Source organism: Hordeum vulgare, chromosome 2H (genome assembly GCF_904849725.1).
Source record: "Hordeum vulgare subsp. vulgare chromosome 2H, MorexV3_pseudomolecules_assembly, whole genome shotgun sequence".
NCBI lineage: Eukaryota > Viridiplantae > Streptophyta > Magnoliopsida > Poales > Poaceae > Hordeum > Hordeum vulgare.
The window spans coordinates 583314367-583385101 of record NC_058519.1 but is presented as its reverse complement, the minus strand read 5'-3'; the positions used below and the strand labels follow the sequence as shown (position 1 = coordinate 583385101).

The 70735-nt window shown below is 44.6% G+C and overlaps 4 protein-coding genes across 9 annotated transcripts; 2 read left to right on the top strand and 2 right to left on the bottom strand.

Annotated features, from left to right (window-relative positions):
• The first annotated feature begins 13889 nt into the window (after positions 1-13889).
• LOC123430629 (growth-regulating factor 10-like) lies at positions 13890-15001 on the top strand. Its single transcript, XM_045114484.1, has 3 exons — positions 13890-14072; positions 14164-14430; positions 14547-15001. Exons 1-3 carry the CDS (start codon positions 13979-13981, stop codon positions 14876-14878), a joined length of 693 nt encoding a protein of 230 aa, XP_044970419.1. The 5' UTR covers positions 13890-13978; the 3' UTR covers positions 14879-15001.
• Positions 15002-43109: 28108 nt separating this feature from the next.
• LOC123427447 (ankyrin repeat and zinc finger domain-containing protein 1-like) lies at positions 43110-50210 on the top strand. Of its 2 annotated transcripts, XM_045111498.1 has the most exons (10): positions 43110-43465; positions 44313-44776; positions 45290-45404; positions 45555-46190; positions 46282-46374; positions 46976-47086; positions 47373-47496; positions 48496-48644; positions 48752-49557; positions 49627-50210. In XM_045111498.1, the coding sequence occupies exons 1-10, from the start codon at positions 43169-43171 to the stop codon at positions 50009-50011; spliced, it is 3180 nt and encodes a 1059-aa protein (XP_044967433.1). In that variant the 5' UTR covers positions 43110-43168; the 3' UTR covers positions 50012-50210. The 2 variants fall into 2 exon arrangements, with proteins under 2 accessions (XP_044967433.1, XP_044967432.1); XM_045111497.1 differs by lacking the exons at positions 48496-48644; positions 48752-49557; positions 49627-50210 and having other exon boundaries at positions 43120-43465; positions 47183-47554.
• On the bottom strand, positions 50134-56522 carry LOC123427448 (4-hydroxy-tetrahydrodipicolinate synthase 2, chloroplastic). Of its 2 annotated transcripts, XM_045111500.1 has the most exons (3): positions 56329-56522; positions 55377-55457; positions 50134-51298 (listed from the first exon to the last, which is right to left on the bottom strand). In XM_045111500.1, exons 1-3 carry the CDS (start codon positions 56451-56453, stop codon positions 50371-50373), a joined length of 1134 nt encoding a protein of 377 aa, XP_044967435.1. In that variant the 5' UTR covers positions 56454-56522; the 3' UTR covers positions 50134-50370. The 2 variants fall into 2 exon arrangements, with proteins under 2 accessions (XP_044967435.1, XP_044967436.1); XM_045111501.1 differs by lacking the exons at positions 55377-55457; positions 56329-56522 and adding an exon at positions 52390-52455.
• A 1151-nt stretch (positions 56523-57673) lies between these two features.
• Positions 57674-67432, bottom strand: LOC123427446 (ankyrin repeat and SOCS box protein 3-like). Of its 4 annotated transcripts, none has more exons than XM_045111493.1 (12): positions 67229-67432; positions 67089-67154; positions 66812-66988; positions 65582-65713; positions 63959-64098; positions 62450-62536; positions 62247-62369; positions 60862-61005; positions 59684-59785; positions 58635-58805; positions 58472-58551; positions 57674-58100 (listed from the first exon to the last, which is right to left on the bottom strand). In XM_045111493.1, the coding sequence occupies exons 1-12, from the start codon at positions 67248-67250 to the stop codon at positions 58025-58027; spliced, it is 1320 nt and encodes a 439-aa protein (XP_044967428.1). In that variant the 5' UTR covers positions 67251-67432; the 3' UTR covers positions 57674-58024. The 4 variants fall into 4 exon arrangements, with proteins under 4 accessions (XP_044967428.1, XP_044967429.1, XP_044967430.1 ...); XM_045111494.1 differs by having other exon boundaries at positions 57674-58104; positions 67229-67431; XM_045111496.1 differs by lacking the exons at positions 57674-58100; positions 58472-58551 and adding an exon at positions 59453-59511 and having other exon boundaries at positions 58682-58805.
• Between the last annotated feature and the right edge of the window lie 3303 nt (positions 67433-70735).

The window sequence follows — 70735 nt, the reverse complement described above, 5'->3', positions numbered from 1 at the left end:
CTGGTCCACCCACATATCAAATTATCAAAGTAGCGAACGTGAATCATATGAACATGATGAAAACTAGCTTCACAGAAATTCCCATGTGTCCTCGGGAGCGCTTTACCTCCTATAAGAGTTTGTCCAGGCTTGTCCCTTGCTACAAAAGGGATTGGGCCATCTTCTGCACCTTTGTTACTATTGTTACTTGCTACTTGCTACAAATCATCTTATCACACAACTATCTGTTACCGATAATTTCAGTGCTTGCAGAGAATACCTTGCTGAAAACCACTTGTCAGATCCTTCTGCTCCTCGTTGGGTTCGACACTCTTACTTAGCGAAAGGACTATGATAGATCCCCTACACTTGTGGGTCATCAAGACTCTTTTCTGGCGCCATTCCCGGGGAGTTAAGCGCCTTTGGTAAGTGGAATTTGGTAAGGAAACATTTATATAGTGTAGTGAAATTTATTGTCACTTTTTACTATGGAAACTAATCCTTTGAGGAGCTTGTTCAGGGTATCTTCACCTCGAACGGAAGCACAAGGAATTGCTCCTCAACCTGTTGCACCTACTAAAAATATTTTCTATGAATTTCCTTCGCGTATGCTTGAGAAACTGCACGCTAATCCTTTTAGAGGAGATGGAACATCACATCCCGACTTGCATCTAATCCATGTAGATGAAGTTTGTGGTTTATTTAAGCTTGCAGGTTTGCCCGAGGATGAGGTCAAGAAGAAGGTATTTCCCTTATCTTTGAGGTATAAAGCATTGACATGCTATAGGCTATGTGATGATACTAGATCATGGAACTACAACCGATTGAAATTGGAATTCCATCAAAGGTTCTATCCTATGCATTTGGTACATCGTGATTGGAATTATATTTATAATTTTTGGCCTCGTGACAGAGAAAGTATAGCTCAAGCTTGGGGGAGGCTTAAATCAATGTTATATTCATGCCCCAACCATGAGCTCTCGAGAGAAATTATCATTCAGAACTTCTATGCTCGGCTTTCTGATGATAATCGCACCATGCTTGACACTTCTTGTACCGGTTCTTTTATGAAGAGAGATATTGACTTCAAATGGAATTTATTAGAAATAATTAAACGCAACTTTGAAGATTGGGAGTTTTATGAAAGTAAGGAGGTATGAATTTCAAGTTTGGTTGTGTTAAATCCTTTGTCGGAACAAATACTTTTTGTGATTTTAGCGCTAAATATGGACTTGACCCTGAGATAGTAGCTTCATTGTGTGAATCATTTGCTGCTCATATTGACCTCCCTAAAGATAAGTGGTTTAAATATCATCCTCCCTTAGAAGTCAATGTAGTTAAACCCAATCCAGTTGAAGAGAAAGTCATCGCTTATAATGATCCTGTTGTTCCCAGTGCTTACATTGAGAAACCACCTTTTAGTGTTAGGATAAAGGATCATTCTAAAGTTTCAACTGTGATACGTAGGGGATACATTAGAACACCTACACCCCCTGAGCAAATTAGAGTTGAATCTAGCATTGCTATTATCAAAGATCTCCTGTCCGACAATGTTGATGGCCATGATATTCACTTCTGTGAAAATGCTGCTAGAATTGCTAAACCACAAGCTAGAGACAAACATAGGCCTATTGTTGGCACGCCTGTTGTTTCTGTTAAGATAGGAGATCATTGTTATCATGGTTTATGTGACGTGGGTGCTAGTGTTAGTGCAATACCTCAATCCTTATATGATGAAATTAAAGACGAGATTGCACCTGTTGAGATGGAACCTATTGATGTCACTATTCAGCTTGCCAATAGAGAAACTATCTGCCCTTTGGGAATTGTTAGAGATGTTGAAGTCTTGTGTGGTAAAACGAAGTATCCTGCTGATTTTCTCGTTCTTGCTACCACACAAGATAGCTTTTGTCCCATCATATTTGGCAGACCTTTCCTCAATACTGTCAATGCTCATATTGACTGTGAGAAGCAAACTATCACTGTTGGCTTTGAATGTGTGTCACATGAGTTCAATTTCTCCAAGTTTGGTAGACAACCTCATGAAAAATAGTTGCCTAGTAAGGATGAAATTATTGCCCTAGCTTCTATTGTTGTGCCTCCTACTGATCCTTTAGAGCAATACTTGCTTGAGCATGAAAATGATATGCATATGGATGAAAGGAATGAGATAGATAGAGTTATCTTTGAACAACATCATATCCTTAAGAATAATTTGCCTGTTGAACTGCTTGGAGATCCACCCCCACCAAAGGGTGATCCCGTGTTCGAGATTAAACAGTTGCCTGATACTCTTAAGTATGCTTATCTTGATGAAAAAGAGATATACCATGTTATTATTAGTGCTAGCCTCTCAGAGCATGAAGGAAAGAAGTTACTAAAAACCCTGAAGAAGCACCGTGCTGCTATTGGATATACTCTTGATGATCTTAAGGGCAGTAGTCCCACTCTATGCCAGCACAAGATTAAAACCGATCCTGATTCAAAACCAGTTGCCGATCATCAACAGAGATTAAATACTAAGATGAAAGAGGTAGTAAGAAAATAAATACTAAAGCTCCTGGAAGCAGGTATTATCTATCCTGTTGCTCATAGTGATTGGGTAAGTCCGGTGCATTGCGTCCCTAAGAAGGGAGGTATTACCGTTGTCCCTAATGATAAGGACGAATTGATTCCTCAGAGGATTATTACTGGCTATAGGATGGTGATTGATTTTAGGAAATTGAATAAGGCCACTAGGAAGGATCATTACCCTTTGCCTTTTATAGAGCAAATGCTAGAAAGACTGTCTAAACACACACACTTTTGCTTTCTAAATGGTTATTCTAGTTTCTCCCAAATACCTGTTGCACAATCTGATCAGGAGAAAACCACTTTCACCTGCCCTTTCGGTACCTTTTCTTACAGACATATGCCTTTTGGCTTATGTAATGCACCTGCTACCTTTCAAAGATGTATGATGGCTATATTCTCTGACTTTTGTGAAAAGATTGTTGAGGTTTTCATGGATGACTTCTCCGTTTACGGGTCTTCTTTTAATGATTGCCTCAGCAACCTTGATCGAGTCTTGCAGAGATGTAAAGATACCAATCTTGTCTTGAATTGGGAGAAGTGCCACTTTATGGTTAATGAAGGCATCGTCTTAGGACATAAAATTTCTGAAAGAGGTATTGAAGTCGATAAGGCTAAGGTTGATGCGATAAAAAAATGCCATGCCCCACAGATATCAAAGGTATAAGAAGTTTCCTTGGTCATGCTGGTTTCTATAGAAGGTTCATTAAGGACTTTTTTAAGATTTCTAGGCCTCTTACCAATCTCTTGCAAAAGGATATTCCTTTTGTGTTTGACGATGATTTTGAGGAAGCCTTCAAAATACTTAAAAATGCCTTGATAACTGCGCCTATTGTTCAACCACCTGATTGGAACTTACCTTTTGAAATCATGTGTGATGCTAGTGATTATGCTGTTGGCGCTGTTCTAGGACAGCGAGTTGATAAGAAGTTGAATGTTATTCACTATGCTAGTAAAACTCTAGACAATGCCCAAAGAAACTATGCTACTACTGAAAAGGAATTTTTAGCTGTTGTGTTTGCATGTGAAAAGTTCAGATCTTACATAGTTGATTCCAAAGTCACTATTCACACTGATCACGCTGCTATTAAGTACCTCATGGAAAAGAAAGACGCAAAACCTAGACTTATCAGATGGGTTCTCTTGCTACAAGAATTTGATTTGCATGTTGTCGATAGGAAGGATGCTGAGAACCCCGTAGCAGATAACTTGTCTAGGTTGGAGAATGTTCTTGATGACCCACAACCTATTGATGATAGCTTTCTTGATGAGCAATTGAATGTGATCAATACTTCACGTAGTACACCGTGGTATGCTTATTATGCAAATTATATCATTGCCAAATATATACCACCTAGTTTCACATACCAGCAAAAGAAGAAATTCTTCTTTGATTTGAGACATTACTTTTGGGATGATCCTCGCCTTTATAAGGAAGGAGTAGATGGTGTTATTACACGTTGTGTACTTGAACATGAACAGGGACATATCCTACAGAAGTGTCACTCTGAGGCTTATGGAGGACACCATGCGGGAGATAGAACTGCACACAAAGTATTGCAATCAGGTTTCTATTGGCCCACACTCTTCAAGGATGCGCGTAAGTTTGTCCTATCTTGTGACAAATGTCAAAGAATAGGTAATATCAGTAAACGTCAGGAAATGCCTATAAATTATTCACTTGTCATTGAACCATTTGATGTTTGGGGTTTTGATTATATGGGACCTTTTCCAAAATCCAACGGGTATACTCATATCCTAGTTGTTGTTGATTACGTTACTAAGTGGGTAGAATCTATCCCAACTAGTAGTGCTGATCACAACACCTCTATCAGGATGCTTAAAGAAGTTATTTTCCCTAGATTTGGAGTCCCTAGATATCTAATGATTGATGGTGGTTCACATTTCATTCATGGTGCTTTCCGTAAAACGCCTGCTAAGTATGATGTCAACCATAGAGTTGCATCTCCCTATCATCCTCAGTCCAGTGGTCAAGTAGAGCTAAGTAATAGAGAGATTAAACTAATTCTGCAAAAGACTATCAATAGGTCTAGAAAGAATTGGTCTAAGAAGCTCGATGATGCACTGTGGGCTTATAGAACTGCTTATAAGAATCCCATGGGCATGTCTCCGTACAAAATGGTTTATGGTAAAGCATGTCATTTACCTCTTGAGCTAGAGCATAAGGCTTATTGGGAAATCAAAGAGCTCAACTTTGATTTCAAACTTGCTGGTGAGAAGAGGTTATTTGATATTAGCTCACTTGATGAATGGAGAGCTCAGGCATATGAAAATGCCAAGTTGTTTAAAAAAAGGTTAAGAGGTGGCATGATAAAAGGATACAAAAATGTGAGTTCAATGTAGGTGATTATGTCTTGCTATATAATTCTCGTTTAAGATTTTTTGCAGGCAAGCTTCTATCTAAATGGAAAGGTCCTTACATTGTTGAGGAAGTATATCATTCCGGTGCCATCAAGATCAACAACACGGAAGGTAATTTTCCGAGAGTGGTAAATGGGCAAAGAATCAAGCATTATATCTCAGGTACTCCCATAAATGTTGAAAGCAATATTATCAATACCATAACTCCGGAGGAGTACATAAGGGATATTTATCAGCCTGTTTCAGACTCCGAAAATGAAGAGGTATGTGATTCGGTAAGTAAACCGACTCCAAAACTTTTCCAATAGGAATTTTTCTCCATTTTGTTTCTTTAGAAAATTAGAAAAATTTGAAGCAGTCCGAAAAGCGCACGAGGAGGCGACAAGCCTGCCAGGCGCGGGCCACCCCCTGGTCGCGCCTCGGGGGCTTGTGACCACCTCGTGTGCCTCCCGGACTCTGTTTTCTTGCGGAGTACTCCTTTTGGTCGGAAAAAATCATTATATATTCTCCCAAAAGGTCTGACCCTCGTATCACGCAAATTTTCTATATTTTCGTTTCAAGCTGTTGTGCAGACAAATCTAGACCGCTATGGCGTCCCCAAAAGCTCTAAAGGACAAGTTCTTCGAGAAGGTCATCAATTCCTACCTCGCGGGAGTGCTACAACACCCTCAATCTATCGAGATGCGTGAGGGGGTGCTGCACATCCATGATGTTGAGGGGCCTAAGAAGACTGGAAGCATGGAGGCGAGGCTCGAAGCAATGGAGCAACAAGTCTTCAAGTGCCAAGGGATGGTGGAACGCAGACTCAACGCCAACCACATGATGATCACGGAGTTCACCAACAAGCACAAGATCGATGCCAATGACATGGGGAAACACCTCTCCAGGCTCTATGACAGAATTGATCACCTCCAAGCCCACATCTATGACCTGCAGAACCAAAACTGTGAGTATGAGTATAGATTTAAATCAATACGGTTGGCTGCAGATTTGAGGATTCCGGAGACTCGATCATCTTTCCATGATGGAGCACCTAGCCTTGGAAGACGGAGGATCAAACCCAGGTTGCAACAACTCCACCACCATCACCTTCAAAGGAAGACAACTAAGCACGGATATGGGCAATCCCCTTGGCTTGTGCCAAGCTTGGGGGAGTTGCCCCGGTATCGTATCACCATCACATCTTTTGCCTTTACCTTTTCTTAGTTCGATCCTTTTTGGTTTTATCTTTCTCTAGTAGAATAAAGTTCTTAGTGTTTTAGGCTTGAGTTTTGCTTTGTGTCACCCCCGATGTATTCGAGTTCATGAGTCATATAATAAAGAGTGTTTTAGTTAACGTCCTTGCTTCATGCCGTGATCTAAAGAAAAGAATGATAAAAGAACAAAAGCATGAAAGATCATGTAATGATCTTATGGGAAGTGACGACTTCACATATAAAAAGAATGATGATTGAAACTTGTTGTGGGTGAACAAACATAGACCTTGGTCATTGCTGCAATTAATAGGAAGTAATAAAGAAAGAGAGGTGACGTCAGCTGTGCTTCCCTGGCAATGACTCCAGAAAAGGGTTGATCCTGCAATCTCTAGTGTTAGCTAGACGAATGATTATAAACAACTAACCTTCTCCTACAACGGCACCAAAAGAATGCTGATAGCACTCCCCGGCAATGAAACTGGAAGAATGTTGTTGATGGCCCACCAGCGCGTGGGTTCGCAGCATTTTTCGAGGGTAGAGTATTCGACCCAATTTGTAGGTACGTCAGACAGGAGGTGAGAGTATACTCTCAAGTATTAGCAGCTGAATTTGTCAGATTCAACCACACCTGAAAGATTAGTATCTGCAAGCACAATAGTAACAGCGAAGTAGCGGGTATCGGTAGTGTAACGAGCAATAACAGTGGCAAAGAACAGCAGTAGTGACAGCAGTAGCAAGTAGCAACCATAGCAAGCGACAGTAGTAGCAACAGTAGCAGCAGCAGTAGAGCAAGACAAGTAACAGCAGTAGCAACAGTAGTAGCAGCAGAGCAAGACAAGTAACGGCAGTAGCAACAGTAGTACCAGCAGAGCCAGACAAGTAACGGCAGTGGCAACAGTAGGACAAACTCGTAGGCATTGGATCGGTGATTTGTTTGGATGATATTCATCATGCAACAGCTATAACACGGAGAGATATGTGGCTAGCTCTCGTTCGTCAATGTGATGTCGGCATGCATTCCGTGTGTCGTCATACGTGCTTAGGGAAAAGAACTTGCATGACATCTATTGTCCATCCCTCCCGTGGCAGCGGGGTCCAAAAGGAAACTACGGGATATTAAGGTTCTCCTTTTAATAAAGAACCGAACCAACGCATTAGCACTTGGTGAACACATGAACTCCTCAAACTATGGTCATCACCGGGAGTGGTTCCGGTTATTGTCACTCCGGGGTTGCCGGATCATAATACATAGTAGATAACTACAACTTGCAAGATCGGATCTAAAACACACATATATTGGTGACAACATAATAATTTCATATCTGAAATCATGGCACTCGGGCCCTAGTGACAAGCATTAAGCATGGCAAAGTAGTAGCAACATCAAATCTCAGAACATAGTGGATACTAGGGATCAATCCCCGTCAAAACTAACTCGATTACATGATAGATCTCATCCTACTCATCATCGTACATCGAGCTACGAATAGATTACTCACGAACGACGAAGAGCTTCATGGAATTGGAGAGGGAAGAAGGTTGATGATGACGATGGCGACGATTTCCCCTCTTCGGAGCCCAAGACGGACTCCGAATCTGCCCTCCAGATGAAGAACAGGTGGTGGCGGCGCCTCCGTATCGAAAACGCGACGAAAACTTCTCTTTTTATTTTTTCTGGGACGAATGACAACTTATAGAGCTGGAGTTGGGGCGGCAGAGGCCTGTGGGCCCCACAAGCCTGCCCACCGCCACCAGGGGGGTGGTGGCGGAGCAGGGGCTTGTGGCCCACTCGCCCACCCCCTCAGGTGGATTCTGGCGCAGGTATTTTTGATATTTTCCAATACTGCTCCCCGTAAATTTTCAGGACGTTTGGAGAACTTTGATTTCTGCACAAAAATAACACCAAGGCAATTCTAGTGAAAACAGCGTCAGTCCAGGTTAGTTCCATTCAAATCATGCAAATTATAGTCCAAAACAAGGGCAAAAGAGTTTGGAAAAGTAGATACGTTGGAGACGTATCAAGAGGTTCACATGTAAATATATCATCTTGGGCACCATCTATGACTGTGAACACTCACTAAACTATTGCATGCTTAGAAGTATATGTTGGACAAGGAAGATAACATAATGAATTATGTTTGCTTGGTCCCGAACAATGTTATATGACTAGAGATCCCTTAGCATGTGACTATTGCTTCCAACCCATATCAGCCAAAACTCCCGCACCAAGTAGAGATACTACTTGTGCATCCATAAACCTTTAACCCAGTTTTGCCATGAGAGTCCACCATACCTACCTATGGATTGAATAAGACCCCTCAAGTAAGTTTTCATCGGTGAAAGCAATAAAAATTGCTCCCTAAATATGTATGATTTATTAGTGTGTGGAAAATAAGCTTTGTACGAACCTGTGATGAGGAAGACATAAAAGCGACAGACTGCATAATAAAGTTCTTTATCATAGGAGGCAATATAAAGTGACGTTCCTTCACACTAAGAGGAAACACATCCAAACCTCAAAAGCGCATGACAACCTCTGCTTCCCTCTGCGAAGGGCCTATCTTGTACCTTTACTTTTTGCCCTTGAAAGAGTCATGGTGATCTACACCAATTCCTTATTTCGCCTTTATCTTGGCTAACGCCATATGCTAGGGAAAGATCTATATTCATATGTCAACTTGGAAGTAAGTATTCATGAATTATTATTGTTGACATTACCCTTGAGGTAAATAGTTGGGAGGAGAAACTATAAGCCCCTATCTTACTCTGTGTCCGACTGAAACTTTGATCTCATGAGTACCACATGAGTTGTAGCAATTGTAGATGACGAAACGATGATTGAGTATGTGGATTTGCTTTACAAGCTCTTATTTTACTCTTTCCGATGTTATGATAAATTGCAATTGCTTCAATGACTAAAGGCTATTGGTTGTTAATTCTCAATAAGGTTCTTGATCCATACTTTACTTTGTGAAGGAATTATCACTTTAGCATAAGAGGTTATATGATGATATTGTTGTTCTACTTATGATCATGATGCATGCATGCCCATATCTTGTTTTGTCCACACCTCTATCTATAAACATGTGAGCATATTTATTGATCTCGGTTTCCGCTTGAGGACAAGCGAAGTCTAAGCTTGGGGGAGTTGATACGTCCATTTTGCATCAAGCTTTTATGTTGATATTTATCGCTTTATGGGCTGTTATTACACTTCACGGTACAATACTTATGCATTTTCTCTCTTATTTTACAAGGTTTACATTAAGGGGGAGAATGCCGACAGCTGGAATTCTGGCCTGAAAAAGGAGCAAGTTTGAGATACCTATTCTGCGCAACTCCAAAAGCCGTGAGAATCAACGAGGAATTATTTTGGAATTGATAAAAAATACTGGGCGGAAGAAGTACCACAGGGGAGCCACCATGAGGCCACAAGCCTGCTAGGCGCGGCCTACCCCCCTGGCCACGCCCAGGGGGCTTGTGGCCTCCCTGTTGGCCCTCTGGCTCCCCTCTTTTGCTATAAGGAGGGTTTCTTTCCAGAAAAAATCAAGAGGAGGCTTTCGGGAGGAATCGTCGCCGCCACGAGGCGGAACTTGAGCAGAACCAATCTAGAGCTCCGGCAGGGCCGTCGTGCCGGAGACACTTCCCTCCCGGAGGGGGAAATTGTCGCCATCGTCATCATCAACACTCCTATCATCGCAGGGGACTCATCACCATCAACATCTTCATTAGCACCATCTCATCTCCAAACCCTAGTTCATCTCTTGTAACCAATCTCCGTCTCGCGACTACGATTGGTACTTGTAAGGTTGCTAGTAGTGTTAATTACTCTTTGTAGTTGATGCTAGTTGGATTACTCGGTGGAAGATTATATGTTCAGATCCTTGATGCTATTCAATACCTCTCTGCTCATGAACATAATTATGCTTTGTGAGTAGTCAGTTTTGTTCCTGAGGACATGGGATATGTCTTGCTATAAGTAGTCATGTGAATTTGGCATTCGTTCGATATTTTGATGCGTTGTATGTTGTTTTTCCTCTAGTGGTGTTATCTGAACGTCGACTACATAACACTTCACCATTATTTGGTCCTAGAGGAAGGCATTGGGAAGTAGTAAGTAGATGATGGGTTGCTAGAGTGACACAAGCGTAAACCCTAGTTTATGCGTTGCTTCGTAAGGGGCTGATTTGGATCCACTAGTTTAATGCTATGGTTAGACTTTGTCTTAATTCTTCTTTCGTAGTTGTGGATGCTTGCAAGAGGGGTTAATCATAAGTGGGAGGTTTGTCCAAGTAAGGGCAGCACCCAAGCACCGGTCCACCCACATATCAAACTATCAAAGTAGCAAACGTGAATCATATGAACATGATGGAAACTAGCTTCACAGAAATTCCCATGTGTCCTCGGGAGCGCTTTACCTCCTATAAGAGTTTGTCCAGGCTTGTCCCTTGCTACAAAAGGGATTGGGCCATCTTGCTGCACCTTTGTTACTATTGTTACTTGCTACTTGCTACAAATCATCTTATCACACAACTATCTGTTACCGATAATTTCAGTGCTTGCAGAGAATACCTTGCTGAAAACCACTTGTCAGATCCTTATGCTCCTCATTGGGTTCGACACTCTTACTTATCGAAAGGACTACGATAGATCCCCTACACTTGTGGGTCATCAAGCAGCAATGGGGTAGTGGAGCACCGGCGACAAGGGGAAGGGGCGCACGACCACAAGGTTGGGTCCTCGTCCGCCCGCCGCCGTTCTTCTCCTCCGCAAAGGCCTGCTCCGACATCCTTCTCCATTGCTCCTCCGGGCGCCCCGACGCGCTCCCGGCAGTACATCCATGCGGACATGTGCTGCAGGGACTGGGGGACAAGGACGCCGCTCCCCTGGAACTACGCCCACTTGCCAAACAATTGGCACCTCTCCGCCGATCGGGTGTCGATCCCGCCGGTGCCAACGAGCGACCGTGCCCGCCGCGACGAGATCCACCGCCGTCCATGCCGCCTCCCCAACTACCTCTACGACGACCCAAGGTACGTCGTGGACTCCCCTTTGTGGGACACGTTGTTCCGCGATGAGCACGACTTGCGGCGCGCGTCCTACTTTGCAGGCGAACACGACAGCCCGTGGCGGGCACATGCAGAGCGCCGGTCGCGCCCTCCGAGCCCTCCCCATGTGCGCGGGCGTACGCGGGTGCGCAGCCTGACGCCGACCCCGTCGTCCTCGCCCTCTCCATCACCGCCACCACCTCCTCGCATGACCAAAGAAGAGGAGGCCCGACTCATCCACCGTGTCATGGAAGATTCCATGAGCACGTACGACGAGCACGAGTTGGTGGGGCTGGAGGACGCGTTGGCCCTCTCCGCGAACAACGGCGTGGCCATCCCGGAGGAGCAGCCCGTGGCAGTGAAGGAGGAGGTGCACGAGGTGCCCGACTCGTCCCCCCCCGGAGCTGGTGGGCCAGCGCTGGACGTGGTCGTGCACGACCACGGAGATGGTCCACGGAGTGGTCGTGCCTTGGTGCCCACGCCGCCGCACTCATCGGAGCGCGAGCCATCGCCGCGCGGGGAGGTGGTGCAGGCGCCGCCAGCCTTCCACGGGCCGCCGGCCCACTTGTGGACGATGACGTCGTACGTCGACCTCACTGGCGATGATGACGACAACGGCGACACGTGAAGACGGCGACACGCACGACAGCATCGCGGGGCGGTGCTTTTTATCTTATTTTAAGTTATGTTAATTAAGGACTGTGGGCCGTGGGGCCGTTGAATTATTAATGTATACTTATTTTAATGTTTGACTTTATTTACATTTTCTCGCATCTTTTATTTTTTTCTATTTTTTTTTAAATATCTATACGCCCCGGACGATTTGGGGTGCAGTCGTGCGTTGGACGCACCGGCACGACCACGGACCAGTTCGAACATGAACAACCTCATTGTCACCCCAAACGGATAGAATCAGGGGTGGAGACAGGGGGCGAGCAGGGGCGTGACCCCCTCTAACAATCGATAAAACTTGAAGTATATATAGTGTATAGTATTTGACTGATATGAGCTAGTACATATGTATTTGGCCCCCTTATCAGCGGTCATATCTAAACCATGGCTCCGCCACTGGATAGAATCCGACCAAACGAACGTTCAGATGGTGTCGCACGTTGGAGCTGACCTAATTATGAAGAAAATCTCCCCTTGCCCAAACCGTCGGGCGGGTTCTTCCCGCAACCGACCCGACTCCTCTTGTCCTGGAACGGGAGCCTCTTCTAGATCGCCGCGTCTCTTCAGGAAACATATACTCCTTGTAAACGTTGATGAAGGTCGCTGGAACATTATTGATTTGAAACAGTTCGGAACCGGTAAAATCACTCCTGCTATATCTACGGCGAGAAAAAGAAAAGCACACCTGTCTTGTTTTAGATGGTGACGTATCGCGTGGAGGGAGGCCAACCGGGTACCCATGGCCATGGGGCATGGGTCGATGGCAGAGAGCGCGCAGAGCCGAGCCATGTCGAGCTCTTGACCAAGCGAGGCCCCATGCACTGTCCCATGCGTCTCACGGACGTAGATCTGGCCTTGCCCGTACCGTAATCTCGTGACACATCCATACGCGGGTGAGGGAGAAAAGCCTGGAAAGGTCATGTACGGTGCGAGCGTCTATCCGCCATGCGCGGCGGGATTCCTTGTACGGCGAGAGCGTGCCCGCGCGGCGCTACACATGCTACCATGCTAGGGAGTCGCCGTCGCATACAGGACGTGAAGCGCGCTTTCGCCACGGCGTTGATTGAAGTCGCCGTGGGTGCGGCCGGAGTGGGATGCAGCGCGGCGTCGGTGCTTCCCCTCTCCTGCCACTGCCAGGCCCCTGCGTGTCCAGGGAACGAAACGGAGGCATTCAAGGGGAACCTCCAAAGTCCAAAGTGCAGCTGCAGCAACCATGGCCCTGTTTGGATCCTAGGGTTAGAGTTAGATTGGGTTAGGGTTGAGCTATCTAACCCTCAAAAATCCAAACAGGTAGGGTTAGATTGGGTTAGATGCATCTAACCCACCCAAAAACTCTAACCCACCCAAAAGGTGCTTTTTTCGGTTAGAGTTAGGTGAGGACAAAAAAAAATAAAAAAAAAATCACTTGCTACTCCATCCAGCCCGCACCAGATCCCACCAACCCGCCGTCCCTCCCGTCGCCCTCCCTCCCAGCCGCCGGCCGCGGCCCGCCCCGCCCCGCCGCGCCCCGCCGGCCCGCCCCGCCCCGCCGCGCCCCAGCCGCCGGCCGCTGCGCCCTGCCGCGGCCCGCCCCGCCGCGCCCCGCCCCGCCGCGCCCCGCCGCCGGGCCGCCCCGCCGCGCACTGCCGGCCACACAACGACCGGCCACACTAAATCCGACCCTGAACATGGATAAAAGTAGCCAAATGATTGAAAAAGAGCATTTATTACCAATCTAACCCTCTCATCCAAACACCTATTGGGTTAGAGTTAGTTTAGGGTTAGTTGAGGGTTAGAATCTAACTCTAACCTCTAACCCAGTTAGAGTATCAAAGGCCCATGCCCGGAGCGTCGTCGGTCTTGCCAGCAGTTTGACAGATCCGGTTATTATTGTTTCCTGTCAAAGTTGCGGAGCACAAGCGAGGCTGTCAGCGGTGGAGTGTCCCGTAGATGTGCCCAGTCCCTACTGACACCGACCGACAGGCCACGTCACAGGGCAGCGTAGCGTCCCGTCCGTTCTTTCCAGTACTCCTACCACCGGAAGAACCTGCGCGAGCTCCATACCACTCTGCCTCTATCCACAGCGTTCAAACGCAAAAACAGCACGCACCAGACACTCAGACAGCCACGGGTGAAGGGCACACTCCAGAGATGACCGAGCGAAGGCAGGAGGAACACTCGCCGCCGTCCAAGCTCCCCCGCCTCTCCGGCGCCGATGACGACGCCGACGCCGACGCCAACGACGGTAGGAAAGGGTGTGCCGTGCCGTACTTACGCCTGCGTCGGGCGAGTAAGTGATTGATTCGTTAGTCTTTGACGTGCGCTGCTTGGATCAGGCGTAGGCACGGTGACCATGGCGGCGCCGTTGCCGCTGGCTCTTGGGCTGGGTCTCGGCGTGGGCGGCTGCTGCAGTGACAGCAGGCGCAGCGACGCGGAGGCCACGCGGCCGTCGGCGCTGACGTTCATGCAGCGGCAGGAGCTGGAGCACCAGGTGCTCATCTACCGCTACTTCGCCGCCAACGCTCCCGTGCCCGTGCACCTCGTCCTCCCCATCTGGAAGAGCCTCGCCGCCTCCTCCTCCGCCCCTCAGAGGTTCCCATCACGTACGTGCCGCGCACTCTCCTTGCACTCCTAGTTTCTTCCACTTTCCCCCCCCGGCTTCACCGTCTGTTTGTTGAGTTCGTTATCGCCTATGTTGATCGTTTAATCTGTCGTGCAGTGGCGGGGCTGGGGAGCATGTGCTACGACCAGAGGAGCAGCATGGAGCCGGAGCCGGACCGGTGCCGGCGCACGGACGGCAAGAAGTGGCGGTGCTCGCACGGCGTGGTGCCGGGGCACAAGTACTGCGAGCGCCACGTCCACCGCGGCCGCGGCCGTTCAAGAAAGCCTGTGGAAGCCGCGGCGGCCACCTCAGCCACCCCGATCCGCGCAATGCACGCCGCCGACGGGCAGGGCGCCACCGGCGCGCACGCGCACGCGCCGCCGCAGCGCCTCAGCTTCTCCTCCCCCGCCGGCGTCTACCTGGCCCACGGCACCGCCCGTGCCACCTGACCTGATGCCGGCGTGTTCCTTCAGTTAGCTGCAGATGTTTTGCTTGCTTGCTTGGTTGTGTTGATCTGTAGCGGGAAATCTCCGAGGATTATGCTGGAGTAATTTTTAATTTTTCCTTGACCACGCTTCGGTGTTCCCGACGCGTCAAAGTTCGATGGCATGCGTAGGGGGTTCGTGCTGCCCTTTTTACGCTTGTGTGTGCAGTGGCACACTGACATGTCTGATGCAGCAGGCGAGTTGTTTTTGCAAGCTTTTTTGTGGTGGGAGACGCGCCTGGTTGCGGGGTATGCGCGGGGGGGCCGGCTAGTGGTTTCTGGGGTTGCGGGACAGGCTGAACGACCGGTCAGATGCTGGGGCGCAGAGACACGGAGAGGGCTGGACGCTGGGCCCGTCCTTTGTTGCAGAGTGGCACGGACGGAGACCTGCTCTCCGCGGCAAAAATCCGTGTTTTGTTTTTAAAAGTTTACAAGGATTTGACCCTTCTTCGAAAAAAAATCGATTTAATCATGGCTATAGGGTTATATAGGTTACCGCCAGGGTCTCGGGTGATATCGGCCGTTACTGCCGTGGTGTAACGGTCGTACCATCAAGAACATCCGTGCAATCCAAACGGACATACGTTTTGGTCAGCATGTCTGCCCCCTTTTGTAAATAAATGAGTCATTCGTTCGACATCTACTTTTATCATATATTATTTTTATTTTATTAAATGCATTTTAGTACATACTTACTTTGTCCGGAAATACTTGTCCTAGAAATAGATGTATCTAGACTTATTTTAATTATAGATACATTCATTTTGTACATTTCTAGGACAAGTATTCCCAGACTGAGGAAGTACATATTTTATTAATTCTTTGCTATGAATACAACATCAAAGAAAACAAAAATCATAATTAGATACTTGAACATTTTCATCTTGGTCGGAGAGGTTGGCGGTAGGGTTATATAGGTGACCGCCAAGGTCCTAGGTGATAGCATAAAGACAGTGGCCATCAACTGCTAGCCGAAGGGCTAACGTAGTGTAATGGTTGTATCGCCAAGGACATCGGCGGTAGGTTGTAATGCCCTATCTTTCTTCGTTGTGTAGGATCGAGAGTATGTCTAGAGGGGGAGGTGATTAGACTACTTGATAAGATTCTTTTTTGCCTTTTTCCAATTTTACTTGTGAGGCACCTATGACCGTTATAACAAGTCAAGTACACTTTACACATGCAATTCTAATAGTATAGCAGCTGAAAGTAAAACATGTAAATGTAAAATATAGGAGTAAGGTAGGGAGATCAAACGCATGAGGTTGACACGATGATTTTTGACATGGTTCCGATAGGTGACGCTATCGTACGTCCATGTTAGTGGAGACTTCAACCTACATAGTGTTGGGAATATGCCCTAGAGTCAATAATAAATTAGTTATTATTATATTTCCTTGTTCATCATAATCGTTTATTATCCATGCTAGAATTGTATTGATTGGAAACTGAAATACATGTGTGGATACATAGACAACACACTGTCCCTAGTAAGCCTCTAGTTGACTAGTTCGTTGATCAAAGATGGTCAAGGTTTCCTGGCCATGGGCAAGTGTTGTCACTTGATAATGGGATCACATCATTAGGAGAATCATGTGATGGACAAGACCCAAACTATGAACGTAGCATATTGATCGTATCGTTTTATTGCTATTATTTTCCGCGTGTCAAGTATTTGTTCCTATGACCATGAGATCATATAACTCACTCGCACCGGAGGAATACCTTGTGTGCATCAAACGTCGCAACATAACTGGGTGACTATAAAGGTGCTCTACACGTATCTCCGAAGGTGGCCGTTGAGTTAGTATGGATCAAGACTGGGATTTGTCACTCAGTGTGACGGAGAGGTATCTCAGGGCCCACTCGGTAATACAACATCACACACAAGCCTTGCAAGCAATGTGACTAAGTGTAAGTCACGGGATCTTGTATTACGGAACGAGTAAAGAGACTTGCCGGTAACGAGATTGAAATAGGTATGCGGATACCGACGATCGAATCTCGAGCAAGTAACATACCGAAGGACAAAGGGAATGACATATGGGATTATATGAATCCTTGGCACTAAGGTTCAACCGATAAGATCTTCGGAGAATATGTAGGATCCAATATGGGCATCCAGGTCCCGTTGTTGGATATTGACCGAGGAGTGTCTCGGGTCATGTCTGCATAGTTCTCGAACCCGCAGGGTGTGCACACTTAAGGTTCGGTGACGTTTCGGTATAGTTGAGTTATAGGTGTTGGTAACCGAAAGTTGTTCGGAGTCCCAGATGAGATCCAGGACGTCATGAGGAGCTCCGGAATGGTCTGAGGTAAAGATTGATATATAGGAAGTCCTGTTTTGGTCACACGAAAAGTTTCGGGCTAATCGGTAGTGTACCGGGAGTGCCGGGAGGGGTGCCGGGGACCATCGGGAGGGATGTCACGCCCCAAGGGGTCTCATGGGCTATGGGAAGAGATAAACCAGCCCCTAGTGAGCTGGAACAAGTTCGCACTAAGGCCCATAAGGTTTGAGAAGGAAAAAACACAAGGTGGAAAGAGTTTCCAAGTGGGAAGATGGAATCCTACTCCAAGTAGGATTGGAGTAGGACTCCTCCACCTCCAATTTCGGCCAAACCTTGAGGGTTTGAGGTTGCCTCCTCCCCTCCGTCCCTCCTATATATACTAGAGGTATTGAGAGTTTTTAAGACACAACTTTGCCACGTGCTGCTCGACCCTATACCACGCAGTTTTTCCTCTAGATCGTATTTCTGCGGAGCTCGGGCGGAGCCCTGCAGGAGTAGATTCTTCACCACCACCGGAGCGCCGTCACGCTGCCGGAGAACTCTTCTACCTCTCCGCTCCTCTTGCTGGATCAAGAAGGTGGAGATCGTCATCGAGCTGTACGTGTGCTGAATGCGGAGGTGTCGTCCGTTCGGCACTAGATCGGAGCGAATTGTGGGACGGTTCATGGGACGGTTCGCGGGGCTGATCGAGGGACGTGAAGACGTTCCACTACATCAACCGCGTTTCTTAACGCTTCCTGCTGTGCGATCTACAAGGGTACGTAGATCCAAATCTCCTCTCGTAGATGGACATCACCATAACAGGTCTTCGTGCGCGTAGGAAATTTTTTGTTTCCCATGCGATGTTCCCCTACACATAGGATAACGTCTGCAAGAGTCCACAGAGGGATGCCGATGCAACACGGATGATGCACATGATGCGATGATGATGCGAAAAATAAAAATAAACACACGCCAGCAACGGAAAAAAGGGGAATCTTGTGGAGCGTCGGTCTCGGGCTGTCACACAGTGAAAAGATCTCGATGACGCCTAGAGGGGGGTGAGTAGGCTATTTAAAAACTTCTTCGGATTTGGCTTAAACCTAATGCGGAAATAAACTAAGAGGATACTTGTCAAGCACAAATCCTAAATGCACTAGTCACTGCAACGTATATCAACAACACGATCTACCAAGATGGACACAATATAGTTACTAACAAGCACAAGTAAGTTACACAAACTTACTTGAGCTACATCACACGACACGTAGGTGAACGACATAAGATACTAGATCACACTAGCACACGATATATCAAAAGCTGCAAGTGTGAACGTGTGGATATAGAAGGTATGCTTGAATGATTAATCCTGTACAAGAAATAGCCAACAATATAATGAGCACAAACAATATGCAATGTATGTATGCTCAAGTAACACAAGTAAACCACAAGTAAGGAGTTAGGGTTAAGGATAACCAAGGTCACTGAGACGAAGATGTATCTCGATGTTCACTTCCTTGGAGGGAAGCTAGTCACCATTAGAGAGGTGGATGTTACCACGAAGGCACACCAACGCCACAAAGGCTCACCCTATTCTCCCTTTGAGATAACACCACGAAGGCGTTTCTCAACCACTAGTGGTAAGCCTTTGAGGTGGCTTCCAAACCCTCACAAACTTTTTCGGGGGGTAATCACACGGATTGATTCCTCTCCGAAGAACTCCTACCGCCTTGGAGTCTCCAACCTCCAAGAGTAACAAGATCACGGGGAATGCTCAAAACTTGCTCATATCTCAAATAGCTTGGGTTGAGAGAAGGAGAGGGAGACGATCTATCTTTTGATTGGAACAACTCTCAAAGGGGCTCACGGATGCTCTTGGGATCTAAGATTTGGTGTGAGCAAACGTGTGTGAGGTAGAAATGAGTTCTTATGAGGATAAGTCTGTGTTGGGGCACCCTCTCACGAAGTGGGAGTGGGGTATTTATAGTGGGGAGAGAAAAACAGTCGTTGGGGACACTTTAAGTCACACAGGGGTCGGACATCCGGCAGTTCACGGATGTCCGGGCGTCCACAAGGGGTCAGACGTCCGACAGAGGTCGGACGTCCGAGGGCTGTAAATATATCTGGAACCACTGTGGAGTTGAACAGGGACCGGACGTCCGGAGAAGGCCGGAAGTCCAAGTTATTCGACTCAAACTTCTCTGTTGCAAGATTCCGGATTTCCGAAAGGGGACGGACGTCCGGCCCTCGGATGTCCGGAGGGAGCCGGAAGTCCGAGTTATATGGCTCAAGTTTCTCTGGTGCAAAGCTCCGGATTTCCGAAGCTCGTCGGACGTCCGTCCCTCGGACGTCCGGAGGGAGCCGGAAGTCCGAGTTATATGGCTCAAGTTTCTATGGTGCAAAGCTCCGGATTTCCGAAGCTGGTCGGACGCCCGACCCTCGGACGTCCGGAGGAGCCGTAAGTCCGAGTTATATGGCTCAAGTTTCTCTGGTGCATAGTTCCGGATTTCCGAAGTTGGTTGGACGTCCGGAGGAGGCCGGATGTCCAAGGCACTGGTCCTGTTTTCTAATAACAGCAGAGTAGTGGAGATGTGGTAAGAGCAGAACAGTGGATATCTCGTTTGAGCAAGTTCATCACAAAACCTCTGATCCCCTCTTAATAGTGCGGGATCCCTAAAGACTCAAGAATTATAAAAGGGGTACCGATGATCCATACTTGAGTGTATACTTTTATTCGCTGATCATCACTCCGCACCACTAACGTCAAAGGAATTGATACCTTTGAGTTAGCCCTTTCACTTGAGCTTGATGTTGTTGTTACTTCTTGGCTCAAGTTGAAAGCAAGACATGATGAAGTCTTCAAGCAGCTCTCCCATACACAATGTGGAAAGCCTAGCTTATGTATTCATCTTCATTTGTCCACCATGTGAACATCCACAAGAATCAAGCATGTAGTGCTCAGGAATGCTTATCTAGATCTTGTACTTGTTAGCACATGAGCTTGTCCTTATCAACACATGATCATTAACAATAGTTTCAATGATATATTCGTGTTGATCCACTTGAACTTGCACACCACAATCTTGATGACGATCACCACTTGACGTCATCCTTCATGGGTTGTATGAGATCTTCCTTTTGACGCAAGCCCATGGAAGCACACCTAACCCCCACATAGGACTCTCACAAAGACCATGGGTTAGTACACAAACACGTAATGGACAATGCTTACCATACCATGTGAAAGGATCGATATGGTTAGCTAGAGGGGGGGGGTGAATAGACAACTACCACTTTTTAATTAATCTTAGCAAGTTAAGGTAAACACTATACGGGTTCACAAATAATATGACAATGAGGTGAACCCTATAGAAGCTAACAACGAGAGCTATTAAGACAAGTAAGATATAGTCACAAGCATAAGCAAATACAAAGTAAAGGATAGAGATAACCACAAGTGGAACCGATGGAGACGAGGATGTGTTACCGAAGTTCCTTCCCTTTGACAGGAAGTACGTCTCCGTTGGAGCGGTGTGGAGGCACAATGCTCCCCAAAAAGCCACTAAGGCCACCGTATTCTCCTCACGCCCTCGCACGATGCAAGGTACCGTGATTCCACTATAGGTGCCCTTGAAGGCGGCGACCGAACGTTTACAAACAAGGTTGGGGCAACTCCACACAAAGCTTGGAGGCTCCCAACTAAACCACGAAGCTTCACCACAATGGAATATGGCTTCGAGGTGACCTCAACCGTCTAGGATGCTCAAGCACCCAAGAGTAACAAGATCCGCAAGGGATTGGTGGGGAATCAACTTTTCTCTTGGTGGAAGTGTGGATCTAGGCCTTCTCAACCAATCCCTAAAGAATCAACAAGTTTGTTTGGCTAGGGAGAGAGATCAGGCACTTTTGAGCTTGGGGAGCAACAATGGAGCTTAGAGAGGTAAGAGATAGGGTTCCTCAGCTAGAAGAACCCTTTATATAGTGGGGGGAAATTCAGACCGTTTTCCCACTCTCTCCCCGAGCTCCAGCGGTACTACCGCTGAACAGGAGCGGTACTACCGCTGCCTGGCGGTACTACCACTGGATGCAGCGGTACTACCCTGGCCCCTTGGTAGTGCACAAACACTACTACCGCCGAGAAAGTCTTCGCAAAAGGGTCCGTCCATGAACTACCGGTAGGTAGGTGGAACAAGGCACCTGGAGCGGTACTACCGCTGACCAGGGGCGGTACTACAGCCAGCTAGCGGTACTACCGCTAGCAGTCCAGCGGTACTACCGCTGGGGACCATTTTGCAGATATGCTCAAAACAAATAGGCAAGGGCCGCTCCAAAGATAAAGGAAAGGGAGAATGTGGAGTGTGCGTGTGTAAAGATAGATTCCACCCAAACCTTTCCACTACGGATCCCCTCTTAATAGTACGGCTTTCCTATGACTCAAATAAAGAGAATCGTAGAGAGCGTCGTGCTTCCGTTCCATGAGTGAGGAGACGTGTCGTCTTGTGTCGTTGACGTGTGCTATCTGAAACCTTAACACACGGTTAGTCCTGTACGGTACTGTCATCAATCACCAAAATTACTTAGGCATAAACTATGCCCCAACAATCTCCCCCTTTTTGGTGGATTGATGACAATACCGGATTTGCATAGAGAATAATATGAGAACAAAAGGATAGAGATATATGACAATACGGGGCATATGACTCACAGCATATGATGGAAATAAATCTCACATAAGATCATGTCTCACAAAAGATAGCAAACTAGAAGCAAACCAAGTTCGAAGCAAACCATACGAAATAAAGCAAAGCAATGCAAAGTTCGAATATGAAAGCAAATCCTAGACTCTCTCCCTCTTTGGCACAAGACACCAAAAAGGGGCACACCTAATGCCACAGGTAACTACTCCTCGTTTTCAGGATCACCAGACTCGTCTGTCCCCTCCTGGTCGGTCTGCTCCTCCTCTTCCGCCTCATCGCCACACCACTAGTACCCCTGAGCCTGCATCCAAGTAGCCTCAGGAGTGATGTCATCCTCTGAGCCGCTGGAGATGTCCACATCCAAGGTCCTGAGAACACGCTTATGCCTCTGGCGGCTCTGCTTCTGAGCCACGTGTGTCTAGTACTGACCCTTGGCCTGCATACAGAAAAGTGTCTTCATCTTGTCCCGCAGTTTGATAGCCCAAGATGGCATGGCAGACGAGCGGGACTGAGAGGCGGTTCCTCTGTCAGCAGCTGTCTCTGTATCAGTATCCATGTGCTGAGAGGATGTAGATGGGTTGGCCCACTTGTCCTTGACGCGAAGCCTGATCGGGTCATGCACAATGTAATCAGACTGAGCGTAGAGCAGCTCCTCCGAAAAAGCCTCTTGCCATTTATGGCGAATGTATGCGAATAGGTAAGGCCCGTAGATAGGAACCTTACGCATGATGATGCAGTTCCAGAGCTCTGTGAACATCACATCAGAAATATCCAGCTGAGCAGACTCCTGAGACATAGCCTCCTCACAAAGTAGCAGCATCTCAGCCAAGGAGCCATGGACCTCATCGAAGTTACCACTCCGAGGGAAGAGGGTGTTGCGAAAGATCCGATACATGATGTCCACGTGCTTGGGAAGCACCCCCTTCCTCAGATACAGTTTCTGCAGTCTGTCCTTTGCGGGAGCCCTATCGGTGGGGGCTGCAGCATGAGGACGCAGCCCAAGAGGAGTGTCAGCACCCTGAAAGTCAATATGAAGAAATTGCATAAACTCAGTCCAGGTACCGGTCATCTTCTTTGACCCAGTCATCCACACCATGGAACGCTGTTCATCAGGAGAAAAATGGACTGTGACATAAAACTGAGCAACTGCAGTGGGATCAAAGTCCGTCTTGAAGGTGATGATGTCCTTGATGCCCAGTTTGTCAACTAGAGAGAGGGCATCACCAAAGTAGTCCATGTTCCGCTGAAGATGTGCCAGATCAATCCACTGAACAGAGACATAGTTCTTCTTGAAATGAGCAATAACATCCCGGTAGATCCTGCACTGGTCCTTTGCCCAGACATGGTCAACATCCTTGATCACATCCCTCTCGTTGATATAGTGGTTCTTGGTGCGAAACTGCAGAAAGTCCTTGGGGGACATTGTTCGGACATTTACCCGCTTATCCTTCTGAGCAACCTTCTTGAAGGACTTCTTCTTTGGTGGCAGACCTGAGGTAGCAGACCCCTCGGGCGCCTCTGGGTTGCGATACTGTTTGGACTGCGTGTCCCGTGGGGGGTTCGAACGGCGAGAAGAGTCACCTGTGACACGGAACACATAGCGAAAAAGAGGCGACAAGAAGAGTCAAGGCAATGAATCTTGAAAACGCAAAACAAGTAAACACTCATTGCTAAGCAAAGACACAGAAAACACATAGTGAATGCCCATGGCGGTAGTACCGCCACCCCTGGCGGTAGTACCGCTGGGGCCTAGCGGTAGTACCGCTACCCCTGGCGGTAGTACCGCTGGGGGTCATAGCGGTAGTACCGCTACCCCTGGTGGTAGTACCGCTGGGGGTTTGACTTTCAGATCTGACATATAGGAATCGTTTTCGAGGGCATGGGCTGAATATGAACACTAAGACTTACACCCCAACCCTATTGTCATGAGGAACACTTAGTAACACGAAATAAGTACATGCCTAGGCAAGAGAGAGCACGTTTTAGATCTAATCCAAAAGTTCAAGTGCTAGATCTAAAATGAGTAAATCCTAGGGCATGGCAACAAACTCAACAACAAACCATAGGACCTATACTCCCCTCAAATATCTCCTTCATGCCATCCAAGAACTAGCCATAAGATCAAAGATATGGATCCAATCCCCAATGCTCCTATCCCTAGAACACGAACAACAACAAAATAGAAGAAGGGAGGAGCTTCACCGGGATTCATGGCTCTTGGAGGAGGAAGAGGAGATGAAGCAACCCTTCCAAACCAACGTGGAGAAGGAGCTCCACGAAGTGAGATCCAATCAGGGATTTTTCGGGCTAGGGGAGGGAGGAGCCGCGAGGAAGAAGAAACAGATGAGAAAATCGGGCTCCCCCTCCCTTTATATAGCCCAAGGGGTACGGGCCAGCGGTAGTACCGCTGGGGTGCAGCGGTAGTACCGTTGACCTGGCGGTAGTACCGCTGGGGTCCTGGCGGTAGTACCGCTCCCCCTGGCGGTAGTACCGCTCCCCCCTTAAAACCCTAGAAATTTTCTAGCCGGTCGTGTTAGATTTTGAATCCTGGCGGTAGTATCGCTACCCCTGGCGGTAGTACCGCTGGGGTCCTGGCGGTAGTACCGCTACCCTGGCGGTAGTACCGCTGTAAATGTTGCAACACGGCTAAGGAAAAAGGATGAACTTGGGCACATGACAAGTGAGTAAAAAGAGATGGCAGCCAAGAAAATGTACTGACTTGTCATTGTATATCCTTTCTTCTATACGCAAGAAAGGATGGAGGGGCGGTGGCCGAGGCCACCTATGTTTGAGACAATGGTATGACACCGCGAAGAATTATCCTTGGGTTCATGACCAGTGCTCGTCTTTGAAGCACAAGTGCCATTTGACAATGGCTAAAGTGAAGGACTAGATTATTTTACGCATAATGGGGGGAGGGAAAGTTCATTGAGAGAACAACACTCCCCCTATGTCCATGCCTACATCTAGACCAAGATGGAATGCAAAGGGAGGTGCAATATGCCTAGTTTCAATCCACATTACTTGAATCAATGATATTTAGCTCATGCCTTAACTCCCGAAACCTTGCTTCATCTAGAGGCTTAGTGAAAATATCTGCAAGTTGCTCTTCAGTGTGGATGAAGTGAACCTCAATTTCACCTAGCTTGATATGTTCACGAATGAAGTGATGACGTATATCAATATGTTTGGTTTTGCTATGTTGCACTGGGTTGAGGGAAATCTTGATGGCGCTTTGATTGTCACATAGAAGAGGCACTTTGTCACAAGTGACACCATAATCCTTTAAAGTTTGCCTCATCCATAGCAATTGTGCACAACAACTTGCAGCTGCCACATACTCAGCTTCGGTGGATGATAAGGAGACGCAGTTCTGCTTCTTTGAAGACCAACTTACCAAAGAGCGACCAAGGAATTGGCAACCTCCAAACGTTGACTTCCTCTCCACACAATATCCAGCCCAATCTGAGTCAGAATAGCCAACTAGATTGAAGTTTGCTCCTTTGGGATACCAGATGCCAAAGTTTGGGGTATGAGCCAAATATCGAAAGATTCGTTTGACAGCCATGTAATGACTTTCTTTTGGTGCGGATTGAAACCGTGCACATATCCCTACACTCAACATAATATCCGGTCTAGATGCACAGAGGTAAAGGAGGGATCCAATCATGGAGCGGTATACCTTTTGATCCACTGCTTTACCATTGGGATCACTGTCAAGCTTGCATCTGGTTGGCATGGGGAACTTGACCGGTTTGACATCTTCGAGCTCGAACCATTTGAGCATGTCTTGAGTGTACTTGGCTTGTTTGATGAATGTCCCTTCTAGACCTTGTCTAATCTCGAACCCGAGGAAGAACTTCAACTCTCCCATCATGGACATCTCAAACTTCTCAGTCATTAGTGCAGCAAATTCTTCATTGAATGAAATGTTAGGGGAGCCAAAGATAATATCATCAACATATAGTTGGCATATGAACAAATCCCCTTTAACCCTCTCAGTAAAAAGAGTGGGATCAATCTTCCCAATTTCAAACCCACGATCTTGTAACAACTCAGTAAGATACTCATACCACGCGCGTGGGGCTTGTTTAAGGCCATAGAGTGCCTTATTGAGTTTGTACACATGATTGGGGAGCTTGGGATGTTCGAATCCCGGGGGTTGTTTTACATAGACCAACTCATTCAAAGGACCATTAAGAAATGCACTTTTCACATCCATTTGCTGTAATTTGAAGTTATGATGAGAAGCAAATGCAAGTAACATGCGAATAGATTCTAGACGAGCAACATGGGCAAAGGTTTCACCGTAGTCGATACCCTCGACTTGGGAGTAGCCTTGAGCCACCAATCTTGCCTTGTTTCGAATCACAATTCCATTTGCATATTGCTTGTTCTTGAATATCCATTTGGTCCCGATGACATTATGTTCCTCCGTTGGCCGAGGCACTAAATCCCAGACTTGGTTGCGCTCGAAGTTGTTAAGTTCTTCGTGCATGGCCATAAGCCAATCCTCATCATCGAGCGCTTCCTGTACCTGTTGAGGTTCACAATACGAGACAAATGCGTGATGCTCACAATAATTCCAAAGCTGTTGACGGGTGGATACTCCCCTTTTTAAACTACCAAGAACATTCTTCATAAGATGTGACTTGACTCTCAGCTTGTTCGCATTCTTGGCTGCTCGACGCTCCAAGAGTTCTTCATTAGATAACGGGAAAGCATCGACTTGTTTCTTTTGTTTGCCCTTGCGTCTTGAGCCGGTTATTGGAGCTCCACACGGGAATTGTGAGACAGTCTCCTGATCATCTTGTCCTTCGACTTGAGCAGGTTCACTAGTTTGATCTTGTATTAGTGGTTGCTCTTGAACTTGATCTTGTGCTTATACTTGTTCTGGATCTCGGGGTTGCACTTGATCTTGATCATGAGTAGGTTCGGGGTCTTGGGGTAGTGCTTGAATATCATGGGGTACATCACCATTGTTAGGCAATTGATCTTGACCGAGAGCTTGATCAACTTGTTGAGAGTCTTCTCTTTGTTCATCGGAAGCGTGTGGGGCTTGTGGGGGTGATGGCTCCACTTTAGTAGAGCATTGTCCTTCTCCTTCGGCCACAAGGGGTTCCTCAATGGGGAGTATTTGACCAATCCCCATTCTTCTTATGGCTTCGGGAGGAATTTCATCACCTATATCACAAAGACCACTTTGCTCCACTTGGGAGCCATTATTTTCGTCAAACTATACGTTACACGTCTGCTCAATTAGTCCAGTGGACTTGTTGAGGACACGGTAAGCATGAGAGTTTGTAGCATAACCAACAAAGATACCCTCATGTGCTCTAGAATCAAATTTAGCTAACCGAGCTCCCTTTTTGAGAATGAAACACTTACAACCGAATACCCGGAAGTACTTGAGATTGGGTTTGTTTCCAGTTAGAATCTCATACGGAGTCTTGTTCAAGCCTTTGCGGATGTAGAGCCGATTGGACGCATGACATGCTGTGTTGATGGCCTCTGCCCAGAAGTTGTATGGAGATTTGAATTCTGCCATCATTGTTCTTGCAGCGTCTATCAAGGTCCGGTTCTTCCTTTCTGCCACGCCGTTTTGCTGAGGGGTATATTGTGCAGAATATTGGTGCTTTATTCCCTCATCACCTAGAAACTCATCTAGGGTGTAGTTCTTGAACTCGGTGCCGTTGTCACTCCTAATCATCAAGATCTTTGCTTCATGTTGACGTTGCGCTTCATTAGCAAAGTTGATGACCGTTTGTTGAGTTTCACTCTTCCTTTTAAAGAAATATACCCAGGTATATCTTGAGTAGTCGTCAACAATCACTAAGCAATATTTTCTGCCTCCAAGACTATCAAATGTTGGAGGACCAAACAGATCCATATGGAGAAGTTCCAATGGCCTCTTAGTGTAGATAAGAGTCGTTGGACGATGAGCAGTTTCATGAATCTTTCCTTCAATGCAAGCACTGCAAACACGATCTTTAGCAAAGCTCACATTTGTTAGTCCACGAACATGGTCCCCTGTCAGAAGACTTTGCAAAGATCTCATATTGACATGAGCTAAACGGCGATGCCAAAGCCAGCCCACGTCAACTTTAGCCATTAAACATGTCGCAGTCTTAGTGGGTCGCTTTGAGAAGTTCACCACATAGAGACCATTTTCGACATGTCCAACATAGGCTACTTTAAGAGTCTTGCTCCTTAGGAGGACTACAGTGTCAATATTAAAGAATGTGGAAAAACCCATGATTGCAAGTTGACGAACCGAAAGTAAATTGTAGGCAAGTGACTCAACAAGCATGACCTTCTCAATAGATAAATCTTGAGAGACGACCACCTTACCAAATCTCAATACCTTTGACGAGGATGCATCGGCGAATTGGACATGGGTGGGCATAGATGGAGAAGGATGCACATCCACCACTAAGTCCTTGCTTCCGGTCATATGATTTGTTGCTCCACTATCGAGCAACCATGACACCCCACCGGAAGCAAACTCCTGCAATAGATCAAGGCTTGGTTTTAGGTACCCATTTTTTAATGGGTCCTTTCATGTTAGAGACAAGGGTCTTAGGAACCCAGATAGCCCATTCAATATCTTCATCGTAGGAACCAACAAATCTGGCATAAACATGCCCATCACTAGCACAACATAAAACATAAGAAGAGTTGAGTTTGCCGGCTGTGTTAGTAGGAACGGTTTTTGCCCTTCTTGTGGTTCCCATAGTCCACCTTGTTCCTGTTCACCTTCTGAGTCCCCTCACCCTCTTTGACAAAGATGTCCATGAGGGTGAGAGATCGTTTGTTCTTGTTCTCCCTTTTACCTTTTGACTTGGAGGTAAGTCCAAGTCCTTCCTTTCCTACAACACCCTTTTGAGTGCTCAAGAGATCGTTCAGACTCTTCTCACCTTGTCTGCATGCCACAAGGCCCTTCTCAAGTTTCTCCTTTAATTTGGCATTTTCCTCCACAAGATGAACATGCTCACAACAGGGGTTAGTTGCACAAGTATTATCAATTAACACAAAGGGAGGACAAGTAGAGATCTCCTTGGTAAGCTTTGCTTGGAGTTGATCATGAGACTCTTTCAGAGAGAAATGAAGACCTTTCAAGGCTTTGTGGGCCTTGTCAAGTATGTCAAACTCTTCTTTGAGTCTGTCACGGCCAACCTCAAGAGCATACTTTTCAGATTTAAGCATGCGAGTAAGAACAACATCATGATCTAGTTTCTTTTGCATTTTAGCGCAGTCATCGTTATATGACTCCTCAAGATCCAAACGAAGAGTGCGCTCTTCTTCTAGAGCACTAGATAATTCGGCAATTTCATCGGCATAGTCACGACTATGTCCCTGAAGCTCGGAGATGGTCTCCTCATGAGACTCAATGAGGTCAGTGGCCTCACCCAGTTGTTCCAAGAGAGCAACAAAGTGCTTCTTGGGTTCTCCCTTAATAGTGCACAGAAACTTATCAAGATCATGCTCATTAAGTTCTCCAACATCACTATCTTCGACACAATTTAACAATGAAGGAGCAGAAGCAATGTTGGTCTTAATGATGGGAGTTACCTGATTGGTACCTTTTTCCATGAGGCACTTGGTGATGTGGTTCTCGTTGGGGGCGTTGAAGAGAGACACTTTTTGGGAAGAGGTAGTGGCAATAGCAACAGTCGCCGTTGCCACTGTATCATCATCATCACCATCATCATCGGAAGGATACTCCTCCAGGGTCACCATCCCTTTTGGGTGAGGTTCCTTCACAAAGTTGTTCTTGATAGGAAATGATTTGGTTTTGTCTTTGCGAATGAGCTTGCCTCCGTTGTCTTCCCTTTTCTCATAGGGACATTCTGCCACGAAGTGACTCACGTTGCCACAGTTATAACATGTCCTTACTCGTTGTTTGGGTTTGAATCCACTCGAGTTGTTCTTGGTGAAGGTGGGTCTTGAGTTCCTTTTATTTCCCCTGAATTGCCTTGATGCAAGAGCCATGTGCTCATGATAAGCATACTTTGTGTCTTCAGGGCAGCTCTCCTCTTCCTCATCTTCTTCTTCTTCTTCAAGCATTGCTCTTGCTTTCAACGCAAGTTTGGGTGAAGTTGTCTTTGATCGAACACGAGCAAGTGCATTGTCGTCTGTTTCGTTCATGATTGACATTGCAATGAATTCATCCAACACTTCACTGGAAGACAAGGAGTGGAAGTCTGGCCGCTGACGAATGACAGATGACATGGCTTTATTGAAAGGCATGATGGCTTTGAGAAACTTGCGCTTGACCCATGTATCATCCACATCCTTACTCCCATGATCCTTTAGTGCCACAGCAATAGCAGTCACCCTCCGATAGAGATCACGAGGGTCCTCGTCTTCCTTCATCACAAACTCATCGGCCTTATCAAGTATCACTTCATAGTTGGATCGTTGAATACTTGAGCTTCCTTTGTACAACACCGTAATATGCTCCCAACAATCCTTGGCCAATGTGAAAGGACGTAAGTGGGGAAGATCTTCAGGTGGCACAGCAGACTGGAGAATAAACAACGCAGAGTGATTATATTAATTGTCTGCATCTTCTCTTGGAGTGAGGTTGCTTGGGTCATGGGGATAATATCCTTGCTCGATAATTCTCCACAAGTTTGTTGAGCTGTGATTCAAATGAGACTTAATAGAAAATACCCAGTTAGCAAAGTCACCTTTCACAAGTTTAGGAGGAGGACCAACAGGATTAAGACGAGGTGCGAGAACGGGTCCTCCATATGCCATGGGAGGTGGAACTGAGGCATATGTTCCAGTCCCATCCTTTTCGTGAGGTGAAGTAGGTCGCATACCTTTAGCCGCTTCCTTAGAGGAGTTGGCCTCTGAATCGGAAATGGTGGGTTTAACCACTAAAGCTGGTTCGGGTGAACTTTTAAGACCATCAATTAATTCTTTAAGCATGGTTTTGACTTCGCTCGTCAAGGACGTCTTGAGGGCTGCCATAGCCGTATTCAAGTCGTCCCTTGTGACCGAAGTCAAGTCCATGTCCTCGGGTTGCCCACGGTTAACTTCCTCTCCGCCTTCTATACTCTTCGGGTGGTTAAACCCTTAATAAAGAGACGTGGCTCTGATACCAATTGAAAGGATCGATATGGTTGGCTAGAGGGGGGGTGAATAGACAACAACTACCACTTTTTAATTAATCTTAGCAAGTTAAGGTAAACACTATACGGGTTCACAAATAATATGACAATGAGGTGAACCCTATAGAAGCTAACAACGAGAGCTATTAAGACAAGTAAGATATAGTCACAAGCATAAGCAAATACAAAGTAAAGGATAGAGATAACCACAAGTGGAACCGATGGAGACGAGGATGTGTTACCGAAGTTCCTTCCCTTTGACAGGAAGTACGTCTCCGTTGGAGCGGTGTGGAGGCACAATGCTCCCCAAAAAGCCACTAAGGCCACCGTATTCTCCTCACGCCCTCGCACGATGCAAGGTACCGTGATTCCACTATAGGTGCCCTTGAAGGCGGCGACCGAACGTTTACAAACAAGGTTGGGGCAACTCCACACAAAGCTTGGAGGCTCCCAACTAAACCACGAAGCTTCACCACAATGGAATATGGCTTCGAGGTGACCTCAACCGTCTAGGATGCTCAAGCACCCAAGAGTAACAAGATCCGCAAGGGATTGGTGGGGAATCAACTTTTCTCTTGGTGGAAGTGTGGATCTAGGCCTTCTCAACCAATCCCTAAAGAATCAACAAGTTTGATTGGCTAGGGAGAGAGATCGGGCACTTTTGAGCTTGGGGAGCAACAATGGAGCTTAGAGAGGTAAGAGATAGGGTTCCTCAGCTAGAAGAACCCTTTATATAGTGGGGGAAAATTCAGACCATTTTCCCACTCTCTGCCCGAGCTCCAGCGGTACTACCGCTGAACAGGAGCGGTACTACCGCTGCCTGGCGTTACTACCGCTGGATGCAGCGGTACTACCGCTGGATGCAGCGGTACTACCGCTGGGCCTCCAGCGGAACTACCGCTGGCCCCTTGGTAGTGCACAAACACTACTACCACCGAGAAAGTCTTCGCAAAAGGGTCCGTCCACGAACTACCGCTAGGTAGGTGGAACAAGGCACCTGGAGCGGTACTACCGCTGACCAGGGGCGGTACTACCGCCAGCTAGCGGTACTACCGCTAGCAGTCCAGCGGTACTCCCGCTGGGGACCATTTTGCAGATATGCTCAAAACAAATAGGCGAGGGCCGCTCCAAAGATAAAGGAAAGGGAGAATGTGGAGTGTGCGTGTGTAAAGATAGATTCCACCCAAACCTTTCCACTACGGATCCCCTCTTAATAGTACGGCTTTCCTATGACTCAAATAAAGAGAATCGAGAGCGTCGTGCTTCCGTTCCATGAGTGAGGAGACGTGTCGTCTTGTGCCGTTGACGTGTGCTATCTGAAACCTTAACACACATGGTTAGTCTTGTACGGTACTGTCATCAATCACCAAAATTACTTAGGCATAAACTATGCCCCAACACCATGGGATCACTTGATCCCTCACGGTACATCTTATATGCTTTGTTTGTTGATCATCTTGATTTACTCTTTGTCTGAGATCTTGATCAACCTAGTGTCTCTATGACCATTCTTTGGATAATACCTTGAATACCATCTTGGTCATCATATAAACTCCTTGAACCCAACGGATGGACTTCAAGAAGTGCCTATGGACAAATCCTATAAATATAACTTAAGGAAACCATTAGCCCATAGGAATTGTCATCAATTACCAAAACCACATATGGAGATATATGCTATAACAATCTCCCCCATTTTGGTAATTGAAGACAACCACTTCAAGAGAGTTTATATAAGGAAATAAGCATAACCAAGCGCACACATACAAGGTAATAATGCATGCGTGCAAGATGTAAATGCTTACGCAATAAAAGCAAAACCCTCTAAACATATCCAAAGTAAACTCTCTAAACTTCTCCCCCATTGGCATCGATTGCCAAAATGGACGAAAAGTTTAGAAAGCCAATATAGTAGGTGGTCCTCCAAAAACTATATTGAGGACCCAAAGATTGAAAATAAAAGGATCGTATGCCACAAAGACATACAAAAATAGAGGCAAGCAATCAAATGATTCCAGATGGAACAAACAATCATACGGTCCTTCAAACCACATGAATAAAAGATATTATGATAAAGGCAACAGAGTGTTTTATAAAAAACTAGAGAAGCTCCCCATGATTTGTGCACTAATATGAGATTTTTGTATTTGATATAGGTGCACAAAATAGGATCCTTGCTCCCCCAAAATGAATAAAAGCACACAACGAGTGCAAGAATATAGATGAGACAATAAGCATATCAATTGCACAAAACAAATGGTTGAGAAACATGTAAAAGAAGCAACTTAAGAATAGGCTCAACCAAAGTAATGTGTGTGAGTCATGGCAAAGCACTTGAGAAGATTAAGATAAGGATGAGCATTACTCATCAACATAGTCTTGATGAAATGAGATACAAAGTGCAAGACATATCATTCCCACACACACATACTAGAAAATGGGTTCACAAGCTTACTAATAAACAAAATAAGAACCAACGCTTGTGACAACCCATTGTGAAGCTAGGAAGTAAGAACCTTGTCAAGAGGAGGGATACTAATTGAAATGGCAAAACCCTCATCAAGACAAGCACGAGGAAAAATAATCTTCACGGCCAAAGAGTGCATAAAGATGTAGGAAAATAAGATACGCACTCAAAACAAATCCTTTCACGAAGCCACCAAAAACTGAAAAAGGAAATGCAACAATGGACGTGAAAGAAAAGAGGATATCAATTAGAGGTGTAACTTCTCTCATGTGTAAAAGATTATAAGTAGAAGACAATCATGATGATATATATCCACAAAGAAGGATGTACACACGAAATGGTTACAAGAAGGAACAAACTAGATATCCAAAAGGAAGTCATAAATATATCAATGAGATTTTTTGCTTGGAAGCATAGCACATGGCCTAATATTTTCTTATTATACAATATGAACTTCCAACATACGAACATCAAAGACATCCCAACTAGTAGTAAGACATCATCGTTCGGATGCTTTGAGAAAGCAAACAAGTACTACAAGAACGAATCAAGAGATTCATGCCATGATGCAACCTGGAAAAGAAAAGACAGGTTGGGGCCTTTGCAAGAAAAGAATGCATGAAGTGTATACTTGTCACCGAGACAACATTGGATTGATGTAGTAGATAGTTGTTCTTTGATCATCCTAACTTGGCTCCAATAATCACATGGTCTCAACACCTTCCTTATAGGTGAGCCGAGCATCCAATGCATCTCCAGTTATTCCTGGAACATCAAAAACAAACAAAATGGTGCCCAAACTCATTGGGACCAAAGAGTTAGAAAACCAGCAATACATAGGACAAACTCCACATACATATGTGCATATAGATATGAATCTGAATTTCATGCACACTTTAGGCAATTTATTACAAGGTGGAGTTTCCCCTATATATTGGGTCAAAGAAGGAAAGCAAGCAAAAGAAGTTGTATATAGTAGATATGCATGCTCAAGACTCTCAAGAATCAACTCAACACAAAGTTGATAAGTCACCAAAAGACAAGGTATCAAGTGATAATAAGATCTTAAACAAAAAAAAGGAACTATCACTTGAAGGATATCAATTAAAAGATACCTCAAGGAATGAGATATCCATTGACACATGCCAAATAAAAGGAAACAAGAAACCAATTGAAGAAAAACAAACACGAGGTATCTAATTTTCAAAAGAGAGCTAGGTTCCAACAAACCAAGCCCTCGACAAATTTTCATGATGGCACAAAGCATCATAAAGTGCAAGGCTTGCCTCCCACCAACACACACTTGATGGGAATCAAAAGATTTTATGATGGGTGAATAAAGAGAGTGTTCTAAAGAAAATAGGATAGCTCCCCCAAGGGACGTGCATTATATAGAATTTGCATTTAAATACAAAATGCACACGATGGGATCATCACGTTCTCTATATCTATAAAAAACACTAGACATGTTAAAATAGATCCATAAGAGGCAGGGAAGACAAACGAAACACAAAATCCAATGTAAAGACGATTAGCAATTCCTATCACATGATGGGAATACCAATTGTCAAGGACAAGAAGTATTTTGGAAGTGATACTCATTGGTAGATCGCAAATATATCCAAGATCATCTTTACCCATAAAACGCAAACAAATGACACTTGTAGAGCTAACATGCCACCTAGGAACAAGATAATTTACAATATCAACACTAAGTGGCAACACCTCAAATGTACACATTTTCTAGGTTTGTAATATGCACATAGCATATTACTCCCCCATAATGTGATAAACCAACAATATTAACAAGTGGAAAATTGAAACCAACAAGAGATAATTAATGGACCATATAGAATTTGAATTTCTCATGAGTAAGACGTACCACATAGAAACTAAATAATCTTGAAATATCAAAACTAAGTGGTATTCCCCATATATACACATTTATAGGATTGTGAGGTGTGCAAAACACATCACTCCCCCACAATGGGATAATCCATTAGTCTCTCACAAGAGCCAACAAAAATACAAACAAGATGCAAAAGGCTCAATACAAGACCCACATGTACATGATATGCAAACCAACATACACATACTCGATTACTCAAGATAAACAAGTTGGAAGCACAACATATACAAACGTATGCAAGGTACAAAACCACAACATGCAAAGGGGCAAGCACCTAACAATGTAAACAGTTTAAGTACAAGTTACCGTAAGGAGGCACATTGGATATAAGATAGAAACTCGTAATCCAACTGCCTTGGCTTGAGATAATATGAATGATGAAGACCCCTTAATTCTTCATTATGTATCCAAGTCTCTAATGTCCTCCATAGTCACCTATTGATCAAGTTTGAGCTTGTTGGTCCCCAATTACGTTGGGTCCTAAGAGGTTAATCACAATAGGCTTGGCAACCCAGATGGTTCTTTTCTTGGCACCATTTTGAGTACCAACAAACTTGGCAAACACATTGCCAACCTTATCCTTCCCAAGGGAATAGATATCATCAACAGTGATTGGGTTGGATAAGTTACCTCTTGTGCAAGACGAAGCGACGTGACCCTTCTCACGACATAAGTAGCAACATCTACCCTTTGCTTTCTTCCCAGTTGATTTCTCACCTTGGGGAGTGTTGTCTTGGGTCTTATTGGGAAGAGGCCTTCCTTAAACTTGTAGCTGAATATGTGATTGAGTTTGTGGCCGCTTCCCTTGTTGCTTGTGACTTTGAGACTTCGTCTTCAGAGGGCAAGATCTAACATGGTGCCCTTTAACTTTGCACTTGAAGCAAATGATTTTGGCTGAATTCTTGACTTGTTATAGGCCCCTCTTGTTCTTGTTTGAGTTTACTCCAACATCATTTTTGTCATTCGGAGATGTTTGCTCACACAGGACGTTGTTGAGTGTGGACATCCCTTCATGACATTGTTCCAAGTCTTTCTTCAAAGAAGTGACTTAGGCCTTGAGCTCTTCGATTTCCTCTACACGGTTAGTATCAATGCAAGTACTAGAGGAAGTGTAAGCTTCAATGTTAGAGCAACAAGGCAAGGAAAGTAATTCATCACACGAGGTAGCAACATTATGAGTAGACGAATTACGAGGACTAGCACATGGAAATATAGTACTTTGACTAGAAGTAGTGCCATTGTCCACATGAGGCTCACTTGATGTTACCTTGGCGATGATAGCCTCATGAGCTAACTTTTGCACATTATGGGATGTTAGAAGATCGGCATGAGAGCTTGTGAGCATTACATGGTTTTCTTCCAACTTCCCATAATTGCTAGTTAGTAAATCAAGTTGAGCACGTAGCTCAACATTCTCCTTCAATGTTGATACTTCAAAAGAGATAGGGTTAGATGTACAAGTATCATCAACAATATGAGAGGAGTAAGTAGCGATTAGAGACTTCTCATGAGTAGATTGAAGCTCCTCATAGATCTTAGAGGTTTTGACGAGCTCTCCCTTGACATTCTTGCATTCAAGGAGAAGGACCTCAAAATCCCTTTTAAGTTTATCATGAGTAACTTCAATCTCTCCTTTTCAAGATCTTAAGTCTCTACATGCTTGATGACTCTTCTCAAGTTCATGTTCAAGTTGTTCACTTTTAGCTTGTTCATGATTAAGTGAATCATTACAATTTTCAAAGTAAGCAAGAACATCTTGGAACCTTTGAAGAGCGTTATTTTTAGCTTTATGAAGAATTTTACTGATCACATAGATATTTTCAGTCAAGTCATCATCATCATCCTCATCGCAAATATCATCGTTATTGCACATGGAAGATGATACCTCATTATTACCTCTTGCCATGAGGCACATGTGAACTGGAGGAGTTGATGATGATTCTTTTGGTGAATCAGATTCTTCATTAGTCAAAAATACTTCATATTTCTTGATTTCCCCTAAATGATTAGTCATAGAACAACTAGGGAGAAACAATATATTTTGATCAAGAGGACACGGGAGAGTAGGCATATCACCACAGACATTTGTCGAGGAATCTTTAGGTGAAATGCATGACCTATCAGCATAATAATTTACACTATGTGTAGTGCTAGATATGCTCATGTCCATAGAGGCTATGACATTTTCATCAACATAAATTTCTTCACTCACCATGTCATTACCTTGTGAGATTGAAGATGCTGAGGTGTGCAAGCAATCGGATATGGAAGTAGTGGTGGACTCTTTATGATTGAAAAGAGTGAAGAGCTCATGCACCAACTCCTTCATCATAATATCGTCTTCATCAAGATTGGACCCACCATATATATCTTCAAGTTTAGTCCAAACTTCATGAGCTGACTTGCAAGTCGAGATAGACTTAAACACTTCACGACTTATGGTTCGATGAATGGCAAGAAAAGCCTCACAATCAAGATACATTTCATTAGTGGATGAAGATGCATCATCCTTTTTGTCGGCAATCCCTACAAGAACAATTCGTAAAGTATTTGGGCCCATGGCCCAAAAGTGAAGAAGCATATGGATTCTTCATAGGGTATAATTTGTGCCATCAAAGTCAAAGGTGTCATTATGCACAAATCCAATAGTCGACATCGATACTCTCTAGGTCGTGAAACCTAATTAAAGAGAGACCTTGCTCTGATACCAATTGAAAAGACCTCGATGACGCCTAGAGGGGGAGGGTGAATAGGCTATTTAAAAACTTCTTCGGATTTGGCTTAAACCTAATGCGGAAATAAACTAAGAGGATACTTGTCAAGCACAAATCCTAAATGCACTAGGCACTGCAACGTGTATCAACAACACGATCTACCAAGATGGACACAATATAGTTACTAACAAGCACAAGTAAGTTACACAAACTTACTTGAGCTATATCACACGACACGTAGGTGAACGACACAAGATACTAGATCACACTAGCATACGATATATCAAAAGCTGCAAGTGTGAACGTGTGGATATAGAAGGTATGCTTGAATGATTAATCTTGTACAAGAAATAGCCAACACAGTATAATGAGCACAAACAATATGCAATGTATGTATGCTCAAGTAACACAAGTAAACCACAAGTAAGGAGTTAGGGTTAAGGATAACCAAGGTCATTGAGACGAAGATGTATCCCGATGTTCACTTCCTTGGAGGGAAGCTAGTCACCGTTAGAGAGGTGGATGTTACCACGAAGGCACACCAATGCCACGAAGGCTCACCCTATTCTCCCTTTGAGATAACACCACGAAGGCGTTTCTCAACCACTAGTGGTAAGCCTTTGAGGTGGCTTCCAAACCCTCACAAACTTTTCCGGGGGGTAATCACACGGATTGATTCCTCTCCGAAGAACTCCTACCGCCTAGGAGTCTCCAACCTCCAAGAGTAACAAGATCACGGGGAGTGCTCAAAACTTGCTCAAATCTCAAATAGCTTGGGTTGAGAGAAGGAGAGGGAGACGATCTATCTTTTGACTGGAACAACTCTCAAAGGGGCTCACAAATGCTCTTGGGATCTAAGATTTGGTGTGAGCAAATGTGTGTGAGGTAGAAATGAGTTCTTATGAGGATAAGGCTGTGTTGGGGCACCCTCTCACGAAGTGGGAGGGGGGGTATTTATAGTGGGGAGAGAAAAACAGCCATTGGGGACACTTTAAGTCACACAGGGGTCGGACATCCGGCAGTTCACGGATGTCCGGGCGTCCACAAGGGGTCGGACGTCCGACAGGGGTCGGACGTCCGAGGGCTGTAAATATATCTGGAACCACTGTGGAGTTGAACAGGGACCGGACATCCGGAGAAGGCCGGAAGTCCGAGTTATTCGACTCAAACTTCTGTGTTGCAAGATTCCGGATTTCCGAAAGGGGACGGACGTCCGGCCCTCGGACGTCCGGAGGGAGCCGGAAGTCCGAGTTATATGGCTCAAGTTTCTCTGGTGCAAAGCTCCGGATTTTCGAAGCTGGTCGGACGTCCGGAGGGATCCAAAAGTCCGAGTTATATGGCTCAAGTTTCTGTGGTGCAAAGCTCCGGATTTCCGAAGCTGGTCGGACGCCCGGCCCTCGGACGTCCGGAGGAGCCGTAAGTCCGAGTTATATGGCTCAAGTTTCTCTGGTGCATAGTTCCGGATTTACGAAGTTGGCCGGACGTCCGGAGGAGGCCGGATGTCCGAGGCACTGGTCCTGTTTTCTAATAACAGCAGAGCAGTGGAGATGTGGTAAGAGGAGAACAGTGGATATCTGGTTTGAGCAAGTTCATCACAAAACCTGTGATCCCCTCTTAATAGTGCGGGATCCCTAAAGACTCAAGAATTATAAAAGGGGTACCGATGATCCATACTTGAGTGTATACTTTTATTCGCTGATCATCACTCCGCACCACTAACGTCAATGGAACTGATACCTTTGAGTTAGCCCTTTCACTTGAGCTTGATGTTGTTGTTACTTCTTGGCTCAAGTTGAAAGCAAGACATGATGAAGTCTTCAAGCAGCTCTCCCATACACAATGTGGAAATCCTAGCTTATGTATTCATCTTCATTTGTCCACCATGTGAACATCCACAAGAATCAAGCATGTAGTGCTCAGGAATGCTTATCTTGATCTTGTCCTTGTTAGCACATGAGCTTGTCCTTATCAACACATGATCATTGACAATAGTTTCAATGATATATTCGTGCTGATCCACTTGAACTTGCACACCACAATCTTGATGACGATCACCACTTGACGTCATCCTTCATGGGTTGTATGAGATCTTCCTTTTGACGCTAGCCCATGGAAGCACACCTAACCCCCACATAGGACTCTCACAAAGACCATGGGTTAGTACACAAACACGTAATGGACAATGCTTACCATACCATGGGATCACTTGATCCCTCACGGTACATCTTATATGCTTTGTGTGTTGATCATCTTGATTTACTCTTTGTCTGAGATCTTGATCAACCTAGTGTCTCTATGACCATTCTTTGGATAATACCTTGAATACCATCTTGGTCATCATATAAACTCCTTGAACCCAACAGATGGACTTCAAGAAGTGCCTATGGAAAAATCCTATAAATATAACTTAAGGCAACCATTAGCCCATAGGAATTGTCATCAATTACCAAAACCACATATGGAGATATATGCTCTAACACACAGTGTACAACAACAACGGGACAACATCATTGTTCTGACCTTAATACGTAAAGAATTGCAGATAATGACCTCGTCAGGAAAGTATTTCATGATCTGATCCTTTTAGAAATGCCACATCCTGCGGCGTTTCTGGTCAACTAAGAAATGCTGTCCTACGTCGCGTTGCTGGTCAACTAAGAAACGCCGATCTACCCCGCGTTTCCGCCTACAACTGAAACGCTAAGGACACTGGCGTTTCTTCGGCCGATATTTGTTTAGGCCCCAGCCGAAACGCGAGCTAGTTCTCTCCTCCTCCAGGCCACCACCACCACCAGCACGAGAAACGCCTCTCTCCTCCTCCCGATCCATGGTGTTTCAACGAGAGGCAGCAACGCCAGAGTTAATGGCGTTTCCAGTCCACATAGAAACGTTCATATGCACTCTCTCTGGTAGGTTCTGTTCTAAAGAAACGCTACAGTGTTGCAGCCAGGGTCAATGGTGTTTCCATCCCACGTGCAAAACGCCAAGGCCTTTGGCGTTTTAGGATTTTAGCCCACATTACAGAATCATAGCTCGCATAGAGGACCAAATCATTTCAGATAGCAGAATCATAGCATATATCACACATAGCAGAATCATAGCTCACATAGAGGACTAAATTAAAGTTCTATATCACATGGCGATTAAGAGTACACACAATGGAGTCCATAGCAATTTAGAGTGCACATAGAGGTCCACCACTAAATTAAAGTTCAAAGATCACATAGCGATGAGAAGATTCACAATAAAGTGCACAACATGATGAGAACGACGTTGCTCTATTGTGTAGAGCAAGGTCCATGTCCCTTCCCCTTCTTCTTCTTCCTCTCTTCTTTTTCTTCCTCCTCCCCTTTCCTTACGAGACTTGCATCGTGAACCACCTTCTCTATGAAGCGCTTGTGCTCCCTCTCTTTCTTTGCCGCCTCAAAAGCCCAAAGTTTCACATTTTCCTCTCAAAAATCCTTCAACCGTTTCTCTTCATCCATATGACACTTCTTCTCCATATCAATGCCTCGACATGTCATTATCCATTTCTCCTTTTGCCTCTCTTCGTACTTCTCTTGCTTCTTCTTCTCTAGAGCGGCTGCCTCCCCCTTTCTCACCTTCTTGACAACCTTCTCCCACCACCCCGACATCTCACATCCCCCCTCCGTGTCCTCCACCCCCTTCATTGTTGATTTGTTGGGTTGAGAAGCCGCCATATCTACAAAAAATTACAAGACATTAGTTAGTAAGGATAAAAACAACATGAAGAAAATGTACAACATGAAAATAATATTGAAATGTATCAAACGTACGAAAATGGTCCTTCTAGGTATCTGAACGTTCCTCTACCACCACCCGGACCTCTACCCATAAAACCTCCTCTACGCCCAGCACTACCACGAGCACTTGAACCACCACGTCTACCACCGCCGGATCCTCGGCCCACACCAAGGCCACCACTTGAACCACCACGTCTACCACCGACGGATCCTCGACCCACACCAAGGCCACCACTTGAACTACCTCTACCACCGCCGGATCCTCGGCCCACACCAAGGCCACCATTTGAACCACCTCTACCACCGCCGGATCCTCGGCCCACACCAAGGCCACCATTTGAACCACCTCTACCACCAGCACTTGAACCACCTCTGCCACCCCTTCACTAGTAGAAGCATTGTGACCTTTTGAAGTTTTGTTTGTACCATCATCTCTGGATCCCGCCTAATATTAGGGTCGTGATACTGTGGCCACTGTGATGGGTCAAGAAAAGGGTGGAATCTCGACGCCCATGTTAACTTATGAGTTTGCAAGTTGAATTCATGCAACCTCACAACTACACCATCAGGGAAGGGCAAATTCCTCGTGCGGCATGCCGTCATCATGTGCGAGCATGTCCAATGGTACTGACTAGGCCGCTCACAAGTGCAATGCCGCGTCCGAAGGGCCACCGTAAATGAGCGACCACCATATGATTGTCCATCTCTCGTTGTCCCACCTGGCTCATCCACTTGGTATTTCATTTCAACATTATCGAAACAAGTGGCTCGTGGATGACTGACTTGTCTTTTTGAAACTCTAGCCACTCGGCAACCTTCTTCGGATAAATCTCATTGGGAGGTTTCTCACTCTCACTGATCCACTTGTCGATTTCATCGGAGACAAAAGGGGAAAGGGGGTGGAGCTCGAGATAGGTCAATGGAGAGAAGAAAGTGAGTGGTGAGTGGTGGGTGAGGGTGCCCCCTAATAAGTATCTCAGGCAGCAACGCCAGGAACCATGACGTTTCACGAAAAAGTAGAAACGTCACGTACATTGACGTTAAGAAGAAACGCACAATAGTTCGACATTGCTGTCGTGTGAAAACGCTAGGTAGATCGGTGTTTCTTAGTTAACTAGAAACGCCGCGGGGTTTGACGTTTCTAAAAGGGTCAGATCATGAAATACTTTTCTGACGAGTTTATTTTTTATAATTCTTTATGTATTAAGGTCAAAACAGTGATTTTGTCCCCTTCTAATGACTGACTGATAAAGCGGGTCCGCCTCCACACGCACCGCTACCGCACGAGACGGCACGGGCACGAAACGTCGGATCCACAGCCATGGCCTCCTCCTCCCCCCAGATGGCGGCGGCCGCGCCGGAGAAGAGACCTCCGCGCTCGCTCTTCGACCTTCCCCCGGACTTCTTCGACTCGTATGTACTCTTCCGGTCCCATCCCGCCTTGGCCCCTTCCCCAGCGGAGCCGCCCGAACCCTCCAGGCCGGCGCCGGCGCCGTTGCAGCAGCAGCAACCGCCGGAGGCGGCGGGGTTCCGGTGGACGTGTAACACCTGTGCCGGCGAATTCGATTCGCTGCAGGAGCAGCGCGAGCACTTCAAATCCGATCTCCACCGCCTCAACGTATGCATCCCCATCCCTCTTCCTTACCTGACATCGCATCATCCTTTGTACTCCCTCCGTTCCTAAAAACTTATCAATTGAGTGCTTCAGTGGAGTACCTAAGAACGGCAGCAGATACTAATCAATTGATCCTCTAGATTCATGTAATCATTCAGTGGTACCTAGAAATTGAAACCCTCTTAGGGTGAGTTTAGAATTGCTGTCTTTGGTTACGCTGTGCTGCGAAAGCTCCTTATTAACAGCTTATTTGAGTATAAATTGGGCGCCATCACGTACTATAACTGATATAGCCTCCACAAACTTGACATGGAAAATTTGTTGTTACATGTGTTGACATTTTCGACCAAATTCAGATATTTCATGGGAGTCAATCCACTCTTTGTTGCCCGTCATCTTGCATTGGTGCATTCGTTACATTCACATGGCATCATTTGTATCAACAGCAAAATGTGCACTAAAAAGAACACTGTTCATGTCCTATCTGGAAATACCTATGTGCCACCATTACTGGTCCACTTTGCATTCTTTTATTATTATTATCTATTTTATTAGCTCTGGTTACCCACGCGACTAAACTGATTAGTTCTTCAGCAGTTTAACTCTAGGGGGATTGTATTTTTAAATTATCTTGATGCTTTGAAGATGCTATGCAAAACTTTATGCTTGCTACATACCTGAAAGCAAAATGATTATTGTTAACTGGAACTTTGGATCTCCTCCCGCTGTTGTCATATTTAGTATAATTACTGTGGGGTTTGTGTAGCATGCCATTCTAAAAAACCTATTCGTGCTAAAGTTTCTCATGTTATTGACACTGTTTAATCTGCTTTTTTGGCAATCCTGTTAGGTTAAGCTGAGTGTTGCTGGTAAATCTATTATCAAGGAAGAAGATTTGGAAAAAATTGATTCTGATTCTCTGTTTGACGATTTGGAGGTATCTAGTGTATCTGGTTCTGAGGACGAACGGGAAGACGTACCTGCATCAGATCACCGGCTCTCAGTTAAAGGCAAGGAAGACTTCAGGAAGAAACTTTTTTTTCATGGTCATTCTGGTGACACTGTTTCTTTTTGGAGATGCGTACTGTTCAATGAACATGAAGAACCATTTTTTGACTGCAAATCTGGGAAAATGGAAAGTCATGGATCTACATCATATGTGCATGAAGATGAGATGATAAATAGAGTGAAGCAGTTGGCATGTGAACCTCGCAATGCATCGCATTTGAGGATCATTATATTAACAAGTGGTGGACATTTTGCTGGATGTGTTTTTGACGGAAACAAAATATTAGCAAACAAAACATTTCATAGGTAACAAGATTGTCTGTCCTAAATATTATCCATGCCTACTCGTTAGCCATATTTTCTTTATGAACATTACTGTGATGAGTTTCTATGTACACCCTATCATGATAAAGAACATCAGCACTCTCAGGTTTATAGCAACATCCAGTAATATGCTGGCAGCCCACTGGTTACATCATTGTTGTCTTATGCACAGTAAACTATTTTTGGAAAAATGATATAGTTGTTTTTCTCATTGGAGTAGTAGGAAATGTTCCTACGCAATGAATAGAAAAGTAGTACACTTTGACTGAATTAAACAGGATAATTTTGCCATGAAAATTTTCCTGTTGCTTTTGATAACCACGTTAAGCTCACCTTGCAGAATAAATTCTATTCATTCAGTCAGCATGGTTGTATCTCTTTGACTTCCAAACTTAGCTGGATTTGATGTTTTGTCAAGCAATGCCTTTTGTTGGCAATGCTGTTTCTGACTTAATGTTAGTAATAACTGATAATTCTTACTTATTTATGTGTTAGGTATGTTGTAAGGGCAAAGGCTGGAAAGAGGCAGTCTGGAAAAGATGCTACTGGAAAGGTTGCACACTCAGCGGGCTCTTCTCTTCGCCGCTATAACGAAGCAGCATTGAAAAAGGTAATATGCAGTTTAGAGCAATAGTTTATTTGGGTGCTTCTTCACTGAAAGTCTAGTGGATGTTAGCACCTGATTACAAGTTCATATCCCCATTGGCTCATGGCTTACTTATACTTCTTTTATTTTTTGTCGTTGTCGGTCTAATTGCAGGAAGTTCAAGAATTAATAGTTTCTTGGAAGCCATACTTTGACGCCTGTGTTTGTGTCTATATATACGCTCCATCAAAGAACCGCCAGATGCTCTTTGATGGGGATAAGGCTCAATCTGTATTGCAAGCATGTGATATTCGTCCACTCCCTTTGACTGTTCATCGACCCACCTTGAAAGAAGCAAAACGCGTATACAATAACCTAACACAGCTCTATTATGAGACGGAATGCTCTATCATGGGTGAAGTCTTACCCCTTGTGGAAAATGTGACAAAATCAGAACAAAGTACAGAAGCAAGGGAAGAAATAAGTGTGGCCCCTGAGCAACCTATTTCGGACTCATCAATTTCACTTGAAGCAATGACCATACTATCGTCTAATAATGCAACTACACCTCTCCATGAAGCTGCAAAGGCTGGCAATGTTGAACAAACTCTGGAATTGCTCGAGCAGGGCTTGGATCCTTGTATCAAAGATGAGAGAGGAAAGACACCTTACCTGCTGGCTTCAGACAAAGAAGTCAGAAATACATTCAGAAGATTCATGGCGCTCAACCTTGACAAATGGGATTGGCATGCTGCTGATGTGCCTAGTGCATTAACAAAGGAAATGGAAGAATCACAAGCTGTGAAACAGGTGAGTTTCCTGTCCAGTGAATAAAGTTTTCTTGTTCTCGTTGAGTGGGGCAGAAGATGGCTGTGTGAACTGATCTGTAATCGTTCTGTAGGCTGAGAAGGATGCCAAGAAGAAAGCCAGAGCAAAGGAACTGAAGAAACAAAAGAAAGCTAGAGAAAAGGAAAAGGAAAAGGAAAAAGAGAAGGTTGGTAATGGTTTCATAATTATGATTGTTGTGAGTAAATACGACTGCACGTATATCTTATACTTGGTTGCACGTGAATGCCATGCTCTATCTGGTGAAACTGTTTGCAAGTACTCCCTCCGTTCCTAAATATAAGTCTTTTAGACATTCAATAGGAGACTACATACGGAGCAAAATGAGTGAATCTATACTCTAAAATGTGTATATACATCCGTATGTAGTCCAATAGTGAAATCTTTAAAAAGACTTATACTCCCTCCGTTCATTAGAGACTACATACGGAGCAAGAGATTCCACTAGAGACTACATACGGAGCAGAATGAGTGAATCTACAATGTAAAGTATGTCTATATACATCCGTATGTAGTCCATAGTGGAACCTCTAAAAAAACTTATATTTAGGAATGGAGGGAGTATTTAGGAACGGAGGAAGTACCAATCATTGGTTGCCCTGAATATGGTGCTTTGCTTGCTTGCGTTTAATTTGTTACTACTTCATATCTTGTTGAAAAAATGGTTGGCCAACATTATACTTTCATCGCTCTTAGTTATGTTTTTATCTAGCTGCTTATGGCTGACACTTGATCCTTTGAAACTGCAGGCGCTAGCATCGCAATCACAACCTGCTGCTAAAGGCCAAATGGGCAAACCAACTGCTTCTGTGCCAGGCCTGAAACATAAGAATCCCCAGGCTGTTGCTCTTTCGATGCAGGTATGTTCTAAAGGACAAACACCTTAGGCTTGTCACATCTTGGGTATGTTTTCAAACCACGCACATATCTATATCTTGATTCACTGTTATAATCAGGAGGAACGAGACCGAAAGCTCGCCGACGAAAGAGAGAAACGAGCAGCGGCAGCGGAAAGAAGACTCGCTGCCCTAGCAGTCCAATCAGGCAGCACATCAGGGGCTGCTGCTGCGGCGGCGGGCAGCTCCACGCAGACAACATCAGCGGCAAACGACGCGACATGTTCATGCTGTTTTTCGTCCCTGGCAGGCAAAGTGCCCTTCCATAGGTACAGCTACAAGTACTGCAGCACTACGTGTATGCATCTCCATTCAGAAATGCTGGAAGATGACTGAGATTCTTGTTGTCGTGGAGGAACACACCGAGATTTTGTGCTACCTTCGATTTTAATGAACCTGTCCGGAGCTGGCCTATCTGCCAGTTTTTGCTCATCTTTCTATACCATCTGAACTAGTGGTAGTGGTTCTGGTTCTGAGAGGTCACATGCCAAGGGTGGATCGTGCGTGGTTGCTGGGTACCTACACGTGAGCTTTTTTTGCCGAAATGCCAACCCCGAACACACTAGGCAGGGCTCCTCGACCGACCCCCTGCTTTCCACGCATCGTCGTGGCTACAAAACCTCTGAGCTTTTCCGCCGATTTTGTGACCGGCTCGACGGCAACGGCAGCGCACACCCAGTGGATGCCACGGCCCGTGACCTCGCCATGGGCATCCCCCCTTTGGAGCGAAAGGCGTGGCCAGCAGCGATCCATGGTGTCCTCGGCGTCGCCCAACCACTTGGACAGCAATGGCCTCTCCGTGTGCATGCATGGACGCGGTGACGGCACACGTGAAAGCACCCGCTCACGGCTCACGTTGACATCCTCTCGTGGCCCGTACCGGAGCTTTTATACCGGCGCTGGACGGCGACGCCGCCAACATTTCGAGAACACCCGAGTTCTTGCTGCCGCCGAGTAGCTAGCTTCGACCGGGATGGCGGGAGCGGAGCCATCGTCGTCATCGGCGGGCAATGGCCAGCACGCGGCGGTGGACATCCGCGTGGCGGCGGCGGCGGCGCCCGAGGAGCCGAGGCAGACGTCCATGAGCGGGCCGCTCAACCTCCGGAGCGACCGGAGGCCGCCGCCGCCGCAGAGGGCCTTCAGCCGGCAGGTGTCCCTGGGCAGCGGCGTGACGGTGATGGGCATGGACAGAGGCGGGAGGAGCGGCGGCGGCAGGCCCGGGCAGCGCGCGCTCCCGCGCAGCGGCAAGAGCCTCGGGGTGCTCAACCACAGCGGCGGCCTCGGCCCGGACGGCGGCGCGCGCAGGGGCGGCGACTTCAGCATGTTCCGGACCAAGTCCACGCTCGGCAAGCAGAACTCCATGCTGCCGTCGAGGATCAAGGAGGAGCTCGACAGCGTCGACCTGGACCACGTCGAGGGCCAGCCCGCCGGCAGGCCTGCCGACGTGGACCCTCTCAACAAGAGCGTCCCCGCCGGCCGCTACTTCGCCGCCCTCCGCGGCCCCGAGCTCGACGAAGTCCGCGTAAGCCATCCATCCATCTTTGTCCCTGCTTGCCGATCACCAAGGACGAAGCCTACGTAGTACAAAAATGAAAAATCACACCGACTGACCGGAGTTTTTGCACGTAGGACTACGAGGACATCCTGCTGCCCAAGGACGAGGTGTGGCCGTTCCTGCTGCGGTTCCCGATCGGCTGCTTCGGCGTCTGCCTGGGGCTCGGCAGCCAGGCCATCCTGTGGGGCGCGCTGGCGGCGAGCCCGGCGATGGGGTTCCTCCGCGTGACGCCCATGATCAACGTCGCCGTGTGGCTGCTGGCGACGGCGGTGCTCGTGGCCACCTCCGTCACCTACGCGCTCAAGTGCGTCTTCTACTTCGAGGCGATCCGGCGCGAGTTCTTCCACCCGGTGCGCGTCAACTTCTTCTTCACGCCGTCCATCGCCGCCATGTTCCTCGCCATCGGCCTGCCCCGCGCCTTCGCGCCGGCGAGGCTGCACCCGGCCGTCTGGTGCGCGTTCGTGGCGCCGCTCTTCGCGCTGGAGCTCAAGATCTACGGGCAGTGGCTGTCGGGCGGCAAGCGGCGGCTGTGCAAGGTGGCCAACCCGTCGTCGCACCTGTCCGTGGTGGGCAACTTCGTGGGCGCCATCCTGGCGGCGAGGGTCGGGTGGGAGGAGGCCGGCAAGTTCCTCTGGGCCATCGGCGTCTCCCACTACATCGTCGTCTTCGTCACGCTCTACCAGCGCCTGCCCACCAACGAGGCGCTGCCCATGGAGCTGCACCCGGTCTACTCCATGTTCATCGCCACGCCCTCCGCCGCCGGCCTCGCCTGGGCCGCCATCTACGGCAGCTTCGACGCCGTCGCGCGCACCTTCTTCTTCATGGCGCTCTTCCTCTACATGTCACTCGTCGTGCGCATCAACTTCTTCCGTGGCTTCCGGTGAGCACCACCATGCACCCCATCCATCCGCTTGTACCACCGACCAACTGACGACGATCATTCGCACAGGTTCTCCATCGCATGGTGGTCCTACACGTTTCCCATGACGACGGCGTCGCTGGCCACCGTCAAGTACGCCGAGGCCGTGCCGTGCTTCACGAGCAGAGCCCTCGCGCTGAGCCTGTCCCTCATGTCGACGACCATGGTGTCGCTGCTGCTCGTGTCGACGCTCCTGCACGCCTTCTACTGGCGGTCGCTCTTCCCCAACGACCTGGCCATCGCCATCACCAAGGACCGGCAGGGCGGCGCGGGGAGGCCGCACGGCAAGGGGAGGAAGGCCGGCAAGAGGGTGAACGACATCAAGCGGTGGGCCAAGCAGGTGCCGCTCTCGGTCGTCTCCTCCATCACCAAGACCAACTCTGCAGACAAGGAGGAAGAGGAGAAAACAGACTAGTTGTATATATATTATACAGTAGCATATATGTGATTAAACAGCATTACAGGATTCCATGGCTTGATCGGCATAAATAAGACACTTGCTACTACATGGAATTATCAACTGTAGTAAGCTAGAGCTAGAAGGAACACAGTACTACTATTTATGGATTGATCACAAGAGAGCTGTACATCTCTTAGCTTATTCTCATTTCTCACTAGAACTGGCATTATAGGGTGCAAAGAAACCCCACAGGGTTCCAAATTAACTTTCAAACACAGAAAAGATAAACATACGACTCTTGAACAAATGAAATGTCTAACAAGGAGAACCGCCGCTGTTCGGCAACGTACATTGCACATGATGAACTCACTAATTTAATACCTACTGATCAACACAAAATCATCATCATCCAGAACCTGCACCTCTTTCTGTCCCACAAAGTTCTCCCGCCCAATTGCTTCGACAATACGGACAAACTCGGCCCTCCTTTGAAGAGAAAGAGGGGCGTATGGTCTCCTGAAAACAGGCCTCACTACACCGAGCTGAGCCAGGGCAGTGTTGAGACCAATCGGATTAGGCTCACAAAACAACCATTTCATCAGAGGCAGTAGCTTCTCATTTAGCGCCGCATTCTCTCCTTCAAACATGAGACTGCGCATGAGACCAGGAACAAGGTTGCTTGCTACAGAAATGACTCCAGTAGCGCCATATTTCCACCTTGAATCATGGCATTCGTCATCATTGCCGCTCCATATTGTTATACCTTTGTCGGTGTAGCACTTCACTCGTTCGTGTCCAACACATTCTTTCACGCCTGCCATGTTTGGATGGGCTGAAAGCGCCTCAATGACTGCAGGAGGTATATCCTGACCAGTCCTGGCTGGCACGTTGTAAATGATTGTTGGACCCATTGGGAGGACTTCGTCGAAATGAGAGATCAGTCCTGCAGTTGAGGTCTTGCCATAGTAAGGATTGACATGGAGAGCTGCATGCATGCCAACAGCAAATCCCTGCTCTGAAGCATGAATAGCTTCTCTAGTTGAGTTACTTCCTGTGTTGCCTATCACTTTAATGTTAGTTCCAAAGCAGTTAACAGTGTGCCCGATGAGCATGATGTGTTCATCCCAGCTCATAAGATGACCTTCTCCTGTTGTTCCACCAACTATTACACCTTCGGCGCCACCGTTTATTTGCGTGTTTATCAGAGAATCATATGCTTCAAGATCAAATCTTCCGTCTGGCAAATAGGGGGTTTTGATAGCTGTGATTAGTCTGAGACTTTTGATTCCATCTACAGACGTCCTGCAGACAGGGTAAGATCAGATATAAACACATGTATCAAAGCCGTCAAATATCTGAGTGCAAACAGGATGGTCCAAGTTAATCATGTGACTACTAAGCAACAAAATCGCTCGGTTACCCGTTCACTGGGATTGTACAAGCATCATTTTTGTTTAGCAGAATGAACCAAGCATATAATATGTTTAGTTTAAACTCTAGTATCTACAACAGCTTATTGAGACAAGGAATAATTCACAAAAACTAGGTTAGTTTTACATAATTGACTTAATAAAGGAAGATAATAAGAACATCTTTTGTTTCTCTATTAGCTAAACAATAATTCAGTGGCTAGACCTGGACTGGTTATAAATCACTAGAGAAATGGTATACAAGCACACGTGGAAAGTTGGCAAAAGGTACAAAAAGCAGAAAATGCTAGCTATACAAATGGGCCCTGGTGTTAAAACAATACAACAAGTGACGGCGGAAATAGGATTGATCCACACAAGTACTTCCATAAGTTTCAATAATTTTGATTTTGTTAACATCTTCTCCCAGTATGTTTTCCTCCCTTGACTCCGAGACAATAAATTTAACTTCACATTTCTACATCTCGGTAGCTTTGGGGAGTTGTCATATTCCTCCCATGCAACAGCAAACAGTAGGGAGCAAACATGATCACCAGTTGTTGTGCCAGTAAAGCATCTGGCTCTCATGACTGAATCCCTGCTGCCATAGTGCTGTCATAAAAAATGGGCCAAATTGACTTAATCTCCATCAGTTTAAGTAAGAATATGTTTCTTGTTTGACCTGACTAACTGAACGGCAATAGTAAAAGTTACAGGTAGTGACCATTACAAGAAGTTGCCCAAGACATCCGAAATTTTAAAGTTAGGCAGCAGACTTTTTTTAAAGTTACAGGTAGTGACCATTCGCATATTAACTTAGTCAGTACAATCCAGGTTACAAAACAGAGTTCACTGTTGTTAGTTTTACGGTATACACAAACTTAACAGCTTGTTCAGTGGCATCAACCAAAAAGTACTAGCAAACCTATGATGAAATGAATATAACAAGAGACCAAGGCTTTCTTTTAGAGAGAAAAAATTCACCGATTTTTCACTTCAGTACTTCGCATCGGAAGATAGTCATCAGTGGTGAACAGTTATAATTGTAATCATTCATGGCATATCTCATATAGGCATTACATCAATGGCAAGTAGACCATTAATCTAATTGCACGTACTACTATTACTTCACCCCAAGACCTTATCCAGCATGCATTTCAAAGTATTAAGTTTATACAAATAGAATAATGAAATAAGCAAGATGACATAATGTAGACAGGAAGAAATCAATCAATATGACCAAACCCCATCATTTTACCCTTAGTAACAACAACATAATAGGTCTCTTTGCCCCTTTTTTACAACAACGACAACCAAGCCTTTCAGTCCCAAACAAGTTGGGGTAGGCTAGAGTTGAAACCCATAAGATCTCGAAACCAAGTCATGGCTCTGGAACATGGATAGCTAACTTCCACGCACCCCTGTCCATGGCTAAGTCTTTGTCGATATTCCAAACCTTCAGGTCTCTCTTAACGGACTCCTCCCATGTCAAGTTTGGTCTACCACGACCCCTCTTAACATTCTCAGCACGCTTTATCCGTCCGCTATGCACCGGCGCTTCCGATGGCCTCCGTTGAATATGTCCAAACCATCTGAGACGATGCTGGACCAGCTTCTCTTCAATCGGTGCTACCCCAAGTCTCTCTCGTATATCGTCATTCCGTACCCGATCCTTCCTTGTGTGGCCACATATCCATCTCAACATGCGCATCTCTGCTACACCTAACTGTTGGATATGCCGTCTCTTGGTTGGCCAACACTCCGCGCCATACAACATCGCAGGTCGGATAGCTGTCCTATAAAACCTGCCTTTTAGCTTTTGTGGCACTCTCTTGTCACAGAGTACGCCAGAAGCTTGGCGCCACTTCATCCACCCAGCCTTGATTCGGTGGCCCACGTCTTCATCGATATCGCCATCCTTCTGCAACATGGACCCCAAATATCGAAACGTGTCTCTCTCCGGTACCACCTGCCCACCAAGGCTAACCTCTCCATCCTCGTGCCTAGTAGCACTAAAACCGCACCTCATGTATTCAGTTTTAGTTCTACTAAGCCTAAAACCTTTCGATTCTAGAGTCCGCCTCCATAACTCTAACTTTCTATTAACCCCCGTTCGGCTATCATCGACTAGCACCACATCATCCGCAAAGAGCATACACCATGGGATATCTCCTTGTATATCCCTTGTGACCTCATCCATCACCAAATCAAAAAGATAAGGGCTCAAAGCTGACCCTTGGTGTAGCCCTATTCTGATCGGAAAGTCATCGGTGTCGCCATCACTTGTTCGAACACTTGTCACAACATTATCATACATATCCTTGATGAGGGTAATGTACTTTATTGGGACTTTGTGTTTCTCCAAGGCCCACCACATGACATTCCGAGGTATCTTATCATAGGCCTTCTCCAAATCAATGAACACCATATGAAGGTCCTTCTTTTGCTCCCTGTATCTCTCCATCAGCTGTCGTACCAAGAAGATGGCTTCCATGGTGGACCTCCCAGGCATGGAACCAAATTGGTTTTTGGTCACGCTTGTTAACCTTCTTAAGCGGTGTTCAATGACTCTCTCCCATAGCTTCATAGTATGGCTCATCAGCTTGATTCCGCGGTAATTAGTACAACTTTGAACACCCCCCTTGTTCTTAAAGATTGGTACTAAAATACTCCGCCTCCATTCTTCGGGCATCTTGTTTGACCGAAAAATGAGGTTGAAAAGCTTAGTTAGCCATACTATCGCTATGTCTCCAAGGCCTCTCCACACCTCGATGGGGATACCATCAGGACCCATCGCTTTGCCTACTTTGCCCCTTTTTTCACTGGGCAAAATCACCGCATGGTTGAACCCACTACTATGCACCATTCCCTGTGAAAATCTACCCATCTAATTGGCCAAAGAATGCTTATGGATCAAAAAGCATACATAGCTATAAAATTACATATAAAAGAGACATCAAGAGAGTCAAATATAATTTAATGAATAATTTGACCATAATCCATAATTCATCGGATCGCAACAAACACACCGCAAAAAGATTACATCAGATTGATGTTAGAGAAGATCATTGTATTGAAGATCAAAAGACAGAGAGAAAGTCATCTAGCTACTACTATGGTGCCATAGGTCGTGGTGAAACTACTCACACATCATCATGGAGGCAGCGAAGTTGATGAAGATGGCTTCCCTAATGATTCCCCCCTCCATCAGAGTATCGGAACTAGCCTTCAGATGGGATCGCGGCGGAACAAAGACTTGTAGTGGCGATCAAATTATTTCGGGTCTCGCTTCGAAGGTTTCTAAATATTTGAGAATTTATAGGCCAAGAATTAGTCTAATCGGAGTCAGAATGGGCCACGTAGGACACGGTGGCACACCCTAACCCTCATGCGTGTTGTTGGAAATATGCCCTAGAGGCAATAATGTTGTATTATTATATTTCCATATTCATAATTAAGAGTTTATATTCTATGCTATAAATGCTATGATACTGGAATATGCGATTCACTGGAAAACTCATATGCACGTGTGGAATAATAAACGATTAAAATAAGGTTCCTAGTCTTGCCTCTAAGACTGAATCCCTGCTGCCATAGTACTGTCATAAAAAATGGGCCAAATTGACTTAATCTCCATCAGTTTAAGTAAGAATATGTTTCTTGTTTGACCTGACTAACTGAACGGCAATAGTAAAAGTTACAGGTAGTGACCATTGCAAGAAGTTGCCCAAGACATCCGAAATTTTAAAGTTAGGCAGCAGAATTTTTTTAAAGTTACAGGTAGTGACCATTCGCATAGTAACTTAGTCAGTACAATCCAGGTCACAAAACAGAGTTTGCTGTTGTTAGCTTTACCGTATACACAAACTTAACAGCTTGTTCAGTGGCATCAACCAAAAAGTACTAGCAAACCTATGATGAAATGAATAAAATAAGAAACCAAGGCTTTCTTTTAGAGAGAAAAAGTTCACCGATTTTTCACTTCAGTACTTCGCATCGGAAGATAGTCATCAGTGGTGATGGCTGCAGCTGAAAACTTTCCTCTACTAACCCTGTACAAGCACTTTCTGGCATTAGTGTGTTGCTTTTGGAAGAAAAGCAGAATATTAGGTAGAATAGACGAGCTAAAACCAGTGCACAAAAAGGAGAGATCACAACCGTGAATAATCGAAACGGGAAGCTGTACATACTGTAGGACATACGAAACATATCGTGAACACAGACTCTTGAATAAAACAAGCGCAAACAACCAAGACTAATGGGACCTTCTTGAGTTACCTATCCAGATGCATGACTCAGGACAGGAAATACGCTGGCGTTGCCTGTTACTACTTTTTCCTTCTTTTTTCCCCGAGCGAGACCCTTCATAGCTTATGATTTCTATTACTAGAAACAAAGGAATTGCAAAGACTGAGTAACCACAGCTCAAGTACAGACTCGGTCAACCCACCACAACATTGCCTGGTGCTTCCTACTTGATAAGTTGCTAGTATAAAATATGCTTCCTTAACAACAACAACAAAAAGGCAACCGTCACACCGGAATAGTTTTACAGCGAAATAGCCCTCCACGTGTTTGCTGGCAACTTAATTAGCAAGAGCAAACAAGCTGTCGTTATCCTTAATTTAACACTCAAACCAAAATACACCAACTATTCTGAGGCCCAAGTTTAGAATTAGAGCTAAACAAATAACCCAGTTCTGTTTTTTTCTGCCGGTGGGGGGGAATCCGATTCTCGCTGATCTCTTATATTCTCTATCACCCAATCTCGCTGTCTCGCTGGCTAGTACCCAATGGCCGAACAAATCATGGAATCTCAGCCGGAATTCGCACATAAATACTCTCATCAGACTGTTCCGATTTTGGTACTCCACGAATCGATTATTACACTAAAAAAAAGTAGTCAGAGAGACCGGGGGCAACCTGTGTGACGCGAGCGCGGCCGCGGCGGAGCGAGACAGCGCCGGGCGCGGCGGGGACGCTGGAGCGCCGGGGCCCTTCCAGCCGAGGCGGGCCCCCGGGCTAGCCGTCGGCTGCGCCGCCATCATTGTTTCGTCACTCAGTGAAAACCAGCGAACCAGACGAGGGTTTTGGAATTTGGGTGTGGGCGTGGCTGACGCCGTAGACACTAGACAGACGGGACTAACGGCTTCTAACCCTGGCTGGATGGGCTGGGTTGGGCTGGGCTGGGCTGGGCACGTCTGGACGGCACGGTGGCCTGGGCCGTTCGACTCGCCGGCCCGTAAAAAACACTGCGGGCACAACAAGGAATGATACGAACCACAGAGACCTCTCGAACTATTATTTCGAAATCAGAGCCTCCGGAGTTTTTAGCGGACGTTTTATAAACAACGTATCCTTGTTTTCACATAAGATATAAATCGTCATGATGGCTCTTTTTAGAAAAAAAAGATGGATCCGAACCCTGAGGGATGACACATGTTCGACGGCAAACCCTATTTGACGCATTATGTGTCAAACAGTTCACCCTTCGCACAAGGGACTGGCGAGACCTCCAGGTTTTGAGAATCTTCTCGAGGTACCGAGTAATATTTCAGCCTGTTTTTCTTATCAATTTTGGAAACCTTCTAAATTGTTCCTATACTGGTTTCTCTTTATCCTATTTGTTTTTACTGGTTTTTGTCTTCTCATTTCTGTACTGTATCATTTTTTGGTCTTATTTATATAAAAAAAATTACTTTCATTTTTTAAAAGTCACATATTTCAGAATATGTTCAATACATCAAAAAATGTTTGGGTTTTTAAATAAAATAATTCAAAAACATTATTATCAAAAAATGATTCGTAGTTTTAAAGTCATAGATTTCAAAAGGTAAAAAATGTCACAATTTTCAAAAAAGTGTTTGCACATTAAGAAATCTTGAAACTGTAAAAAAAATGTTTGCTTTTTAGGAAATGTTTGACATTTCAGAAATTGTTCTAAATTTTCAAAACATATTCTTAAAAAATGCGCAAAGAAATAGAAACAAGTGCTAGAGTAAACCAGGCAGCACCCCTTGCATGCAAAGGTGACAGCGGTTCCCCTCTTTGTTCAAGGTTGCCTCTGTGGCGGCAGAGGGCGATGGTGGATTTGTTGGCAACATTTTGGTGTGGCACAAGATTTTGTCAGATTGTAATTCTAATTTTACATGTTGCAGGGTCTTTGATGCAATATTGCAAGACATTTATGTATCTCTCCTTTGGTAACCACATGTGTACTCTTTGTTTGTCTAATGAAATATATATGGTTATTTAGAGAGAGCAAAACTACAGCCATCGCCAGCGCCCATTAAGATTGACTTGATTTTGTCTGAATAAACAGAGACAACCGATGCACTGACCAGTTGGCCAGGTCTTGCTTTTTCCCTACCGTTCTACTAACCGAGATTAAAAGAGAGTGTTTCGTGCTCAAGCCGAGTTTCTACAGGCCCAATCTGTAGGGAACTCCCAAGCTTGCCCAAACTGCTCGGCCTCATCTGACATCACAAGATGTGAAGCCGTGGACGACGCTCTTGGTGCATTACTGATTTTCAACGCCCAACTTCTATATTCTTACATTGGAGTTCACAGTGCACCGCAGAGTGATCCAATCACATCTTCTTGAGATCAGTTAATTCTTTTAATTCCTTTTCGGAGCAGATGACACTTCAGTGGCCCTTCTTGACAGCATGTGATACCACAAAGGAATGAAAAGCCTGCCTGCATAATCATAGTCAGACAATTACAATGTATACAAAAGCTTATAGCACAATGCATGGTACATTCTTAGATAATGCTCATGCGTATTCAAGCACTATTTAGCACACAGGAGTTTCGTAGTAGCCTGTTCAGCTCTGGTAGGAGTTCTGAGAAACATCGCGTCTCGAATGACAGGAATTAAAATCATCTACAAACTACTGGCTAGACGTTCTTTGCAGATAAAGTAACTCACCTGCAAGCCAATAAATGTGTTTCCATATGACAGCTACAGATGAGCTGTATTTGATTGAATTATTGCGTGCACCGAATCTAGTGAATTTTTGTCCTTCCAAACTAAGGTTTCAACGGATGGGAAAGAGTAGGCTACCTTAAGGCGTTCTCAATCTCAGTGTTTCCTGGGTCTAATTTGAGGCCATCAAGGAATGCATCACATGCCTTTTCATAGTCCTGAAGACAGAATGGACACAACATCATAAAGAAAGATTTTTTCTGCAGAAAATACAGCTGTGCAAGCCATACATTTTTTATACCTTTAACAGCATTCGAGCAGCCCCTTCCCGGAAGCAGGCCTTCGGCCAATCACGACGCAGTGCCCTGCAAATTTGAGCATCCCGCAAAGCTTTGTCTCCTTCACCCATGCTAAGCCAGCAAAGGCTCCTATTTGAAATCAATGTTACATTCTCGGGGTAGTCACCCTCTGCCTACACCAACAAATCAAACCAGTGGTTATCACTTTTGCTATTTGATACTCCCTTCGATCCATGATAAGTATCGTAGTTTTAGTTTAAATTTGAACTAAAACCACGACACTTATTATGGGTCAGAGGGAGTGCCACTTCAACAAAAATTCGTCGGGGGCAGCTATATGAGTAGAATTAAACTGGCAAAACTTTTTTGAAAGGGCTAAGTGGTAAGCTGAGCATGATTTGTCTGATAAACACACATACTGATTGGATAGGATGCATATTTTACTTGGTTAAGACTTTAAGCCATCCAAATTAGAGCATTTTAACCTACCCAAATTTAAAACAGCAATTTGGTATATGGCATTGTGTAACTCGTCGGCAAATCAGGGGAAACATCCCCGAGGGGGTCCAACAAACCCTGGGATAATTTACGATCATTCAAGTTCACCTCATTCTGAAGATCATACCAAGCACAACAAATGGCTGCCTTTTTTTCTCCTTTTAACAAAGAGGAGGCAGAAGAAGAGTGGCTATTATTCTACACTCCGTTAGGGCAACCTGCCTTTTAATCGACAATACTAACCAAGGCAGCAACACCTAAATCAGCAATAGCAGCAATAACAACACGAAGTATGAAATACTGACAGCCATATTGCACAAACCTGAAGTGGCGGGAAAGGTGTTTCCTGTAATCACAATGAACATGGCTCCCCATAACGTCCTAATCGAGAGACTGGCATTATTAATGTTTGGCACACAGCATGAACATGCATGTAAGCCATACAATTGCTGACAGATCACGGTAATATTTTTTTCTGGAACTACAGAACTTTTCTTAAACTATTGCGCAATTGTAAACTAGGAGTGATAAGAGAGCATCACAGAAAATATACCATGGTGTAGAGCCTTGCTGCAGTAATATAGTCTTTTCTCTTGTATGCTTTGTTTCCTTCTAGCTTCATATTAGCTGGATTCATTTTGAAAATAGGGTCATTCTGTACAATGGAGTATGTCAGATACATATGGTTAAAACATACTCCTCTGAAAACTAATATAAGAGCGTTTAGATCACTAAAATAGTTATGTAAACGTTCTTATAATAGTTTACGGAGGAAGTACAAGGTAGCAGATATAATCAGCCAACTTAATATTAGCTTGACCTACATGACCTGTTTATTTTTATATATCACCCACCGGCCCACCCCCAACCAAACTCCCAACACACATAACACATTAATAACTGCTTCCAAAACAGTGAATACCCAATGCTGATACTCTGCCGAGAAGCCACATCCAAAAATCTTGACCATTTAGGAATTACCACATAAACGTGGAATGGGAACACTTCTAGTATTCAGTCATATTTCACAACTTGAGTGCTATTGTGCAAACTTCAAACTTCCCACTTGAATATTGAAAGAGGGATGAACGCACTAGGTAGCCAGAGGTGACATAATTTGGTAAATTTTAAATAGCTAAATCACGTGTTATAAAGTCATTTAGGGGTTTACACCTTCTCCATGACCGCTAAACTGCCGCATCCACCATCTATCCCTCTTCCAATGTGGAACTATCAGAGGTAAACATATGACTGCATATTTCATTCTGCACAACTTTCACCGGTATCTATTTGAGATCGGTTATGTGCTTGATTTGGTTCCCCCCAAAAAATGAGACAAGACCTCATAATTGCAAGTACGGAACGTTATAGGACTAAATGTGATATATTGAGGGAAATCATAAGTCAAATTGATAGCATTCCTATTCCTGCTACTAGACCCTTAAATATCGATGAATTTATAGATTTACTAATTCATAGTTGATAGCAAACCAATTACATTGCTGTCTTCCAGAAAGATGAATGGAAATGTGCACTACTTTTGTCTACATGCTTTAAACTTTTTCAACCAATTCAAGAATGAACAGAATAGGAAATGCTCTAGTGCAACAAATACTTGCTTTCAAGTCAGATCACACATTGATAATTGAAGAATCTACAGGATATTGCAGGAACTGTTAAGAGAAAATAATAATAAAATCTTAGATATGGCAATGGTGTTCTAGTTTGTACCGCCTCTTTTGTTTGTACGTAAGAAATTATCCCATCAATGCTCCAATCATGCACAGATGGAATACGAGAAGTTACTGGAAATAGGATCTCAACGTCTTCCCGCCTATCGTGAGATGCAGCAACTTCAATTGGCAGGCATCCAAACTGTTATGAATAAACAGAGACATATTTTACTTGAAAGGGCTCACCAATGTTATGACGGTATCACGGTAACAACTTAACATAGAAGCCAGAAGTGGCATACAACATCTGGCTAGAGCTGAACATGACAATAATGAAAATTTCACTTATCACACTGTATTAAATTACTACTTCAGGGCACAAGGATAGGTCTGCATGGGATCTGTGCAGTGATCCTTTGAGCCTTTGGCAACTAGTTTATGAAGAAAAAAAACGATCAAAGGGGAGCCCCTCGGCTCCATTTTCATATAAAAAACGAAGCCAATACAACTTTATGAAAAATAAATAGATCAATTTACGAAAATAATGGCATTGGATTTATTGCGCAAAACCCTTTCATAACATGACTGGAAACCATAGTTAAAATCTTGCATCGAAGACAGCGAACATAAAAAAATCCACCTTTGTGTGTGCAGGGAACATCTAGTAGAGTACGGTTGCTCTGTCACCCATTAACCTTGAGGTTTTGGTTGCTCTCACAACCACTTGCAGTGGCAAGGTGGGCCTAACTTACTATGGCGGCCACCTCAACTATTTCGTGCTAGAAGGTCTCCAATCAATCATCTAAGGAACACACCAGACTTCGCCGGGGCATATGGCAGGCCTTGGTTCAGCAGGAAGGTCTCCAGGCCACTGAAACATCAGGATGTTCAGTCACTCCAGGATCTACATCCTACGTTCCAGCTCTCAGACAAGCTGTTGTAAGGAAGGGAAGTGTATACCACTGCCCTGGGCACGTGGCTGTCAGGACTTTCCAGGAAGGCACGTCAGAATTAAAACACAGCAACGCATTACAGTCTTGAGTCCTAATCTTGTAACGGACCCAGTTTGAATGGTATATGCCTAGTTACAAGGGAATTACTACAGCAAAGGTCGAGTGTGCATCCTTCTCCTAGGACAAGGGTCCTAATAGCCCTGCAGATCCTAACGAAATACTTCCGCATTGTGGGCAAGAACATCTTCTAGATATCTGAATGTCAACAAGAATTAGTCGTCCAATTCAGTTTCCATCGTGAAGAACATGCTATTCGTCCAATTCAATTTCCATTGTGAAGAACATGCTAGTCGTCCAATTCAATTTCCATTGTGAAGAACATGCTATTCGTCCAATTCAATTTCCATTGTGAAGAACATGCTAGTCGTCCAATTCAATTTCCATTGTGAAGAACATGCACTAGCAACTAAGTGAAAAAGTCAAAACTTACATCATCAAGGACATTGGGATCAGCGCCAGCATTTAGTAAGCACTTGAGACAATCAGTTAAACCCTCAGTTATAGCAACTATTATGGGATCAGCACTGCCAAGACCCTTCAAATCAGCACCAGCCTACAAAGAAAAAATGTTGCAGATGCCTCTAAATAAGATTGTCATAACTTTCAATCGGTTGCATGAACAATGTACACCACCTTAATCAGAAGCTTCACACATTTCCGCTGGTGAGCTCGGAGAGCAACAATGAGAGGTGTATCGGCGATGCAAACTGCTTTGTTACACTGACAAGGTTAAGAAAATTAGCACTTCTGCGTGTTGCAAGTTGGCACATGTGGAGAACAAAAGAAGTGGTATGTGCACTTAATATGAACAGGTTGAACCAAATTGGCAGAACACGGTTACGAATAGGTGGGCATATATTACATTAAGGAAATTAGCACCCTTACATGATTAAAGTTGGCAGACATGAGGGAAGTGGTAGTAAGTAGTAACAGAACTACATACAGAACCATATTGCCAGAACACGGTTACAAATTTGGAGTCACTACATACAAACATATAAACCTATACACACTGTTAGTGACCACATGACATTAACTAGTCAAACCATAAGCATGCAAAGAGTTAAGGAATAAGATCCATTGACTTAGCTAGCTAATACTCCCTCCATTCCTAAATATAAATCTTTTTTAGTGATTTCAATATGAACTACTTATGGAGCAAAATGAGTGAATCCACGCTCTAAAATATGTCGTTATACATACGTATGTAGTTCGTATTGAAATCTCTAAAATGACTTATATTTAGAAACGGATGGAGTACAAACCAAATTCGTTGCTAATCTACTCAATTTATTTCAAGCACTTCCCTCCAATGAGCCACAGAGAAGTGTGATGCGAGAGCTAGGTTACCAACACAGGGCCACACTTGCAAGTCGCAGCCCTCCTTCATGATGTGAGTACTGCATATGCCGCCACAAATGCGCAACCTAAGCACCGGCGGCAGTGCTAAAAATTAAAAAACAAGAAAAACAACTAAAGTGTGTGTCTTACGATCTTCTCTTTCCAGATAGCAAATATCACAGCCGGGACAATTTGATTTAGATTTAGCTCTGTGCCAGTCAGATATATCCAATCCATTGACACCCGAATTGTACAAGTCTAGTCAGTTCTAACCCGAGAGTCGAAGTTACAGCAATTGAACTTCAACATGAAACTGCTGTATAACAGCATATTCATGGAGTGGATTGTGCAGTACTTGGTGTATTATATTTTTATAAATGAATGTGGCAAAATTATGCACATGTTTTCAATCAATCTCTTTTTTGAAGTTCTCGGTTCAGGTTAAGGATCAATCTCTTCTTTGAAGTGAGATCGTATTCGGGTGGGGAGCGCTTCCCCCGTGACAGTTTCCAAAAAGAAATGCACACATAGATGCAACAATGAAAGAAGAATTGCTCTGAGTGAGTGCCTGCCAGAAGTGGCACTAAGCAGTGACACTTGACTTCTCTGCTGCAAAAAAATAACACTTTCCATAAAAGTTCAGAGGAAATGGGAGTACATGGAGAAATGAACAAGATGGGAAACAGAAGACAGGATGAATTTAAAGAGTCGAGTTGGAAACTTGAGGTAATTATATAATCAATCGACCTGATTGAATATTATTCTCAAACCTAGAACCTCACAACTGTAAGTGAGACTTACATCTGCATGGTGGTCCAACAAAATCTTCATAGCACCATCTAACCCAAATACAGCAGCAATTTGCAGTGGTGTCCCCGTGTTAGAATAACAATTGACATCAGCTCCTTTTGAGAGCAAAACCTTTACTACTCCACAATGCCCTGAATTAAACAAAATACAGGTCATGCAATAGGTCACTATTATTACTATACATTCTTGAAAAAATTAGTATTATTGCTATTTCACAGTTTTCTTAGTTAAAAGTCAGACCCTGCAATAGGCACTTTTGTAGACAAGTATTATAATATACTCCCTCCGTCCCAAAATAAGTGACTCAAAAGTGACTCCAATTTACACTAATTTTAGTACAAAATTGAGTCATTTTTGAGTCACTTATTTTGGGACGGAGGGAGTAGCAAATCCATAATGTCAATATTGGCTCTATTTCCCCTTTATGAATAGGCAGTGTTCCTGCCAGTAAAAAAATATACTTCCTTGTATCTTATCGCTCAAGCCTGTGAAAGGAACAAAAGAACTTCTTGCATGTCTGTAATGTGCACCATCTCAAATGGCAAGAGAGATACGATAACATAAAACCTGGAAAATTCTAATAACTCTGTAACTGCAACACTAATGAGGACTAGCAAATCCAGATGGTCAAAAGAAGTACTTCCTCCGTTCCTAAATATAAGTCTTTTAAGAGATTTCACTAGGGAATTACATACGGATCTTTATAGACATACTTTAGAATGTATATTCACTCATTTTGCTCTGTATGTAGTCCTCTAATGAAATCTCTAAAAAGACTTATATTTAGGAACGGAGGGAGTATATGACAGCAGTCCATCATTAATGTGCCATGTTCAGAGTTGGTTCAAACAGTAACTGCAATCAAACTTATATACTCCTATTTGATTTATTTTCCTGATATAGGTATATAAATTAGAAGATCATTTTTGGCCTCAAGTAGGAATGGAATTATTGTCCATACAGCTCAAGTTCTGATCAAATTCAGCTCAAATAAACAGGAAATCCGATACTACCTAGCAAAGATTTAGAAACCGGTTCGAAATATTCTGGACGAGTAACAAAATTCCATGGCTGATATTGATAGGAAACAATCTCAATTGTAAATTTAAACACAAAATTTAATTGAACTGATATCGGTCTGAATACAAAGGTTTGACCATTTCCAGACGAGAATTATCGTTCTCAAATTTAAAATAAAAATAAAGACAAGGTAGCTCAATTATCAATTTGTATTGGTAAGTCTAAGAACTACAGGATAGTCAGTTGGTAACTCTTTTAATGATCACTGCTTAGGTCCATAATTTCAGATGTTATCTACTCGGTTTATACTGAAACATATCATTTACTTGCACAAACATAACAAAAATAATAATTCAAAATCACTCGCCCACCCAACTCATTCATCAGAGAAATCTCTACAACAAGAACAGCAGAAGCATAAGTGGATAACCATGTGAACCTTAAACAATAACTATGCACAACCTTGCTACTACATGGGCAGTTCCCTATCTTCCAACATATAATGGTTATTCCACAATTATTTACATTCAGAGAAAACAGATAAAGAAACAATTTATAAATAGTCCCAGCTGAAATAAAAAATAGTTAAAAGACCTTGTCCAACTGCCATGTGGAGAGGAGTACACTTTTCAGGACCAGACTTATCTGGATTGGCACCATGATCAAGAAGATAGCGCACAATATTCACAATTCCATTAACAGCTGCATAACTCAGAGCCGTCTCGCCTATAAAAATCATCAAAAGAATAAGATTATGAAAATAGAGATTTTTGCAGCGAAGCATCTTTGCTTTGCTATAATACATGGAAAATATCTTGACTACCAACGCATGGCATAAACATACTTTATTTGGATGTGGCTCTGTAAATGAAGTGCATAGTGCTGATTTCAGCAGGATAAGTACCAAAACAATGCAATTAAAATATTAACACAAAAGTAGGATAGAGATGTCAATATGAATATAACCAATCATCCTCGTATGATTCAGCTTTGAAAGATTGGCATGTCAGTCTGCTACGGAAGTCTACTAAAAAAATGTTCAGTTGTATCAAATTGTAATTTCTTCTATGCTTCCAACTCAGGACTACCCCCCAATTATGTGTTATAGGCTGAGATTACACATGCAGTCTTTATGTTTAATCCAATAAGCTAAAACCTAGAAAATAGCTTATTTAACCATTCTAGTTTATGAAATCGTGGCAGCAGTCTTTTAAAAAAAACGTGGCAGCAGAGACATGATAACATGGAAAAATGGTTCTCCATAATCATGCAACATGCAGATCAGATAAATTTAAATTCGATCGAGCAAGCAACCTAATGCATGCAGGTAACGCTTACCTTGATACTCCACACTGCAGTTCTGCAGGTATCTTACTGTAAACTGTAATGCATGCAGATCAGATATAATTTAAATTCATTCGAGTAAGAAACATTAAACAATTGGGAAATCCATTACAGTTTACAGTATGATACACCGACACTAAAGCAACTAGCAGTTAACCAAAATTACCACTGAAACAGAACATATCAAATTCAGCATTACAAGCCAATTAATTGTAATTTCCCTGCAGAACTTGCACTCTTGCCTAGTGAAAAACATACCATGAAGTAATAAGCCAAATCAAATCGACAGGAAAACTGAAACACAACAAGTATACTATATATATACCTACAGCAGTACAGCTTACAGGTAGCGTACAAACATGGGGAAATCCGATGTGCGGCTGGAGTGCTGCTCAGTCACACACATCTCCCAATGGACTAGACATTCATTTCTGACAAAAGAGAGTTTCGCTTAGCACGAGATGGAGCACAAGGGACAACCTGACTCATCGGTGGCGTCGACATTCACCTGGAGCTCCTCGACCAGGTAGGCGCACACGGGCAACCTCGCGTGAACGGCGGCGACGTGCAAAGCCCCGGCGCCGCAATCACCCGCGGCCGCGCCCTCCACCGCCTCCCTCAGGCGGCCCTTCCCGCCGTCCAGCGCCCTCGCCGTCCCTGCGACACGGAGCGAGAACCCCCCAGATGAGCGTCCGAGCGAGTTTAACAGAGCAGGCAAGAGGAGATGGTATCGTAGAACCGCAGCGCGCGTACATACTCTTGAAGAGGGGGAGGTCGCCGTTTTCCGCCGCCTGGAGGAGCCGCGCCTGCAGCACGGCGAGAGCTACACGGGCGAGCGGGGTTTGGTAAGGGCCCGCACTTGGTGGTTGCTGGGGCTAGGGTTTGGGGGTTGCTTACCGTATTCGAGAGGCGACGCCATGGCGATGGATCGGCGAAAGTTGGGGTTCGAATTTCGGTTTTGCAAATGGGGAGTCGGCTAATATGCGGGAGGGAATCGAGGAACGACGAAGCGGACTGGACGGAAACGGGTGTGGACTGGCCTTGGGCTTTGGAAGGTGATCTGTGGAGATGGGGTGTTGCCGTGTTGGTGCAATGACGAGCGTGAGGAGTCACTAGTTAGCCAGCGTTTTTTTTTTAAAGCTGCGCTTCTTTAAAAGTCTGAGAGTCTTCCAGCGAACAGTTTCGCACACCGTCGTTTGACGCGTTCTCAGCCGTCGCTACGTGTCCAGCTCTGTGCGTTTTTATTTCGTTTTTTTCCACGTGTTTTTGACTCTTTAAATTGGGTTTTTTGAAAGAAAAAAATGTGTTCCAATTTTTCACCGGTCTTTCTTATCCTTTTGAAGAAAAAAAATTAATGAAAAGATGTGTTTTCTGTTTTTTCGTGAGAGATATGATTTTGCTTTCGCGATAGGCCACTGTCGTGCCTTTTGGATACGAAAAAAAACATGTTTTCTGTTTTTTTACTAGAGTCGCTGTTTTGCTTCTTGGAGTGGTACGGTTTTGTTTTCACGACAGGCACGGTTTTGCCTTCGCGAACCGTGCCTCTCGGAAAGGGAAAAAACGTGTTTTCTGGGTTTTTTCTCCGAGGAGCACGGTTTTGTTTTCGCGAAAGGTACGGTTTTGTCTTTGTGAGAGGCACGCTCGTGCCTTTTGGAAAGGAGTTTTTTTTCGTAAGAGGCACGATTTTGCTTTCATTAGAGGCACGGTTTTATCTTAGTGATCTGAAAGGAAAAAACGCGAAAAAAAAACGTGTTTTTTGTTTTTTTTCTATAGCGAGTGACACTTTTTTTGTCTGATTTTTTTATGAAAAAAATCGTCAAAACCTATCACCATGGGGATCTAGTTTTAAAGATCTCGACGCGAGAAATCCAACAATGAAAACGATTCGAGATTTGGACGCAAGGTTTAAAAGATAAAACGTTTTGAAAATACGAATCTACGAAAAAAAGAAAACTTTCAGGTTGCGACAAGTGACACGCATACTGTGCGCCACTTGTCGCAACCTGAAAAGTGGAAGTGATCTTTGAAAGGAATACTCTCTGAATTCTGCGGAGCGTGACAACGAAGTTAGGAGGGGCCAAATGGTAAGCCCATAGTGCTGGCACGGCTGAATAAGTAAATTGTAATACATGTATCATCATTTGCTAAATTTTTGGGCTAATGCCTATGTTTTCCTGTAGAAAGACCGGACCTTATTAGCTCGGTATGGTTCTCAAGAGGATCCGCTCATGTGTTGGTGCATTCAGCTTGGAAAGCAAAAAACATTGCATTGTCTCGAAAAGAAAAATGCATTCGCTCCAAAAAAGAAGCAAAAAAATTTGCAGTGATCTGGGCTGCCATATTTGCTCCTCGTATTTTCCCTACTTTATCTCTCTTCTCTCTAGGCCTAAAAAAGTCTCTATTTTTTATATTATTTGAATTTGTATATTGTTTTGCCTAAAAAAATATGTAAGGTTCCATCCTACATAAATTATTCTTATGCCCATCCTTCATCCGCCCTCCCTCCATACGTTACCTCCGTCATTTCATTGTTTTTCCACCCCTCTTGATTTTCTTTGGTGCTATGTTTCTCCTATAGGAGCTCTTGAATTTCTTCGAACAAAAAGGATGATGTGACACAGCAACAGCAAATATTTCTCTCAGTTAAAAAATTAAGGTTTATCAAAATTGTAGAAGGCATCGCACTAACAACATTAACAATACCTGCACACAAACACAACAAATATTTGCACCCAATAAAGGTAAGAGGTCGCCACTCCCGTTGTTTTTGTCAGTTACAAGATTAAGAGCGGATAGTAATGATGGTAAGCTTACAAATCAATTGAGAATGGACCTGGGGCACCTGATTCTTAGATGATGACTCCCCGACAATGACGTCGAAAATTCTTCTGCTACTCCCATAGGAGTTGTTGGATTTTCTCAAAGAGGAAGGATGATGTAGCACAACAGCAGGAAATATTTCCTTCAGTTAAGAACGAAGTTTTATCAAACTAGTAGGAGACATCGCACTAACAACGTCATCGGTACCTGCACACAAATACGACAGATGCTTGCACTCACAAAGGCAAGGGTGCCGTCACTCCCTTGTTCTTGCTAGTTACGAGATTAAAAGTTGGTAGCGAAAAGCAAAGTAGTAAAACAATAAACAAGTAACGATTATATAAGTTTTTGTATTCATGGTAAATAGACTCAGGGCCATAGTTTCACTAGTGGCATCTCCCTCGAAAGAACAACAATGGTGTGGTAGGAAAAATAATGTTGGGCATTTGAAAAAAATGTGAATAATTATAATTGTAATCATTCATGGCATATCTCATATAGGCATTACATCCATGGCAAGTAGACCATTAATCTAATTGCATGTCTACTATTATTTCACCCCAAGAACTTTATCCAGCATGCATTTCAAAGTATTAAGTTTATACAAATAGAATAATGAAATAAGCAAGATGACATAATGTAGACCGGAAGAAATCAATCAATATGACCAAATTCCATCATTTTACCCTTAGTAACAACAACATAATAGGTCTCTTTGCCCCTTTTTTCATTGGGCAAAATCACCGCATGGTTGAATCCATTACCATGCACCACTCCCTGTGAAAATCTACACATCTAATTGGCCAAAGAATGCTTATGGATCAAAAAGCATACATAGCTATAAAATTACATATAAAAGAGACATCAAGAGAGTCAAATATAATTTAATGAATAATCTGATCATATTCCATAATTCATCGGATCGCAACAAACACACCGCAAAAAGATTACATCAGATTGATGTTAGAGAAGATCATTGTATTGAAGATCAAAAGACAGAGAGAAAGTCATCTAGCTACTACCATGGTACCATAGGTCGTGGTGAAACTACTCACACATCATCATGGAGGCAGCGAAGTTGATGAAGATGGCTTCCCTAATGATTCCCCCCTCCATCAGAGTATCGAAACTAGCCTTTAGATGGGATCGCAGCGGAACAGAGACTTGTAGTGGCGATCAAATTATTTCGGGTCTCACTTCGGAGGTTTCTAAACATTTGGGAATTTATAGGCCAAGAATTAGTCTAATCGGAGTCACAATGGGCCACGTAGGACACGGTGGCATACCCTAACCCTCGTGCGTGTTGTTGGAAATATGCCCTAGAGGCAATAATGTTGTATTATTATATTTCCATATTCATAATTAAGAGTTTATATTCTATGCTATAAATGCTATGATACTGGAATATGCGACTCACTTGAAAACTCATATGCACGTGTGGAATAATAAACGATTAAAATAAGGTTCCTAGTCTTGCCTCTAAGACTGACTCAAGTGTTTTTGGTGGTCATGTTTTCCGGATCTTGGGATATTGTTAAGCATATTTCTAAAGCAACATTAAGCTTATGACGTTAGAAGAACAAT

What these genes read in the sequence shown, in the direction of transcription:
- LOC123427447 (XM_045111498.1), top strand. Translation starts at nt 43,169, where the DNA reads ATGGCCTCCTCCTCCCCCCAGATGGCGGCGGCCGCGCCGGAGAAGAGA. An exon ending in AATCACAAGCTGTGAAACAG is followed by an intron (nt 46,191 to 46,281) that starts GTGAGTTTCCTG and finishes ATCGTTCTGTAG; the next exon opens with GCTGAGAAGGATGCCAAGAA. An exon ending in GGAACACACCGAGATTTTGT is followed by an intron (nt 47,497 to 48,495) that starts GCTACCTTCGAT and finishes TGCTGCCGTCGA; the next exon opens with GGATCAAGGAGGAGCTCGAC.
- LOC123430629 (XM_045114484.1), top strand. Translation starts at nt 13,979, where the DNA reads ATGACCGAGCGAAGGCAGGAGGAACACTCGCCGCCGTCCAAGCTCCCC. An exon ending in CGACGCCGACGCCAACGACG is followed by an intron (nt 14,073 to 14,163) that starts GTAGGAAAGGGT and finishes TGCTTGGATCAG; the next exon opens with GCGTAGGCACGGTGACCATG. An exon ending in CCCTCAGAGGTTCCCATCAC is followed by an intron (nt 14,431 to 14,546) that starts GTACGTGCCGCG and finishes TCTGTCGTGCAG; the next exon opens with TGGCGGGGCTGGGGAGCATG.
- LOC123427446 (XM_045111493.1), bottom strand. Translation starts at nt 67,250, where the DNA reads ATGGCGTCGCCTCTCGAATACG. An exon ending in CCACATGGCAGTTGGACAAG is followed by an intron (nt 64,099 to 65,581) that starts GTCTTTTAACTA and finishes TGTTTAATTCAG; the next exon opens with GGCATTGTGGAGTAGTAAAG. An exon ending in GAGATTGAGAACGCCTTAAG is followed by an intron (nt 58,101 to 58,471) that starts GTAGCCTACTCT and finishes TTATGCAGGCAG; the next exon opens with GCTTTTCATTCCTTTGTGGT.
- LOC123427448 (XM_045111500.1), bottom strand. Translation starts at nt 56,453, where the DNA reads ATGATGGCGGCGCAGCCGACGGCTAGCCCGGGGGCCCGCCTCGGCTGG. An exon ending in GCCGCGCTCGCGTCACACAG is followed by an intron (nt 55,458 to 56,328) that starts GTTGCCCCCGGT and finishes GTGCTTGTACAG; the next exon opens with GGTTAGTAGAGGAAAGTTTT. An exon ending in AGTACTGAAGTGAAAAATCG is followed by an intron (nt 51,299 to 55,376) that starts GTGAACTTTTTC and finishes CCCTGTCTGCAG; the next exon opens with GACGTCTGTAGATGGAATCA.